General features: G+C 41.7%; 2 long non-coding RNA genes across 4 annotated transcripts; both read right to left on the bottom strand.

Annotated features, from left to right (window-relative positions):
- Positions 1–3,221: 3,221 nt before the first annotated feature.
- LOC133253130 (uncharacterized) lies at positions 3,222–17,037 on the bottom strand. Of its 3 annotated transcripts, XR_009738203.1 has the most exons (5): positions 16,764–17,036; positions 15,964–16,120; positions 15,351–15,482; positions 5,583–8,321; positions 3,222–4,309 (listed from the first exon to the last, which is right to left on the bottom strand). It is a non-coding gene; the product is annotated as an uncharacterized LOC133253130 (long non-coding RNA). The 3 variants fall into 3 exon arrangements; XR_009738202.1 differs by lacking the exon at positions 3,222–4,309 and having other exon boundaries at positions 4,336–8,321; positions 16,764–17,037; XR_009738204.1 differs by lacking the exons at positions 3,222–4,309; positions 15,964–16,120 and having other exon boundaries at positions 4,336–8,321; positions 16,764–17,035.
- A 22,354-nt stretch (positions 17,038–39,391) lies between these two features.
- On the bottom strand, positions 39,392–40,563 carry LOC133253129 (uncharacterized). The gene is made up of 2 exons (XR_009738201.1): positions 39,989–40,563; positions 39,392–39,664 (listed from the first exon to the last, which is right to left on the bottom strand). It is a non-coding gene; the product is annotated as an uncharacterized LOC133253129 (long non-coding RNA).
- Between the last annotated feature and the right edge of the window lie 20,385 nt (positions 40,564–60,948).

Below are 60,948 nucleotides of genomic sequence, written 5' to 3'. Positions count from 1 at the left end.
AATCATTGCCAGTGGTCTACTTGCAACTCTAGCAATTCTTAGCACTAAATGTAGTTTACACTCAAAGCAGTTTTATGAAAACCGAGGCAACCATAGAGGTCCCCCAAAGTTACAGACCTGCATTTATGCAAGTGTGGACATGGGCTGTCTCTGAAATACAAACTCTGTGAGAACTCAGAACACTGGAAATGGCGAGAGGAAAATTTACTTTTTAATTTGTATCCTTTAATGCCTTTCAATTTTTCCTCCAAGTAAATGCGCTATGCAGATGAAATTTATTTTTAAGAAAAGGAGAAAACACTAGAAACTTTGGCAACATAGTGTAAGAGCCTGAAAAAGGTGCTCTCATTGACATTTCATTCTTTCTTGACTCATCCTGTAGTGGGTTTTATGGAGATCTGTGTTTTTGGTCACTTTCACCCTTAAAAACCAAAGACTTAGCTTCAGCATGTGTCATGCCCTGGGTGTGTCCATAGAGTCTTAAAGAGAAAATACTGCTCTAACCATTACACACATTTTTCATTCCTCTGTTTGCTTCCTACCCTCGTCTCTCAAAGGTTAAAGCATCTGCCTCCAATGCGGGAGATCCGGGTTCGATCCCTGGGTCGGGAAGATTCCCAGGAGAAGGAAATGGTAACCCACTCCAGTACTCTTGCCTGGAGAACCCCATGGACGGAGAAGCCTGGTAGGCTACAGTTCACAGGGTCGCAAAGAGTCAGACACGACTGAGCGACTTCACTTTCACTTTCTTTCCAGTCTCCCTGTAGACTTGATTGTGGGAACCAATAGTGAACACCGTGTTAAAATCCATTTGATACCTGTTTGAAACTGACCCAATGCATCAGCCCAGGTTTCTGGTCTCCAGAAGGTACACAGGGGTGAATCATTTTGAAGACCTTGGATTCTTCCATGTCTGGTAATGGACACATGAGAAACAGATGAGAAGGAAAGATTTGTCTTTCCCCTAAGGTTAATGCTGAAGTGTTCCCAACAAGAAATAGATCCCAACAAGAAATAGATAGGAAAAGGTCATGGACAGCTGGGGAACTGAAACAGAAATGATCTGCTCCAACTCCTTTTTAGATGAGAAAACAGGCTCTGGTTTGGGAAGCAGTTCGCCAAGGATACATCGCTGGTGAACAGAAGAGCTGGGACCATTGTGAGATTCCCAGGGTCTTGTCCTATATTCTCTCTCTTCACAGCATTGGAGCTTCTGGTACAGCTGCGTGCAGCTCAGCCTATTGAAAGGTTGTTGTTGAATCACGCAAAGACACCAGGATTCTTGGCTCCCAGAGGAGAAGAATTCAATCCAGGGCCAGAGACGAGGCTTGATTGCTCAGAGCTTTTGTGTAATAAAGTTTTATTAAAGTATAAAGGAGATAGAGAAAGCTTCTGACATAGGCATCACAAGAGGGCAGAAAGAGTAACCGCTTGCTAGTGTTAGCAATGAAATTATATACTCTCCAATGAATCCAAAGAATGTCTGGAGGTTGTAAAGACCTCACCAGACCTACTCCCATAATTTACATTTTAAGATAACAGAATTAGCCAGAAGGTTTAATCCAGAGACTGTCCTCAGGCAAGGATACATTATTGTTATATAATCCTAAGGAATGTAGAGAAGGAAAAAAAGTTTGTCCTTTCTTCCTCCTTGAGAATTCCAGACCTCTCTCCCCTTGGGGTCCCCTAGACTCCTTATCAACCTGCCTAGGAAGTGACTCTCTCACTATCCAAAGTCTTTCACTACTTTTGAATCCTTAAAGAACCACTTAAAGAGGAACAGGCTTGTCTGCAGGTGCAAGTGGCCTGGCAGGAGCGCACTCTTTGCAGAAACAATGTGATTGTGCTCCCTCTATGGACAGCAAGAATGAGTTACCCCCAGTAACAGCCAAGCCAGTTTCATAATACTGGGGGGAAAGACTCCACACATCAAAACCATATCTTCAAAACACAATGGGTTGGTGCTCTAGCCTGAGTTCCCAGACACCCTCTTCAGGCCCCAGCTTTTCCATCACTGTTAGGGAGCTCACATGGCCAACTATATGTCACCAGGAGATGTGATGGCATTAAGGAGACTTCCCCTAACCAAGGCCAAATTTAGCAAATGGCAAAGGTTCACAGCCAGATCAAGAAAAATCCAAGCCTTCCTGTTGAAGATGGGTAAAGCAGGATGAAGGCCATGGCAGAAAATGGGTTGTTTTAGCAAAACACTCTTCTTCGATAGGATTTTTAGGTGGACATATGGCTGCTCAGTTGCAGACTGCATTTACCAGCCTCCTTTGCCGCTAAGTGTGATATGGCTGTGGGACTAAATGCATGCAGTGAGGTGTGCCTTTCCATACACATCAAACTGTTAACTGTGCTTACCTCACCGTTTTAGGCAGTGGGAGTAGAGAGGGATGGAAAGAGTGTTTACATTTTGTGGTTTATACATTTATGTGCTGTTTGAATTATTAAAAGCATGCTCTACTATTATACTTTGAAAATAGCTTTAAAATATACAAATGCTTTTCCTACTCCAAGATGATAATCTTCTAGAGCTTTTTATGGTGTTTTTAAAAAGATCTTATAGGATTATATCCAATTTTCCTCCCATGTTAGACAATTGCCCCAACAGTTAAAGCTGCAATGATTTATCGATTTAGGGAAAACATACCTTTTATTAGAATGTTTCTTTCAGTCCTAAAACCAGCACCTTACTCTCCTACCACAAATTCCCTCTCCAATATTAAGTCCCTAGGTAGAATTTGAGAAACTTGATTTTTGTGTACTTGTTTTCCTTAGCTACTTTATTATCTATCTCTCAGCCTTTCTCTCTTAAGTCTCTGTTTAGGCATGTTTAATAGATAACATAGTAAGTAGTTTCATTTTTGAACTCTGGGTTTGCTAAGTACTTTATCAGGCTTCCCAGATGGCTGGCTCAGTGGCAGAAGAATCTGCCCGGCAAAAAGGAGATGACTGCAAACAGGAGACTCGAGTTTGATCCATGGGTTGGGAAGATCCCTTGGAGAAAGAAATGGCAACCCACTCCAATATTCTTGCCTGGAGAATCCCATGGACAGATGAACCTGGTGGGCTACAGTCCATGAGATCGCAAAGAGTTGGACATGACTTAGTGATGAAACAGCAACAAGGACTTTACCCACCTTCATTTAGTTCTAGAACAGATGTTTGTTAGTCTGTTGGGGCTGCTGTAACAAAAATACCATAGACTGGGTAGCTTAAACAGCAAACATTTATTTCTCACAGTTCTAGAGGCTGTGAAGTCCAAGATCAAAGTGCTAACAGATTTGGTGTCTGTTGAGAGCCTGTTTCCTGGATAGCCATCTTCTCGCTGTCTTCACATGGCAGAAGAGAGAGACAGGATGCAAGCTTTCTCGTGACTCTTATGAGGGCTCTAATGCCATTCACAAAGGCTCCATGCTCATGACCTCATCTAATACTAATCCCCTCCTAAAGGCTCCATCGCCTAACAGGTTCATATTGTGGGACAGTCTCAATACAGGAATTCTGGGGGGACATAAACATTCAGTCCATAACATATCTCTTTTGAGTATCCCTCCTTTTTATCTCTTTCTTGGTAGTCTACCTCACTACTGCCATCCAAACAAATCTAGTATTTTGGGTTCTACTAGATAAAAGTTACTTTTATATCTCTTTAGATATAGGCTATAGAAGATATAGATCTTCTGAATTCTGTCTCGAGTATTATCATACATTATTATTTCTACATTATGGAAAAGTATTTTTAAAAGGACACCAAAATTGGGTGACAGGCTGGTCTAACATTTCTAAGTTTTATTAAGCTTTTCAGATAAAATATACTGAATATCTGTCATGTTTTGAGTACTTAATATGGACTGGGCAATTCACAGATATTATTTAATTTAATCTGCAGGATATTTCTAGGAGATGGTTATTTTGTTCTCATTTTCATGTGAAAAAATCAAGTCTTAAAAGTAGGAAATGCCCAACTCCCAACCTCAAACAGCAAGTGGATTTAGACCACAGTTTCTTTCTACAAAGTTCCTATCCTTTCCTGCTTCTCACATCCCTTCTGCATCTTGAGAGAAGAAATAAAATCTATTTTGAATCAAATGAAAGGGCTGGGAGTGGACATCTCTGAGTATAATTTATTTTTGACTTAGACCTATGTAAATGTTTTAGTTTTAATACACAGAAAGTAAAGCTAATCCTAAAATTGAGAATGAATTGACACCAATTTGGTTATATACCCACATAAAGAAAATAATTATTTCAAGTGACTTTGGAACATGCTATTCTAGTTTATCTTCTTGGTGGGTATATTCTAAGGGAAAAAAAATTGCAAATAACTTGAAACTTCACTCAATTTTATTATTAGGTGTAATGCTTGTACTATAAAGTTTAAAATTACATTTATATATATATTAGGATAGAACAAATAACATTAATGTTACTAAGATCCAAAGTTTTCATTGTGAGAGAAATGAGATACAAAGTAAAAACCTGGTGTTAAATTTGAATTGTATGTATTCATATGAACTCATGGTTAATTTTTTTTCTTTTTCTGTTCATTGAAAGGACCTAAAAACAATGCTATCTCAGAAGCAATGTAAACTGAGAATCTATCCCTCATTCTTGAGAGATAGTTTTGCTGCCACTTCAGCAAAACCTCATCATCTGGGTGGGAAAGGACTGAGTGCCCTGGGCTAGGACTGTTTCAGGGAAGGAACTAATTCAGTGCTTAATTTAGCAGTCAGGGCTCTTAGAGCTGTTTGCCAGGAGGTCGGTCTCCCCATACATGGCCTTATTCGTCACTCTCACAGTATCTTTTGTAAAGACTGCATTGCTCACTAACGCTTTTATGTGAAAGTGGACGCTCGTGAGTGAATGTGGAGTTGTGTCTTGTGTCTGGCCTGGGAGGTAGGAAGCTGAACCTAAGAACAGAGGAAATCCTGAGAAGGCAAATCTCTGGGAATTAGCGAAAATTCCTGAAGAACTTCAGGTTTTCAAAGGCTATATAACTGGTAAGATTAAAGCTCAGGTGACCAAGGAGGTAACGGACAACGCAATTAGTGCTGTAAGAGGAATAAATAGAAAATAATGCTACAGTGTATCTATGATATGGAAAGATGGAAGGATCTAGAAGACCCAGGGAAGGCTGGAGGGAGCTATCAGGCTGGCTGCTGTGAAGAGGAACTGTGAGTTCACCTTCCTCGTTAAGGGTCCTCTCCCACCCTCAAGAACACTGTCGCTATTCCATGGCTCCTCAGCTGTCTGAGGTTGAGGTGCACTTCAGATAAACTCTGCTTTCAAATGCATCTCAGTGAGTCTTGGGGTTCTAGTTCCGTTTCATACTTTCTGTATAGCATGGGATCCATTTTTCCATTCCTCTACCGTTTAGAGAAATAAAGTTTACTAACATATAGGAAAACAGACACATTAATTTGACAAAGGAATCCTAGGGCCAGCTACCAGCAGAGATTAACCTTTTTCTCCTTTTCCAAATCAATTATGTTGGGACAGAGAGACACCTAAGATGGAGACTCTCGGGGAAGATTAGAGTATGGGGAACAGGGGAGGGCTTGAAGCTCACAGACCTTCTGGGGGTTGGCAGAGGGATCCATGGTAGCATCCTGATTACAGTGAGTCACTGGCTGTGGACTGGACTATTGAGTTCAGGATTCCTGTAGGAGGACAGGGTCCTTCAACTTTGGTTCACCTGTTTTGTTCCATCTGAGGCGTCTCTGGGCCAGGGCTTCCCTTTGTGTTAGGGCTGCTACGGAGAGCAATCCTCTGAGCCTTTTGAAAGCCTTGAATCAGAGGCTGAGCCTCTGTGAGCAGGGGCAAGTCCCATGTGAAGGAATATACATGCACCTGCAGTTCTGGAAATTAGTGCCCTTCATCTGCAAAGGACAAGGACTGAAAAAAAATCAATTGAACATGACATACAGAAAACCCTTCATGAAATTTTCAAAGGAAAACTAGAAAATATTTTTATCCACTTTAACTAGCAGAGATGGATCACAGAGCTTTAGTAACTTAATATGGAAAATCAGATTATCCATGAATAAATGAATGTATGTCTATGGCTTGCCTAGGGAGAAGAAAGTGAAAATTCAGTCCTAGTCACTCCTCTAGCCTCTCAACTTTAGTGCAGAGTCAAAGAGGAACAAAGGTGTAGCGTTAAAAGGTAAGGTTTTGTCTAGTCAACTCTGGGCTACCTAGAGGTGTTACTCTCACCTTCCCATGAAGGCCCAGGTCCACAATCTCTGAGCATGTCAGTTCCTAGATCAAGTCTCTATTAGGAAGCAGAGTGAAAGAATGATGGAGCTGGACCATGAGTCTTGCCCACTGGTGGTGGTGTGAGATACACTGGAACCTCTATTGATTTAGGAGGCAGAGCTCCTTGATCCTGATTTTGGACAAGCTATTTAACTTCCCCAAAATTCAAGTTCCTCCTCAGAGGTAATTCCTGGCCTCCATACCTCACAGGGTTGTTGTGAGGATCACATGAGATAATGTCTGTGAAAGCCCTTACTATTATTGTCATGGACAATTTTACTAAATTTGGTGTTTTCAAAGTCTTAGTCTCCGAAACGTCTCTGCCACAAAGGATCATTCCACTCAGCCTCCTAAAATAACACTTTGTTCTTCTCTTCACCACAAGTAACCCAGGTTTTTGGATTCTCAGACTAGAGAGGCTGACTGAAAAGAATCTACTGAAGCACAGAATAAGGTTTCCTGGTGAACAGATTAGTCTCCCCTTTTTCCTGTATCCCTCTCCCTAGGATGACTCCTGCAGTCCAGAGCTCAGTGAAGCCTGGGGTTGATATTGGAGGGGAAACCTACAGAGAAGGGAATGTAAAAGAAAGCCTTGGTGTGAGGAATCAGACAAGCAGTGTGAAGTCTTGGATGTGGGGGAATGGAGTGTGTTTCTGGCTCGGTGAGGCCCCCATCCCAGCTTTCTAGATTTTAGCTTGTCGTCTGCAGCCACTTGGACAAGCTGTCTGCTACAGGCAGTTTGTGACAACCATTTTTATCAAGATCCCCACTGTGAGTAGGGAGGCGAGGCCAAGGAAGCTGACATTCTACTGTTTTGGGAGCCTATGGGAGATGATGCGGCCTCAGAGTCCTGGGCTTCCCATCATTCCTCTGAGCAAGGTCAGCTCAGTCTCTACCTTCAGCCTCTCAGTGAGCCTCAGAAAACCTGCAACCAGGCCCTCTCTCAGCCCGTGTACCTCTGGTTTCTACCTTCTGACTGGATTCCACAGAGGCCCAAGTTCCAGACCATTTACAGACTCGATGGCACTAGCTCCTACTTCTATGGGGCCTCGCCAGAGGCATAGTTACCTCTCTTTTTCATTTTTGACTGAGTACCCTATGGGGCCCATCTTTCCCCACGGAACTCTTCACTGTCTCATTTCCTCTTACTGTCTTCTCTGTTTTCTTTTTTTCCCTCTTTTGCTGCACTGTGTGGTTTGCGGCTCTTAGTTCCCCAAACACAGGTTGAATCCCAGCCCTTGGCAGTGAAAGTGTGGCGTCCCAACCACTCAACCGTCAACGAATTCCTTGTTTTATGTTTTCTCAAAGTACCCCCTTATCATGCCTTTCATCCTCCATCACTGACTTTTGTGAAAATTTGCTTGGAATAGCTAAATTTTCACAAAAGTTTTTGGGAGAATTGTTTTATTTAGGGCTGAAACCTTGCTTTCTATGTATGACATAACAGGGGGTTTTAAAATTCTGGTTGTTTGGCCTCTTACTTTTCATCCCCTGCCCACCTCCTGGTTGAGTCTTACCCACCAAGGAAGGAAATGAGTGGATTAATTCCAAGAAATTGATAGCAAAGGAAGCTGGGTGGCACCTGAAGAAAATTGAGTACAAACCCAGTAGACAGGGTAATTGCGTACTGTTGCCAAACCATGAGCAAACTGCAGCCCAGCACTGGATTCACACCAAGGAGTGAGCAATTGGGGAAAAAAACAAAGAGAACAGTATTAAGGATAAAGACCTTCAAAGTATCATAGTTCATAGATAAGAAGTGTCAACAATTTAAACCTTAACTTGGCAGAGAGGAAAGCTCAAAGAAAAAGAGCAAAAGGCAATTTGCGGCTCTGGTGATCTTGTCTGGTGGGTCTCTGGGAGGCGACACTTCCTGCAGTTATCTGCTTTGGGATTATTCCTCCGATTCCTCTGAGGTTTTAGGACAGACTTTCAAGTACTTTGTATCATGTGTCTGTTGACTTGGAATTACTTTTGTGTTAGTTGTTAACAGTACCTGGTAAGCTCCTCACTGAAGTTCAACCACAGTTTTCCTCTGATATCTGATCTAGTAACTTAAAAAAAAAAAAAGAAATTTGTGTTATTATTCAAGAGAATGACAGGAGGACAGAGAGTTATCAGGATACTTTGGTAAATCAAAAGGAAACTCTTATATAGGCACAAAATAACTTGCTCATTTTATGGAAAGAAAACCCTACTATTACTCTTCGTGTGTATATTACAATTTGCGATCAAAGATTTATAAGCCTTTTTGTGAATAAATCTATTAACATGGAATATAACCTTGAATTTTCGTTTTTGTCATTTATAGAATTAAAGCATATTAAATGCTTCGTATGTATATTTAGACATACGTAAATATATAATACACATACAATTTCAGTTTTTAAGATATTCTTTATCTCAGCACATTAAAACAAGTGTGTATATTACACTGAATTATCATTTAATAAATAATTCCTTAATAAACCATTGTCATAAACATATTCTCATTTTCTAGAATTATTATACTAAATACAGTTTTTATAATTTTATTGATTACTGCCTTTAGCCAAAGTAACCAATTTTTGTTTTCTTCAGACACAGGGAAAACTAAACTGCTAGACTAAATTTTTATGGGCACACATTTGAGATTACCTTTTACATTTTCAGAAGACAGAACGAACACATCAACCAAACGCACTTACACACCCTATTAATCTATAGCCCTATATAACACATATGAATATGGATAAATTAAGACCACATGTATATGGGTTTTTTTTTAGCTTTAGAAACTATTCAGCTATTCAAATATTATATATCAAGTAACTCAACATTTTCTAAAGTCTTAACTTTTTAATTATTTGGAAGTTACAATTTTAGCTAAAAAATTAAGTCTTCATGATTTGTAGTATTTTAAGAATTTTATAAAATCGAAACCATTTATAAGACATCTATGATTTCACTTAAAAACAATTTTATATTTTATAATCTTAAAATGTTTCAACAATGATTCTTTGCTTGTCCCATAAAAACAATACATAAAATTTAAAAACTTTAAGTCTTAAAGTTTTAATACTAGTTATATATACTACAATATTGTCTTAGCATTAATTTTATATAACAAACCCAGAGCAATATAGATATAGGATTGTCTTTAATCAATATGATTGAAAGTGAAAGGTCATTCAGTCCTGTCCGACTCTTTGTGACCCCATGGACTATACATTCCATGGAATTCTCCAGGCTAGAATACTGGAGTGGGTTCAGTTCAGTTCAGTCGCTCAGTTGTGTCTGACTCTTTGCAACCCCATGAATTGCAGCATGCCAGGCCTCCCTGTCCATCACCAACACCCAGAGTTCACTCAAACTCATGTCCATCGAGTCCGTGATGCCATCCAACCATCTCATCCTCTGTTGTCCCCTTCTCCTCTTGCCCCCAATCCCTCCCAGCATCAGAGTCTTTTCCAATGAGTTAACTCTTCGCATGAGGTGGCCAAAGTACTGGAGTTTCAGCTTTAGCATCATTCCTTCCAAAGAAATCCCAGGGCTGATCTCCTTCAGAATGGACTGGTTGGATCTCCTTGCAGTCCAAGGGACTCTCAAGAGTCTTCTCCAATACCACAGTTAAAAAGCATCAATTCTTCGGCTCTCAGCCTTCTTCACAGTCTGACTCTCACACCACCTTTATGGCAGAAAGTAAAGAGGAACTAAAAAGCCTCTTGATGAAAGTGAAAGAGGAGAGTGAAAAAGTTGGCTTAAAGCTCAACATCTAGAAAACTAAGATATGGCATCTGGTCCCATCATTTCATGGAAAATAGATGGGGAAACAGTGGAAACAGTGTCAGACTTTATTTTTTGGGGCTCCAAAATCACTGCAGATGGTGATTGCAGCCATGAAATTAAAAGACGCTTACTCCTTGGAAGGAAAGTTATGACCAACCTAGATAGCATATTCAAAAGCAGAGACATTACTTTGCCAACAAAGGTCCGTCTAGTCAAGGCTATGGTTTTTCCAGTAGCCATGTATGGATGTAGTCTTTCCCTTCTCCAGGGGATCTTCCCAACCAAGGGATTGAGCCCAAGTCTCCCACATTGCAGGTGGATTCCTTATCAGCTGAGCCACAAGGGAAGCCCAAGAATATTTGAGTGGGTAACCTATCTCTTCTCCAGTGGATCTTCCTGACCCAGGAATCAAACCAGGGTCTCCTGCATTGCAGGCAGATTCTTTACCAACTGAGCTATCAGGGAAGCACAATCAATATGATTAACTCATTTCAATTTGTCCCAATTGATTTATCAGAAATATTACAGGATATTTTTAAAATGTACTTTATAAATTTTGTATTCATGAGACAAAATTTAAATAGCCTTAAAATCTAAAAATAAGCTCTTAAATTGAAGGAGATCATTCCTTATAGCTATAGGAATTAAGTCCATTCTTTAAATACATTTGTCTATATTATATAATGCAAGACAAATTACCGACATTTTTCTTGCTTCTTAGACAATTATTATTAGTATGCAAAATAGTGACAATGTTTTTTTTTTTTTTCTGAGCAATTAATCTTTAAAATTGTCCCCAGTGAGGTGAAAAGAGGAGGATAGAACACTAACAAAAAAAAGTGAGAGAGAGGGTAGCTTTAGACAAATATGAAATTATCACTAAGAGGTTATCTTTCTGTAAGGAGGAGGAGAAAGTTTAGAGGCAGGAAAACCTTTTTCATATATATAAAGACACAAAAAATAAAGTCATTATAGCTGCTTTAAACAGTTACTCAAGTCCTTGACAGTGTTATCAAGCCATATAATAAAAAACTAGTGCTTATTAATCCCTAAAGAATGGAAATAGAGAGGAAATCTCTACATTAATCACAGTGATCTCTCTTAGACCAGTTATACAATCTCATGAGAGTTTCTTTTCCCTTTATGCCTCAAGCATTTCTCAAATGAACATTCTTGTTCATGTCAAAGATCCCCCAGTGGTCACATAATTTTAATTTATTCTCAGTGAATTATGCCAGGAAGTAGCACAAGCTTGTTAGCAGACAAGCCCATGAGAGATTGCTTGACTGTTGATCAAAGGTAAAACATCACTTGTGCTGAGTCCTCAACCCTAAGGTTAAGCTGCCTCTCCTTGCTGACCTGAATAATCAGCAGTTACCTGGCTCTCAGGAAGTGTGGACAGCTCTTTCCTAAAACCAAGTTCTCATACCCAGAGAAGACAGGAAATTTCTCATAGACAAATAGAAGACAGTAGATAAATTTCTAGACTTCCTGGAATGTGAAGTCAAGTGGACCTTAGGGAAGCATCACTATGAACAAAGCTAGTGGAGGCACTGAAATTCCAGTTGAGCTCTTTCAAATCCTAAAAGATGATGCTGTGGAAGTGCTGCACTCAATATGCCAGCAAATTTGGAAAACTCAGCAGTGGCCACAGGACTGGAAAAGGTCAGTTTTCATCCCAATCCCAAAGAAAGGCAAGGCCAAAGAATGTTCAAACTACCACACAATTGCACTCATCTCACATGCTAGCAAAGTAATGCTCAAAATTCTCCAAGCTAGGCTTCAACAGTACTTGAACCATGAACTTCCAGATGTTCAAGCTGGATTTGAACATCCAGCTCAGAGGAACCAGAGTTCAAATTGCTAACATCCGTTGGATCATCAAAAAAGCAATAGAGTTCCAGAAAAACATCTACTTCTGCTTTATTGACTATGCCAAAGCCTTTGACTTTGTGGATCACAACAAGTTGTGGAAAATTCTTAAAGAGATAGGAATACCAGACCATCTGACCTGCCTCTTGAGAAATCTGTATGCAGGTCAGGAAGTAATAGTTAGAACCAGACATGGGAACAACTGACTGGTTCCAAATCGGGAAAGGAGTATGTCAAGGCTGCATATCGTCACCCTGCTTATTTAACTTACATGCAGAGAACATCATGCTAAATACTGGGCTGGATGAAGCATAAGCTGGAATCAAGATTTCTGGGAGAAATATCAATAACCTCAGATATGCAGATGACACCACTCTTATGGCAGAAAGCAAAGAGGAACTGAAGAGCCTCTTGATGAAAGTGAAAGAGGAGAGTGAAAAACTGGACTTAAAACTCAACATTCAAAAAACTAAGATTATGGCATCTGGTCCCAACACTTCATGGTGAATAGATGAGGAAACAATGGAGACAGAGACTATTTTCTTTGGCTCCAACATCACTGCAGATGGTGACTGCAGCCATGAAATTAAAAGATGCTTGCCCCTTGGAAGAAAAGCTATGACCAACTCAGACAGCATATTAGAAAGCAGAGCCATTACTTTGCCAACAAAGGTCAAAGCTATGGTTTTTCCAGTGGTCATGTATGGATGTGCGAGTTGGCCTATAAAGAAAGCTGAGAGCCAAAGAATTGATGCTTTTGAACTGTGGTGTTGGAGAAGATTCTTGAGAGTCTCTTGGACTGCAAGAAGATCCAACCAGTCAATTCTAAAAGAAATCGGTCCTGAGTATTCATTGGAAGGACTGATGCTAAAGCTGAAACTCCAGTAGTTTGGCCACCTGATGCGAAGAGCTGACTCATTGGAAAAGACCCTGATGCTGGGAAAGATTGAAGGTGGGAGGGGAAGGGGATGACAGAGGATGAGATGGTTGGATGGCATCACCGACTCCATGGACAGGAGTTTGAGCAAAGTCCGGGAGTTGGTGATGGACAGGGAAGCCTGGTGTGCTGCAGTCCATGGAGTCACAAAGAGTCGGACATGATTGCGTTACTGAATTGAGATAAACACTAGTCAGGACAGGGTGTTAAAAACCCAATTTCACCAGGAGACACTAGTTTGATAGGAAACCAAAAAATTCCAGGGGGCATATAAACTGATATTGAAGGATCAAAGGGACAACCAGAATCTAAATTCAGTGTAAAGCCACACAATCAAGGACAGACAAACCTTGAATGTCTTGAGACTTGAGAAGTCTCAGATGTACACATTATTACTGTCATGGAGGCCAATCCTTTGTAGGGAGGGATCCGAGCAAATATTCAGAGACCCTCCAAATTTCCTAATCAGGACACCTGGAGCAATGTGGTAGTCTGACAAAATCAGGGTTATTGGCTCATTGCAATGGAGGTCACACATTGGAGGAACCATGGGGTGTGTCACCAAGAATGGGAAAAAGTTATATGATTTGGGGAAGGGTGGCATAAAGTGAAATTTATATGAAATAGTATTTTGATATGCTAAAGCAAAGCAGGGCTTTGTGTAAAGTGGCAACATCATGTCTGAATGGCAAAGTGGACAGTAGGTCTCTTTTCCTTAGACACTACAAATTAAGATAGATATATAATGTTATATCCCAAACACCCTTATGTGAATCTGGGTTGAAAATCAAGGCAGGTGCTGTGTGTCAGTGTGAATTAGATCCTTCAGGAAAGGATGCTTTGCTCTTACTGAAATGATTTCAAAAGCAAAGTTTCCAATGAACTACGATTTTAGAAAACAAGGTTTCTCAGTTACAAAGTAATAGTTCTGCTACCGAGTGTCATTAGGACACTTTATAGCTGGCCTGTTTCCTTGGGAGAAACAGAATTTTTTGCTAATTTTACAGCTGGCTTTATCTGCCATCTGTGTCTGTTTTCCCAGCTTGATGACTGGCATGGCAGATTTTCACTTTTTTCAGGTCAAACTAATTTTCACTTTTTCAGCATGTAACCCAGTCTCTTGTAATAGTGGCTTGTGGAACTTGCCGGAAAGAAGCTGTGGTGGCATGAGACCTTTTCTGGAAGTGATTGATCTCTTTCCTTCTTTCATGTTTCTCACTTCCTAGCATGCACTACATAATTGTAGGGCCCCAGTGTAGCCTGGGATTGCTCCTGAAGGAGGAACCAATAGAGAATGGAATGAGAAAGCAAGTCTTGGGGTGAGGTACAAAGGAGTATAATGAAGTCTCAGATGTGAGGAAATGGGAAGGGGATGGGTAGCCTGCTTCAGGTACCCTTATTCTTGCCAGACCCTCTTGTTCTGACTCTGCTCCTGGCTGCAGCTCATAGTCTTTTGCAGTTTTGGTAACTTCTGGGTCAAGTTGTGTGCAGGGAGGGTTGGGAAAGCATCACTGTGGTGTCTGACCTGCTTAGGGGAATCCTGGGAAAGATGCTCCTCCCTGTGTGTCCCCTTCTGTTCCAATAGATACTCTACTTGAGCTTTCTTAAACTCTGGCCTCCACCCTTTCACCAGTATTTTCAGATCAATTACCACCCACCCTATGTCACTTCCCTTCTGGCATATTTATCAGCCTTTCTTCCCAGGACCCTGCAGAGTCTCATCTTCCCATTACTCCCAACCTTGTATCTGACTCTGCTCCTGCACAATCTGTTTTCTTCTCATTGTGCCCTGCTCTTCACAATTGGTCCCATTCCTTCATCATTCCTTTCACTGGCCTCCTCTCTGCCACCAGAGGCTCTGTCATCAGCTCCCACTCACCTTTTTTCTCACTTCCATTATGGCCTTCTCCCCCTGTTCAGTAGTCCTCCTTGCCTCGATCTCTCCTAGTATTTCATTTATCCTTATTCTGCCCCCTTACCAGCTTTCTCATCTTTTCCACCAAGGTCCTCTCTGCCTCCATTCTGCCCTCCCAGATCCCCGTATTAAATCTTAACCCTGCAGATAGATCCCTTTCTGCCTCCAGAGCTACAATCTTAAGGGACCATCTTTCACCCCCATCATTTATCTTTTCTTCTTTGCCCTAGAACACCTCAGACACTAGACCTTCTTCTCTAATCAGATCCCTCCTCTTGCAAGAGATCTTACCCTTTTTTCAGAATCTCAATCTCCCATCTTTCACAACATCCCATGAACTCCACGAATCCCACTGATTCACTTGCCTTGTCACCCCACCATCACGTACAGTCTCTACCCACCATTGCCAGATTCTAATACTCTCACTTTGGCTTGATTTAAATCCTACTGAACACTGTCCCAGAGAGCTCATCTTCTGAAAATCTCCTTTGTCTGACTTCTCTTGCAAAACACTTATGCACTGACTGCTCAAAACTGTGTCCATTTCAACCTTCTCCCTGGGGCTGCTGTTAAGGGCTTGCTTTTCCCTACCTTCTCACACTGATTTCCAGCAGGAGGAGTTTTTTCCTTTCAGCCATCGGGTCCTGTCTCTGAAGAGAGCCTGTGACCAGACATGTGGAAGCAAGCAGCCACTCTTTCCTTAGCTATGCTGTCCAGAAGTTCCTAGGGATGTATCACAAAGAGTGTAGATTTCCAGATTTGTGAGAACAAAGAAGGGATCATTCTAAAACAAACGAGGGCATACTACCAACTCAATTCTTCTGCAACTTTTTAGTATCACTTGCTGTTGAGCACTACTCCACAGCCCTTCAACCCTTCTAGAGATGTGAAGGCCCACTAGAGTAACTGCATAGTCCATAGGAGTCTCCAAATTCCAAAATCTTGGGAACTTCTGCAGCAGAAATGTAGCTAGCTCTTCAGAGGTCCCCCTCTTTACACAGCGAGTCCCTGCTGGAGACCCTTCTATTCTTTGATAGCAGTCCCTCACCAGCCTCTTTCTGTGCTTATTCAATTGCTAATGTCCTCCTCTCCCAGTTCAAAAGCAGTTAACTGATCTTTTACTCTTCCTCAGCCCCAGACCTTGCCCTCACATTAAATCCTAGCCCCAGTCCTTGGGGGAAAGTTCTAGAGGGAAGGAGCTCACCAAAGAAGGATGGTATAAGTTTAGTTTCCACTTTAGGAATATGACAATGGAGATGAATTTATGTAGCCTTTCAAAGATTATAGTACAGAGAGATAGTCAAGGCCAAGGAATTCCCAAGCTCTGGAGCAGCCTAGGTCTCAGTGCAAGCCCTGGGTTCCTAAGTTTCAGGCCCCAAGGAAAAGCAAAAAAAAAAAAAAAGAATTTAGCTCCAAAGGATGAGAGGAACTTAAGGAGAACCAAAGATTAAATGCATCAAGGAGAGGAGGCAGGAATAGGGATCTTCCAAGCCAGGCACCCTCCCAGATTTAGCTGACACCCTAGTGAACAAAACCCCTGATTTTTGCCCCAGATGTAATAGACTTCAACAAAAAGTCACTTGGAAAAAATGGATGAATTGTTTCAGTGGCTTTGTCCCAGGACATGAGGCTAAGGGCAAGAAGGTCACTTGAGAAAAACTACAACTGTGCACTGTCCAAATCCAGTTGAAACCAGAGGGGTCTTTGGGTAAAATTAGTCTAGTCCTTGTTCCAAACATTGGGGACACACGAATAAGAAAAACAAAAGCTCCCTCCCCTTGTGGGGCTTACAGTGTTCGTCCTCCAGTCAGCTTCTTTTCAATCTACTCAAAAAACGGTATCAAACCTCTTTCATTTTTCTCAAGCTCCTGCCCTTCCCACACCCTCAACAGATTGGCTGTTTGGCCCACTTCTGAAAGGAACCATAAAGCCTCCGGATGGGAACTTTTCATCCCCAAATCTTCAATAACGGTTGCATCCCACCCTGCCTTCCTTTTTCCTTACTGCTCTGTAAAGCCGGGTCTTTCTGGGAGGCCTTCCTTGACCCTCCCAAGACGGGATTAGCAACCTCACGTTCTCCATCACAACTCTCTTTGTTATCTTGGGCTACTATCTAGGTCCCCTAAGTAGCAGGACCTTCTCTATCTTCCTCACTACTGGCCTGGAGTACCGCAGGTAGCTAACGGTCAGTTAGTAACCGTTTAGAGGAATTAACCCGCAAGCGTTTGGCGGAACCTCCGGGCTAAAGGCTCTTCCCAGGATGCTTTGCGCCCGCCCCCACATCCAGCTGGGACTGACCCTTGCTGTCGGGGCCACGTCCAGGGCAGGGGTCAAGGCCTGGGGGCGGGGCCTGCATTGCTGCAGATCCAGCTTTTGTAGGTAGCGACTGCCTCTCAGGATCCTAGGTCTCAAAGCCAGAGCTCGGTATTCTGCTCACAAAAGAGACTGTGACAGGGCTTTCTGGCAGTCTGAGAGACTTTTCCACCTCCCCTCCTGCGGCGCTCCACCAAGTATCGCTTCACCTCAGTCTGTTGGGGCCTTGGTTCAGGCTAAGGCCTACCAAGGCTTTGAAGGGCCCCAGAGGCCCTGAGCACGGGACCCACCCTCTCTGCCTGAACTTCAGCATCTTCATCGCCATCACTGTAATGCTGACTGCAGTCTAGTGAGCGCTAGGTGAGTCCTTGGGTTTCTGGCCCAGATGTCAACCCGCCCACAGGCCTGGCACAGGACGCTACACTGACTTAGTGAGGTGGCAAGGGGAATGGAAGGAACCGTGAGCCTTTGTTGAGCACCAGGGCCCAAGGCTGGTGTAAAAGCTCTGCTGTGGTTGCTACCTGTCCCAGCAGGACCAGTATCCACACCGTGTGGGGTGTCGGCAGCCCTCTGGGACTTGTTTTATGAGGAGCTGCCGGCAGGGCCCTGGTGCCCCCAGCCAGGCCAGGAGGAGGGGCTGGTGAGGCCCCGAGGGGAAAGGCTCGTGACGGGAAAGGGCAGCTTGACAGTGGAGAGGAGACTACACCTGAGGACCCTCTGCACAGGGAGGCGGGCTTCGCCCCTGAGGCTTCCGGCCGCCGCTGTGGGCCGAGGGCACGATTCCGCGGGCACTCTGGCGTGATGGTGGTCGACACTAGAGATGTAAGGAAATACCATGGTTCTTCTTTTTGGGGACAGGTTGCTTCCTCTTGGCATAAATATTATATAGTGAATTTGCAAGATACAGAATAGTATTGGTGGATGGCAGGACGCCGTGGGCTCCTAAACTCAAAACACCTGATACTAACATTTTGATGTATTTTTTCCTAGTTTCGCTGTGCCTGTTTTCAGTGTTTAAATTATATATATACACACACACACACACACAAATATTTTTTAAAAGGTAAGAAGACATTTAACGTTTTATCATAACCAATCTCTATACATTATTGTACACCTTCCTAAAGATTATTTTTAAGGTTTTCCATATGAACTATTCTGTTTTTCTCTGATAGGTAGGTTTGTTCTAAGTTTTTGGTATTATAAGACGTCACTTAACAGGTTTGTGTATGGTTGCACTTGCTTAGAACTGCCTTATTCCAAAATCATAAAGCTTTTCTTGAACTTCAGATTATTTTCTCATCCAGGGTTCTGCCCTTGAGACACTTCTCTTTCTGTAGTCTCTTAGGCAAGGTATCTACCTATGCAATAAGTTGTTTCACTGCTGACTTCTCCCATTTGCTTCACGTTTATGTATCCAAATACTCGCTAAACATTACCAACTTTGACCTCCCATAGGCATCCCATACCTAAAATCTGTAAATGTAGACCATGGTCTTCCTCTGCCACCTACTGCCCTTGCTCAAGTAGTCCCAGGGTCAACTAGAGCCTGGTTCCCAAGGCTGACCTGTAACTAACTTTCTGTCCTTCTCCTCCTCCATCCTTCCTGTAATTCCTCAAATACCAAGTTCTGCTGAGTCTGCTGGTTACCTATTTCTCAAATTTTAGTCTCCTCTTCATGCTTACTACTGTCTTGGTAGTTCAGACTCTCATGGTCTCTCACCAAACTATGCAGTGGCTTCTTAACTTACCTGATTTTAATCCAGTACTTGCTGATCTCTACTTCTTTAACTTCTGCTACTCTCAAGTCTGTTTTTCTACTCCAGTAAAAATGCCTGTTTTGTTCAGTGCTTCCATGTCCTTACTCATTTTTAATTGAAGTATAGTTGATTTGTGCTATTGTGTTAGTTTCAGGAGTACAGCAGAATGATTCAGATTTAGAATATGTATGTGTATATATATATACATATTATACACACATTCTTTTTCAGATTCTTTCCTACTATATAGGTTATTACAAGATATGGACTATGGTTCCCTGTGCTATACAGTAGGTCCTTGTTGTTTACCTAATTTATGAATAGTAGTGTGTATCTGTTAATCCCAAACTCTGAATTTATCCTCCCCACCTTTCCCCTTTGGTAACCATAAGTTTGTTTTCTACATGAGTCTATTTTTGTTTCGTAAATAAGTTCATTTGTATCATTTTCTTTTTAGAGTCCACATATAAGTGATACATATTTGTCTTTGTCTGATTTCACTTAGTGTGATAATCTCTAGGTCCATCCATGTTGCTTCAAGTGACATTATTTCATTCTTTTTTATGACTGAATCTTCCCTGGTAGCACAGACGGTAAAGCGTCTGCCTACAATGCAGGGAGACCCAGGTTCGATCCCTGGGTCGGGAAGATCCCCTGGAGAAGGAAATGGCACCCCACTCCAGTACTCTTGCCTGGAAAATCCCATGGACTGAGGAGCCTGGTAGGCTACAGTTCATGGGGTCGCAAAGAGTTGGACACTACTGAGCAATTTCACTTCACTTCACTTCAATATCCCATTACACACACACGCACACACACATATCTTCTTTGTCCATTCATTTGTTGATGGACATTTAGGCTGCTTCTGTGGTAAAAGTGCTGCTATGAAAATTGGGGTGCATGTATCTTTTTGAGTTAGAGTTTTCTCTGGATATATGCCCAGGAGTGGGATTACTGGATCACATGGTAACTTTAGGGCTGTCTAGGTGGCTCAGTGATAAAGGATCCACCCGCCAATGCAGGAGATATGGGTTTGATCCCTGGATCAGAAAGAAACCTTGGAGAATGAAATGGCAATACACTTCTATATTCTTGCCTGGGAAATTCCACAGACAGAGGAGCCTGGTGGGCTGTAGTTTGAGTTGGATACAACTTAGCGACTAAACACCAACAATGGTAACTTTATTTTTAGGTGTCCAAGGAACCTCCTTATTGTTTTTTTTATAGTGGCTGCACTGGTTTACCTTCCTGCCAACAGTGAAGGAAGGTTCCTTTTTCTTACTCATTATGATTTCTTTACCTGGAGTTCCTTAGGCAGATAACTAGAGTTCTCACGGTCTGCTACAGTAGGTCAGGGCTGTGTTTTTTCCCCCCAGGGAATTTATCCATTTCATCCATGTTGGTGAATTTATTGGCATAGTTCATAATATTATTCTTATAATGTTAGTAGATCTGATGATGTCCCCTTTCATTCTTGGTCTTGGTAATTTGTGCCTTCATTTTCTTGATAGGCTGAGTAGAGGTTTATCAATTGTCTTTTTTTAAAAAAAGAAACAGCTTTTGGTTTCATTAATTTTATTTTTCTCTTTTTTATTTCATGGATTTTGGCTCATATTGTTATGTTTTTCTGTTTGCTTTGAGTTTATATTGACTCTTTCTAGTTTGTTAAGGTGAATTCTTGTTAGAACATTGATTTGAGACCATTTTTCTCTTCTTAATATACATTTTTTTTTTGAAGTTAACATAACCTCAAGATTTTACTTCCTTTATAATAAAACAAAAGGTGAAACCCAGAACTGGATGATTTGGACTTTTCTGTTATTATCTCTTCCCAGTTCATAATACTGCATCTATTAATAGCTACAACTTTTGATGCGTCTTCATTTTCTATTCAAATTATTTTATAATTTCTCATTTGACTTTCTTTGAGTTATTCAGAAGTGTGGGAGATTTTCCAAATATCTTTCTGTTCTTGGTTTTAATTTAATTATATTGTGAATTCAAAGTATTAATTCAAAGTATTGAGAATGCACTTTGTACAATTTCAGTTTTTTAAACGTTGTCAAGATTTGATTTATGAGCCAGTATATTCTTGGTGACTATTTCATGTATACACATGACTGACTTAGAGCCAGCCCTTTGTATCTACATTCTTCTGTATCCAAGGTTTCACATCCATGGATTCAACCAACCAGGGATTGTGTATTACTATGGTATTTACTTTTGAAAAATAATCCACATGTAAATGGATCTGTGTAGTTCCAACCTGTGTTTTTCAGTAGTCAATTGTACTTGAAAAGAATTTGTATTCTGCTATTTGCTGACTAGAGTTCTCTATAAATATTAATTAGGTCAAGTTGGTTTATAATGTTGTTTAGGTGGTCTTTGTCCTTCCTAATTCTTTCTGCTTCTTTTATTGCTGTGAGAGGGCTGTTGATGTATCTGATTGTAATCATGGAATTGTTTGTTTTTCTTCTGAGTTCTATCAGTTTTTGCTTCATGCATTTTGAAGCTCCAATGTTAGATATATTATATATATAGGATTCTTATGTCTTGTTGGTTAATTGTCCCCTTAATCATTATCTAGTGACTCTCTATTTCTGGTAATAGTCCTGTTCTAATATTCATAAAGCGCTCAGCTGTCTTTTGGTTAGTGTTTGCATGGTCTTTTTGCATTATTTTAGCCTTTTATCGAGAGAAGGCCCTGGCACCCCACTCCAGTACTCTTGCCTGGAAACTCCCATGGACAGAGGAGCCTAGTGGGCTGCAGTCCATGGGGTCACTAGGAGTCGGACATGACTGAACGACTTCACTTTCACTTTTCACTTTCATGCATTGGAGAAGGAAACGGCAACCCACTCCAGTGTTCTTGCCTGGAGAATCCCATGGATGGCAGAGCCTGGTGGGCTGTCGTCTATGGGGTCGCACAGAGTCGGACACGACTGAAGTGAGTTAGCAGTAGCAGCAGCAACCTTTTATCTATTTATATCTTTATGTTGAAGGTGAGTTTTTTGTAGACAGCATAATGTGTTGTCTTGTTTTTTAATCCATCTGATAGTCTCTGCCTTTTAATTAGGGTGTATAGATTACTTACGTTGTTACTATTGACATGGTTATATTTTAATCTAGCATCTTGTTGGTTGTTTTCTATTTGTTCCATCTGTTCTTTGTTCCTTCCCTCTTTGCTAACTTACTTGTGGATTATTTTTTATGATTCTATTCTCCTCATTCTTGTTTTATTTGTTAAACCTCTTCTTTTCTAATAAAAATTGATCTTATTTAATATTCATCTTTATCACATTTTTGAATAGTCATCTTCAAATAATATTATTCGAGTTCATGTGTAGTGTAAGAACCTTACAACAAGATAACTTTTCCTTCCTCCCATTTTGTGCTATTGTTATGTATTTAGGGGGCTTACCTGCTGGCTCAGCTGGTAAAGAATCTGCCTGCAATGCGGGAAACCCGGGTTCGATCCCTGTGTTGGGAGGATCCCCTGGAGAAGGGAACTGACTCCAGTATTTTGGCCTGAAGAATTCTGTGGACTATTCCATGGGGTTACAAAGAGTCAGACGTGACTGAGCAACTTTCACTTTCACTTCACTACGTATTTAGGGGCAAAAGTGATTTATGATTATATCCTCTGAGTAAAACTGTTAAAACATTTCACATAAAGTCCCCTTGACCCTCCCTACCTTGGACGTAAACAATGGTACCAGTTTGTTACACATCCTTCCGAACCTCTGGTATATATTTGCACATTTGCGTGTGTGCGTGCGCGCAGGCTTGTGTATGGGTATATATGTGTATGTGTATATATCTCTATATATATACTTAGAGTATGTACATTTAATTTTTTGGATATACTATGCATCCCATTCTACAGCATTCTTCTTTTATTCAACAATATGTTTTGTCAGTCTACTTATTAGTACCAATCAGTTCAGTTCAGTTCAGTTGCTCTGCTGCTACTAAGTCGCTTCAGTCGTGTCTGACTCTGTGCGACCCCATAGATGGCAGCCCACCAGGCTCCACCGTCCCTGGGATTCTCCAGGCAAGAACACTGGAGTGGGTTGCCATTTCCTTCTCTAATGCATGAAAGTGAAGAGTGAAAGTGAAGTCACTCAGTCATGTCCAACTCTTAGCGACTCCATGGACTGCAGCCTACCAGGCTCCTGCATCCATGGGATTTTCCAGGCAAGAGTACTGGAGTGGGGTGCCATTGCCTTCAGTCGTGTCCAACTCTTTGCAACCCCATGAATCACAGCACGCCAGGCCTCCCTGTCCATCACCAACTCCTGGAGTTCACTCACACTCATGTCCATCGAGTTGGTGATGCCATCCAGCCATCTCATCCTCTGTCGTCCCCTTCTCCTCCTGCCCCCAATCCCTCCCAGCATCAGGGTCTTTTCCAGTGACTCAACTCTTCGCATGAGGTGGCCAAAGTATTGGAATTTCAGCTTTAGCATCATTCCTTCCAAAGAAATCCCAGAACTGATCTCCTTTAGGATGGACTGGTTGGATCTCCTTGCAGTCCAGGGGACTTTCAAGAGTCTTCTCCAACACCACAGTTCAAAAGCATCAATTCTTCAGTGCTCAGCTTTCTTCACAGTCCAACTCTCACATCCATGCATGACCACTGGAAAAACCATAGCCTTGACTAGACGGACCTTTGTTGGCAAAGTAATATCTCTGCTTTTCAATATACTATCTAGGTTGGTCATAACTTTCCTTCCAAGGAGTAAGCGTCTTTTAATTTCATGGCTGCAGTCACCATCTGCAGTGATTTTGGAGCCCCCAAAAACAAAGTCTGACACTGTTCCCACTGTTTCCCCATCTATTTGCCATGAAGTGCTGGGACCAGATACCATGATCTTAGTTTTCTAGATGTTGAGCTTTAAGCCAACTTTTTCACTCTCCTCTTTCACTTTCATCAAGAGGCTTTTTAGTTCCTCTTCACTTTCTGCCATAAGGGTGGTGTCATCTGTATATCTGAGGTTATTGATATTACTCCTGGGCAATTTTGATTCCAGCTTGTGCTTCTTCCAGCCCAGCGTTTCTCATGATGTACTCTGCATATAAGTTAAATAAGCAGGGTGACAATATACAGTCTTGAGGTACTCCTTTTCCTATTTGGAACCAGTCTGTTGTTCCATGTCCAGTTTTAACTGTTGCTTCCTGACCTGCATATAGGTTTCTCAAGAGGCAGGTCCTATAGATCTGCCTTATTCTTTTGGACTGCTGCAGAATATTCTATCAAATGGATTTCTCAGAGTTTTATTATTATTATTATTTTTAGCTGATGCACAATTTTTCCTATTATTATGGTAATCAAGGCCCCAGTAAATACCCTTTTGTGTACCTTATTGTGATATTTTAAAATGCTTTTCCAGACTATATCCTTAGAAGTGGAATTACGTTTCTCGTAGAACCCTCCAGTAAGAAATAAAGGGGAGAGGAAAGGCAGAAATTAACCTTAGGAGGTTTTAAGGTTGTACTGGGGCTGGAGGGTGTGGCAGTGGGTGTGGTGGATGTGTCAGGGCTGTGATAGAGGATTTGAAGCACTGGAAAGTCTTTGAAGAATTTCATGCAGTAATGGTATCATCATTGGAACTCAGGGACTTCTGAGGGATCATAGATTGGTTTCTATTTTTGTGTCTTGGGAATAAGAAGCAACTTTTTTTCTTCATCAGAGATAGAAAAGAGAAGGATGTGACTGACCTTGATGGTCTATCACAGGAGTTAAATAAGTTGCCCCAAGTCACATGTCTCTCTCAGAGGAATGAGTGACAGTCCAGTGGACTTATGAAAGTTACTAAATTTAGAGATTGTCTCCTTGTATACCTTCATTCTTCACATGGGAAGCAAGGCCTGGAGAGAGAAAGAGACCCACTGAAGGTCTTATAGTAAGTCAGTGATAATGTTGACATATTTCAGCCCAGCTGTAAGAGGCAGAAAAGCAGAAATAAGGAGATAGCTTAGTCAAGGTAGGGAAAGTGGTGGTAGGGGGTTTATGAGACAGAGAAGCCAACAACACTTGCACTTACTCCTGCTTGCAGCCCACTCTTCGTTTCTCCAGATTCTTGTGGACTTCTTTCTTCAGCAGCATCAAAGAAGTCCAAAAAGGAAAAGTAAGCAGTACAAATTATAGGATAGAGGAAAAACCCATTTCCATGTAAATATTACCATTCTGCAGCAAAACAAACAGTAGAAATAATGAGGCTTTGGTTTGGGTTTGCAGTGTGAAAGATGGACATAGTCTCTGGACTAACTGGTGGAGCTGTAGTAATTCTCTCCTGGAGGGTAGAGTGATGGGCACATTACCCAAATGCAGCTTTTCAAAAAGTGGTGCAGATTGCCTTGCAATAATTATTAATTTTAGGCAACAAAACAAAATTAAAAAACAACAGAAGGAGGGGTGGGTCATTAAAACAAAAAAGCTGGGCACTCAGAAGACTTCTGTAAAGAAGCCAAGTAGAAAGTTGTGGAGGTTGGATTTGAAACTGTCACCAGGTCTTGCCTACTTTTATAGCAGAGGCCCTCAAACTGAACCTCCCTGTCTTCCCTCGTGGCTCAGAAGGTAAAGAATCCACTTGCAATGTGGGAGACCTGGGTTCGATCCCTGGGTCGGGAAGATTCCCTGGAGAAGGGAATGGCTACCCACTTCAGTATACTTGCCTTGAGAATTCCATGGACAAGGGAGCCTGGTGGGCTACAGTCTGTGGAGTGGCAAAGAGTCAGATATGACTGAGTGACTAACACTTCAGTAGACTAAGTGTGCCCTTTGAGAAGTGCAGCATCTTGAGATGCTGTCCTTCGGAGTTATTGGGGAGAGAATAGACTTCCAGTTGGGAAATGCTCAAGAGGAAGTCCCCTAATGTAGTCCCTCTTCTGTCTTGGAATGCCTTTTAGAAAGCTGAATTCCTGAACTACCCCACCCCAACTCCAGTGCTGAATCTATGGGTGGGCCCGAATCTTCATGTTAAACAGTGTTGCAGATGATTCATATGCCTGCCTGCTGACATCTGACCCAGGATGGGCTTTCCCAGTCATTTTGCAGTGATAAAGGTACTGTCTTTTTGAAGACCTGCGTTCATTGTGTTGAACCCCTTTAGTAATTTCACATAGTTCAACCTAGTATCTTTGTTTCCTTTAAATTTCAACTGAACTCTAGAAAATGAGCTTTCTGAATCTTTGTTTGGATGCGCAGGGAGAAGAGAATTTTTCAGGATGTGAACATTAACTGACAAGTGACTTGGGACTGTGGTTTCTTATGTTGATAAGTTTGGAAACATTTCCAGGGGCACCTTAGGATTCTGGTTTCTATTTGGAGACATAAAGTTCAAAGATAGCTATTTTATGAGGTAGCAGTTCTTCGTGGTTTTAGTTCAGTTCGGTTCAGTTGCTCAGTCTTGTCCAACTCTTTGCGACTCCGTGAACCACAGCACACCAGGCCTCCCTGTCCATCACCAACTCCTGGAGTCCACCCAAACCCATGTCCATTGAGTCAGTGATGCCATCCAGCCATCTCATCCTCTGTCGTCCCCTTCTCCTCCTGCCCTCAATCTTTCCCAGCATCAGGGTCTTTTCAAATGAGTCAGCTCTTCACATCAGGTGGCCAAAGGATTAGAGTTTCAGCTTCAACATCAGTCCTACCAATGAACACCCAGGACTAATCTCCTTTAGGATGGACTGGTTGGATCTTCTTGCAGTCCAAGGGACTCTCAAGGGTCTTCTCCAACACCACAGTTGAAAAGCATCAATTCTTCGGCACTCAGCTTTCTTTATAGTCCAACTCTCACATCCATACATGACCACTGGAAAAACTATAGCCTTGACTAGAAGGACCTTCGTTGACAAAGTAATGTTTCTGCTTTTTAATATGCCGTCTAGGTTGGTCATAACTTTCCTTCCAAGGAGTAAGTGTATTAATTTCATGGCTGCAATCACCATCTGCAGTGATTTTGGAGGTCAGAAAAATAAAGTCAGCCACTGTTTCCCCATCTATTTGCCATGAAGTGATGGGACCAGATGCCATGATCTTAGTTTTCTGAATGTTGAGCTTTAGCCATCTTTTTCACTTTCCTCTTTCACTTTCATCAAGAGGCTCTTTAGTTCTTCTTCACTTCATGGTTTAAAGGTAAAGTGAAGTCGTTGCTCAGTTGTGTCCAACTCTTTGCAATCCCGTGGACTGTAGTCTACCAGGCTTCTCTGTCCATGGGATTTTCCAGGCAAGAGTACTGGAATGGGTTGCCATTTCCTTCTCCAGGGGATCCTCCTGATCCGGGGATCGAACCCAGGTCTCCTGTATTGCAGGCAGACGCTTTACCCTCTGAGCCACCAGGGAAGCCCCAGACCTAATCCCTTTTTCAGAGTCTCTACAAACACACTGGGAGGGCTTTGTCCTCATACTGCAGGTGAGGATTGAAGATGTAAACCTCTTCTGGAATGAGGCAGGAGCATCAACTCACTAATCAATCAAAACAAAACTCCCAGTGGTGAGTTGACAGGGCCAGGATCACAGGCATAATAATAAGCTTTGAGTGTAAGTCTATTGGAAGCATCCTGGTGCTATAAGAGAGTATGAATTAAATTCAGCTTTGATCCTAAACTGGGTTTGTCAGTTACTAGTTAGTTATGTGGTTACCCGGTCCAGTCAGGTAACCTCCTGGAGCTATCTGCATTTTTGCTGAGCTGGTGGGGTTGAGGTATTGCTATTTTTGGGGAAGGTGTGTAAGACCCTCAGTGCAGTTCATGCCCACAGGCAGTGCTTAGTAATGGTTATTATTAGTGAATTCCCGGCTGAAAGTTTTTTTCCCCCACAGATGTACAGGAGCCTCTCAGGTGCGAAAAAGTCTCCCAGCCTTTTAGACCAGCTGTAACTCTGCCCCTCCTCTCCCTACCATCCCCTTCACAGGTATAACTGCCCTGGGGCATCTGTCCTCCAGGGCATAATTCCCCATGAAGCTGGCACATCTACCATGGGCACCAGTAGGTGCCAGCACAGGCTAAGCTTTCAGAAGGGCTGCTTCATTTGATTTTATCCTTCTTCCATCCCCCCAGTGTGAATCATGAAAGCCCAGACTTCTTTCCTTTCTTCCACAGCGATCTGTCTTCTCCAGCCTTGCTTGCTTGCTATTCGGAGCTGGGAGAAAATGCTCAGGGTTGCACTGTCAAGTATCAGTGAAGAAAGACCTGTTTGTGGCTCCTTGTAACAAGACTAATGAACACTAGCGCTCCACTTGGGTGGCACTCTACCCTTTGCAATGTGCTTTCATAATTGTTAGCTTATTTAATAGTTGTAAACTTCTGGCAAGGTAGTGTGATTGTTGAGGGTCTGCAGATTGCCTTTACATTCCTATCTTCACCTCTTCTCAGCTGCATCATCTTGGGCGAGCAACTTAGCATCTCTGAACACTGTAGATTTAAGTGGCAAGTACTCAGAATTGGTAATAAGTGCCCAATAATTGTTAGCTATTACTTCTCTCATGCCCATTTTACCACATGACTTCAAGTTTTTCTGTGACAGCAGTCCATAGGGTTGCAAAGAGTTGGACATGACTGAGCAACTGAACTGATCTGAACTGAACCATTAGTTAAATGGGTCAGGTCTTACTTTCTTCACATTTCCTCTGATCCTCCTGCTTCCACACCATCCTCAGCCTCACACTCTCCCATAGCTTACACTGAATTTTCCTTTTTCTCTTCAGCACTGGGTATCTCAGGCCTTTGTATGGGCTATCCTGTCTGTCCTGAGCCCGCATCATGAACCCTGGTAAATAGCTACTCATCTTTCAAGTAGACTGACTCCCTTTTATCCCCGTGCTCCCAGAGTGCTTTCTGCACATCTTGATTACAACAAGATTGATATGACTCTCTTCCTATTTATCTTTTCATTAGACCAAGAGCTCCCTGGGGAAACGGATCATGTCTTCTCATGTGTGGAACTTCTGTCTCTGATATTTATGATGTGCCAAATAAATGTTGGTTTGAATGAACAAATATTAAAGAATTTGTCAATCCACCTGAAACTGTCTTAGATAAGCATTCAGTTATCGAGACCAGTGCTGTGGAGCCAGTCCTGAAACCCAGGGCCCAGCTGCTAGTCCCCAGGCTTTCTGGGCACCCCCAGCCTGTCTCTCATTGTGGTCTCCTGTCATTGCTGTGTAATTTTTCCAACCAAACTGGACGCAGAAAAAAAAAACAAACTAATGATGTGAAAGCACCAGACTTCATATTTACAGGCCCAGTAGAGGTTTTCAGATGACAGCAAGCAGCCAGTGTGCAGAGGCCTGCTTTTAATGCATCAGAAAAGACAAAATTACAGTGTGCCTGCCTTTCATGTGCTGTCTGTTTCGTCTTTCTGAATAAAAGGGAAACTCTGGCTCCAGGCTGATTTTCAATTACCAAAATAGACTAAATTCCTACCCTGAAATTATCAAAAGTGCCATATACTTGACAAGCAGCTAAGCAGAGAGCAGAAACTACCAAGTTAGTAATTAAACAGAGCTTCAGTCAAATTAAGAGAGACAGACATTCTGGTCTGGCGGTCAGAACAGAGACCTAGAGGGCCCCAGATTCGGCCTTGGTACTTCTTGTGTCAGAGTGAAGTCTTAATGTGCAACCACGGTTGCCAGGGAGAGACTCCATGGGCTCCCTTCAGCCCTGTCTGACTTCTGGAAGGCCTTTAGTGTGAGAACGGGGAATGCGTTCCTGTTGAGATATGGGATCAGGGAGAGTAGGCCTGAAAGGAGTCAGGAGGAGGCCGAGGGGATCCAGCTCTTCTCTACTTCAGGATTAGTTTTCAGATATTATAAGGGACCCTGGAAGAGCTTTTTAAATATAAAATTATTGTGGCTTAGGATCTCTTTAAGTGCTTTAATATATTCATTTACTCAAAAAAAAAAAATACTGAGTGCTCACAACCACAGACAAAGCTAAATCCTAGCTTTGGGTTGTGACATGCTGGTAGAGGAAGGCAGACCATAAACAAGCAAATGAATGCATAGTATTTGAGGTGGGTCTGAGTGGCATGGGTCTAACTTTAGTAAAGAAGGAGGGTAGGGAGTTCAGGAGTAGGAGAGAAGGGAAAGATGCAGTTGCTATTTATATTAGGCAGCCAGGAGAGACTTTTCTGATAAGGTGACATTTGAGCAGAAACCTGCAACGGGGAGAGGATTTCAGGCAGAAGGAACAGAGGAGAAAAGTCTTGAGTTGGAAGAGCACTTAGCAAGTTTGAGGAAAAGCAAGGATCCCACTGTGGCCAGATTGTGACGAGCAAGGAGAGGGTGCTGGGAGATGAGGTTTGAAAAAGACCAGTGTCTCTATCATGTAGGCATTCTGAGAACACTGGCTTTCATTCTAAGTTAACAATGAAGGTACTGAAGTTTTTCTAAATGTCCCATGGAAGTAATAGCAAGGTATGAGATACAAAATTTTAAATATACTTGTGTATGCTATAAGAGTAATATAAATTAATATTAATATAAATATGAAATAATTATATTTAAATTATTAATGACATCATTCAAGATGGTCCTATTCTTATTTTTTCTGGACTTGATAAAATATTCTCAGAGAAATGGTAAGATGTCTATGATTATTTTTTTTCTTTTCCCTTATATTTCTTCTGATTTTTGCTCTGTGTATCTTTTTCGTTGTTGTTGTTAGATGTCTAATGGTTTATAATGTCTATCTTTGTGAATTGTACCTTTTATCATTAGAAATAAGCATCTTTGTTTCATTTAAAAATTAATTAATTACACAATGACAGCCTTGAAGGCTCTAGAACAGACCTTACATGTTTTAAGGGTCCCTTTGGGTTGCTGTGTTCAGAGTGGAGTGTAGGGAGATGAGAGTAAACAGCAAAGGGGAGACACAATGTAGTTTCGATCAGGTGGTGGTAAAAAGTGGTTGGACTCACAATGACTTTGAAACTAGAACTTGTAGAGTTTACTGATAGTTTGGATCTAGCATGCCAAAGGAAGAAAGGATTCAAGGATGACATTAAGGATTTTGGCCTGATCAAGAGGAATGATGAGAGTTCTTTTTTAATGAGATGGAAAGACTTCAGGAAGAGTAGGAAATCTAGGAGATGGAAATTAAGAATTTGTTTTTGGATATGATAATTCTGAGATGCCTATTATACCACTATAACAATTTTTGGGAAGAAGCACAGCTCTGGGAATCAATCGGAATGCAATTTTAATTTTGTTTCCTAATGTCCCTTTAACATTTATTCAGTAGAGGAAGAGTTTTCCCTGCCATTGGGTGAAAATTCTGGTAGGCACCATGATTTTTCTGGCCCTTTTAGGTATAAGAAAGTCCCATGGTTTTGTTTAAGCAGGAAACCAGACACTTCATTCAGAAACAAGAATGTCCAGTTCAATTTGTTATTTAATACTTGTGTGTTTAGTTGCAAATTCATGTCCAACTCTTTGTGGCCCCATGGACTGTAGGCCGCTAGGCTCCTCTGTCTATGGGACAGGCAAGAATACTGGAGTGGGTTGCCATTTCCTCCTCCAGGGGATCTTCCGGACCCAAGGATCAAACCCAGGTCTCCCTCATTGCAGGCGGATTCTTTACCATCTGAGCCACCAAGGAGGCCCTACTTAATACTTAAATCTTCATTAAAAGGTCATGTTTCTTCTGCTTCCAACTTCTGTACCATAGCAGGTCAGCCACCCACACTGGGAAGAAATTATGGTTGGCTTTCCCTGACCCCTTTTCTTATTCATCATCTCATTAGCTATGGTTTCAGCAGCTCTGGAATTGGTTTCAGCACTCCACTAGGAGGGTAGAGGAGAAAGAGATCAGAAAGTTCTTCCTTGGCTGGGGCTCTCCTAACATGATTTCACTTTCTCGGAGGCTGGTAACAGTTATCGTTGTGTCTTCCTTGGTTCTTTTGTGAATTCTGTGGCACTCCACTGCTGTGGTCCACTCCTCTGGTGTGGGTGATGCACCCTATTCCTCCAGCTGCTGTGCTTTTTTCCCATAGCTCGCTCCACACAGACTTTCTCATTTACAGTCCCAGCACCCCATCGAGCAGAACACTTGAGCTAGGATGATGAGGCTCTTATTGACTCCAGTGTGGCTCACCTCCTGCTCTTTGCAAATATACACCCTGTGCCTTGGCTATCCCCAAGGGAATCTCTTCTCAGCCGCCACCCATTGCTTTAGCTACCTCTTACCTTTAGATTCCCCAGTGGCAGGGTGGGGTCAGACTCCAGTTAATTAAGCAACTCTCCCAACCCCTTTTCTTTAAACCGCAGGGAATACATATTAGCTCTCTGAGTCCTGCTCTGTCACTCGGTCTGAGCTGAGGGGATTTCCTGTCATTCTCCAGGGAGAGAAACTATTCACAGCATAGCTTTCTTCAAAGAAAACCTTTTGCAGGGGTGAGATAGGGTGGAAGGTGGAAGGGAGGTTCAAGAGGGAGGTATATCTATGGCTGATTTATGATAGAAACCAACACAATATTGTAAAGCAGTTATCCAATTAAAAATTTAAAAGAAAATAAATCAATAAATAAAAAATAAAAAGAAAACCTGTTACAAATTATCTTTAATCTTTGGTAACTGGACCATTTTATGACAGTGGCTACAGTGAGGCCCCCAGGTTAAACTGTTCTTAGAAACCCACCTTGAAAATACTGATTTGTGTCTGCCCCTTACTGTAGTATTTGATATCTATCGTGCCTTGGTCTAAATTCCCTTTTTAACATCTTGTTACGCTTTTAAAATTTGAGAGTCAACAGCATATGAATTGCTTTAAAAGCCATGAGATTAGAAAAGATCTGAGTACTGAGCCCTTTCATAAGCTAGAAATGAAGAATCCACAAAGAATTCAGAATTTACCCTGTTTCTGAATTGGCTTAAAAAAAAAAAAAAAGGTTTAGGCTCTTAGAACTCATCCTCTATTCAGAGTTATAATCAACACTCTAGCAGTGACTTTTCCAATAGTGAATTTTCCATTTTCATAATGCCACTCTTTATATGTAAAATGTCTGGCATTTACAAAGTGTCCATGATTTCATTTCAACTGCCCTGTGAGGAAGTAAGAGGCAGAGGTCTTTGGCTTCACATTTTGAACTCTTTTTTCCATGGCCTCAGAGACACTCATGATGTTACCGAGTCCAATCTTGCCCTGATCACCACAAGATAAGTTGATGAATCTGAGGTGTTGGGGCTAGTAAGGGACTTTATTCAGGAGCCCGTTGACTGAGAAGATGGCAGCCTAGCGCCTTAAAATAACCATCTTGTCAGGGCCTGGTTGCTACGTTCTTTTATGGATCAGAGATGGGGGAGGCGAGGAAACAAAGTAAAAAGACCATGTAATTCCTGCAGATATGTCCTAGAATGGCAAGCCTCACATAGGGGGATGTGTTAGTTTCACCTCCCTACAGTCATTTCATGGGTGGTGTGAAATGCAATATCTCCTGTCATATCAACAAATAAAGATGTCAGCTCTATCTGTGATTCTGGCCTCCCCAAATGTGAATTTCTGGGCCAGTAAGCAGCAGACAAGGTGCTGTGCCATTGCCACGAATAATTCACGAATGGCACAGTCCTCCACTGGTGCACCGGGTCAGGTTATCTCCCTGAGGCAAGCCATTGTAGCAGTAGTGTAGCGCTAGTTGCTCAGTCGTGTCCGACTCAACTCTTTGCGACCCCATGGGCTGTAGCCTGCCAGTCTCCTCTGTCCATGGGATTCTCCAGACAAGAATACTGGAGTTGATTGCCATTCCCTTCTCCAGAAGATCTTCCCAACCCAGGGATGGGACCTAGGCAAGCCATTATGTATGCTTATAATAACAAAAAGGGTTAAAGTCACAGAAACAGATCCAGTGTAAATTCAAAATTAACCCTTCCTGGTTACAATGGCAGTCATAATTTTTTAAGGTTTTAAAAAGTTTTTTATTTATTTTTAATTGAAGGATAATTACAGTATTGTGGTGGTTTCTACCAAACATCAACATGAATCAGCCATGGCTTTACCCATGTCCCCTCCGTCTTGAACCTCCCTCCCACCTCCCTTCCCTTCCCACCCCTCTAGGTTGTTAATGAGCCCTGGTTTGTGGTCCCTGAGTCATACAGCAAATTCCCATTTGTTGTCTATTTTACATATAGTAACGTATGTTTTCATGTTACTCTCTTGATTTGTCCCACCATTTCCTTCCCCCTCCCCCCAGTGTTTTAAGGTTTTGCTAAAGTAATCTATTGAATAGATATATGGTAAAAGTTTAATCTCACATGCCAGCTGCCATGCATTAATCAAAGTTACCTGGAGAGCGGTGTTTAGCAGGATTCGGAGAGATAATGAGGTTTGGCAGGAAAGAGTACCTAAATCAATTAGTGATGACTGCCTTGGTTGGTAGGGGTTCTGGTGGCTTATGTGCCATACATTTGACATCACTGATTCAACAATTTTGTGTGTGTTAGGGTGGTGGGGGGCAGTGAGAGAAGGGGGCACAATGAGAAGAAAGGAGAAAGAGAGATAGTCTCTGGAACAGTTGCAGTTTCTCAAAACACATTAGAAGAATGAGAAAAGAAACAGCAGCCTAAAGCCACATTGGGTTATGGAGATGACAGCATTGTATACATGCATTCTGAGAGCATGCATTTTTAAACATGTGCTGTTAGCAAAGGAAACAGCCTGAAGTCAGTGCAGTCTTGCAAATAACTAGCCACTGTTACCCAGCATTTTTCTCCCCAAATTTTTATTTTGACATATTTTGAACACAAAAGTTAAAAGAATGGTACAATGAATGCCTGTGTATCATTTTCCTAGATTTTCATCGTTCATGATTTCCTAGTTAATAATTTGTCTGCTTTTATTCTGAATTATTTGAAAGTAAAAATTTCACAACACTAAATCATTAATCTCTTAAAAACAAAGACATTGTCTGACATAATCACAATACCATTATCATACCTGCAAAAATAATACATAGGCCACATTTAGAATTCACTTATTGTCCCTTAAAGTGGGGACAATTTAATTCAAATTGAATTCACTGCTTTTTGTTCACTTTGTTTTGGGAATTGACATATTGTAAGATTTTTCATGTCATCGATAAAATGTCCTTCAAAAATAACTGTGTTATTTTATTACCTGAATAGAGTACACTTTATTTTACCAGCCCTTTACTTTTGTTCATTTATTCTATTTTCTATTTATTGATTGCTGTTGTAAATGCTGTTGCAGTGAACATCATGGGGACATGGTGGATTGGCCTCAATATATATTCCAATTTCTTTTTATGAGCTTTTCTAGACTCAGACGACTAAAATTTCCCCAGCCTGTCTTGCAGTTCAAGTTCTAGATGTAATTTAGATTCCCTCAGTTGCCTGGTACTTGCCTAAAGTTTAGAAGGCAAAAACATGAGGTAGAAGTTATGCCTTTGTTACCCCTCTGTTTTTCCTGGAAAGTAGGCTGTTTATTATTTTTCCTTGCAGCGTTATGAGAGGCTATGGAAAGCCATTGGAGAGTTGAGGGCAGAGGTATGACATGATCTGATTTAGTCTTTAAAATCATGCTGGCTGCTGTGTGGAGAATAGACTGTAAAGGAGTGTAGTTGGAATCAGGAGCCAGTTAGGAGACCCTTGCTGTCTGGGTAGAAATGATGGTGGTTTGGACTAGGGTGATACCTGTTAGTACAGGAGGTGAGAGACAGTTGAGTTCAGAATATAATTTGAAGGTGGGATCATCGAAATTTGCTGCTGGGTTATATATGGAATGGGAGAAAAATGATCCCTGACTCCCTTGTAGCTACAGTTCTGGATGTAATTCAGCTTTCACCTATCAGAGGCACTCTTACGAGATCTGGAAGGTGAGATTGAGGTAGAGATCTTGCCTTGGCTGTTTCTGATTTCACCCACTGCCACTGGAGTATATGGGTCCAGCTGTTGGAAAGGTGATAGATTTGGTGGTGGGAATACTGGAGGTTCTGTCTTGGGGTTTCATTTTTCTCATGAACTAAGAAGCAAGGGTAATCAACTGAGATTGGCAGGGTGTGGAAGGAGGGACTGGGATTTATTATTTTATCCTGTGTTTCTTCCTTCTCTGCCAGGATGCTGCACAGTGTCTGGCCCCTAGAAGATAGGCAGTTTGTTGTTAACTGAACAATTTTCTACTTTCACGGAAGGATTTACTCATAAAGCATCACCTTCGGCTTCAAGATAAATCAGTGCAGTTAAAACTAAAGCAGGGAGATTCTCATGTTCTTTAAAGAAGCAATCCATTTTATATTTAAATGTCAGGTTTCAAACAGTAAATGTTTGAATAAGTGTTGCTATGTTTAGAAGTTGTTAAAAATCAAAGTATAGTTGATTTGCCTATTATAGTAGTTTCAGGTATATAGCATAGTAATTCAATATTTTTATAGAATATACTCCATTACACATTATTACAAGATAATTGCTTAATCCCCTATGCTGTACAATATATCCTTGTTGATATCTATCTATTTTATATACAATAGTATGCATCTCTTAGTCCCATACCCCTATCGTGCCCCTCCCTCTTTCCCTCTCGCCCCTGGTAACCAATAGTTTGTTTTCCGTATCTCTGAGTCTGTTTCTCTTGTGCTCCATGCTCTCTCATTTGTTTTGTATTTTAGATTCCACATAAAAGTGACGTCATACACCTTATCTTTGACAAAGGAAGCAAGAATATACAATGGATTAAAGACAATCTCTTTAACAAGTGGTGCTGGGAAAACTGGTCAACTACTTGTAAAAGAATGAAACTAGAACACTTTCTAACACCGTACACAAAAATAAACTCAAAATGGATTAAAGATCTAAATGTAAGACCAGAAATTATAAAACTCCTAGAGGAGAACATAGGCAAAACACTCCCCGACATAAATCATAGCAGGATCCTCTATGACCCACCTCCCAGAATATTGGAAATAAAAGCAAAAATAAACAAATGGGACCTAATTAAACTTAAAAGCTTAAACAACAAAGGAAACTATAAGCAAGGTGAAAAGACAGGCTTTAGAATGGGAGAAAATAATAGCAAATGAAGCAACTGACAAACAACTAATCTCAAAAATATACAAGCAATTCCTACAGCTCAATTCCAGAAAAATAAATGACCCAATCAAAAATGGGCCAAAGAACTAAACAGACATTTCTCCAAAGAAGACATACAGATGGCCAACAAACACATGAAAAGATGCTCAACATCACTCATTATCAGACAAATGCAAATCCAAACCACAATGAGGGACCATTTCACGCAAGTCAGAATGGCTGTGATCCAAAAGTCTACAAGCAGTAAATGCTGGAGAGGGTGTGGAGAAAAGGGAACCCTCTTACACTGTTGGTGAGAATGCAAACTAGTACAGCCACTATGGAGAACAGTGTGGAGATTCCTTAAAAAACTGGAAATAGAACTGCCTTATGATCCAGCAATCCCACTGCTGGGCATACACACCGAGGAAACCAGAATTGAAAGAGACATGTGTACCCCAATGTTCATCGCAGCACTGTTTATAATAGCCAGGACATGGAAGCAACCTAGATGTCCATCAGCAGACGAATAGATAAGAAAGCTGTGGTACATATACACAATGGAGTGTTACTTAGCCATTAAAAAGAATACATTTGACTCAGTTCTAATGAGGTGGATGAAACTGGAGCCTATTATACAGAGTGAAGTAAGCCAGAAAGAAAAACACCATTATAGTATACTAATGCATATATATGGAATTTAGAAAGATGGTAACAATAACCCTGTATGCGAGACAGCAAAAGAGACACAGATGTATAGAACAGTTTTTTGGACTCTGTGGAAGAGGGAGAGGGTGGGATGATTTGGGAGAATGGCATTGAAACGTGTAATATCATATATGAAACGAATCGCCAGTCCAAGTTTGATGCATGATACTGGTTGCTTGGGGCTGGTGCGCTGGGATGACCAGAGGGACGGTATGGGGAGGGAGGTGGGAGGGAGGTTCAGGATGGGGAACACGTGTACACCCGTGGTGGATTCATGTTGATGTATGGCAAAACTAATACAATATTGTAAAGTAATTAACCTCCAATTAAATAAATTTATATTTAAAAAGTGATGTCATATATTATGTGTCTTTTTTTGTCTGACTTATCTCATTAAGCATAATATTCTCTAGATCTGTCTATTTTGCTTCAGATTCAGAATTCCATTCTTTTTATGGCTGAGTAATATTATTGTGTGTGTTTGTAATATATACATGCCACATTTTCTTTATCCATTCATCTGTTGATGGACACTTGGATTGTTTCCATGTCTTGGCTATTATAAATAGTGCTGCTGTGAATATTGGGGTACATGCATTTTTTTGAATTAGAGTTTTTCTCTTTTCTGGATGTATACCCAAGAGTGAAATAGCTGGATCGTATAGTAGTTCTATTTTCAGTTTTTTGAGGAACCACCATAATGTTTTCCATAGTGGCTGCAGCAATTTGCATTCCTACCAAGAAAGTACAAGGGCTCCTTTTTTCCCATATCCTTGCCAACATTTATTTGTAGCCTTTTTGATGATATGTTAATCTGTTAATCCCTTATTTATCATTCCTCTCCCCTGTTTGGGCTTCCCAAGTGGCACTAGTGGTAAAGAATCCACCTGCCAGTGCAGGAGATGCAAGAGACACGGATTCGATCTCTGGGTTGAAAAGATCCCCTGGAGTAGGAAATGGCAACCCACTCCAGTATTCTTGCCTGGACAGAGGAGCCTGGTGGGCTACAATCTACGGGGCTGCAAAGAGTCAGACACGACTGAGCAACTGAGCACGTACACAGCACACTCCCCTGTTTATTCTCCTTCGCTTAGCCTCCTGTGTATTCTTAATCACTCTTTGCCAGGCACTGTTATAGCCACTAGGGATATGGCATGAAACAGGATGGATATTGTCCTTGTTCTCTCATGGTCTTACTTTCTAGAAAAGGAGACAGAAAATAAGTGAGTGCAAGCATAAACAAGTTAATTTGAGACACTTATAGTGCCATGAAGATGATAACTAAGGCTAATGTGGGAGCGAGAGGGTAGGGAGCATGGTTTTATCAGGAAAGACTACCTTGAGGAGGTGACTTATTTTGCAATGTAAACTTTTTTGTCAGCGTATAACATATGTACAAAAAATTAAGCACAAGTCAAGTGCACAGCTTGATGAATTTCTGCAATGTGAACACACTCCTGTAACTACCACCCAGGCCAAGAAGTAGAACTTTGCGAACTGCCATAAGGAGGTGACGTTTGAGTTGAGACCTGCACGCTATGTAGGCGGCTATGCAAAGATCTGGGTTTAGAGTATTTCAGTAAAAGAGGTCAACAGATGAGAAGGTGAGGAGAAAACCTTGGCATATTTGGGGAGCAGAAAGAAGGCCAATGTGTACCAGTCTGTTGATTTAGCACTGCAATATTTGGTTTATGCGTTTGTGGCATGATTCTTAGTTTAAGATTGGAAGGGAAACAACACTTTGATTATAATTGCTCTTCAAGCTCCATCCATCAGTAAATTGGGCTCTTAGGATCTCAGAGTAATTTGGAGCAGAGTCTTAGCAGGAAAGTCTTTGGAGATTTTATTTATTGCACACTGTCCGCCTTGTACAAGGAGAGCAATATCTGAACTCAGCTATAGAGAGAGTTGTTATAACATGAGATTACAGTAATTGGTATGACTTACAGTCTCTCACATTACAGTAATTCTCCTGGATTTCTTTCAATTCCGCCCACCTTCCCTGATGAAAGAGTTCCTCCTGCTGTCTTGTTCAGGGTCCTGGTCTTGACATTTGATATTCCAGGATTTCATTATGACCATGCTCTTAAAAATCCCTTGTTACCTAAACATTTGCATACAGGTCGGGTTGGTTCTTAGGAAGAGATATAGGGAAATAACAGAGGTTTTGAGAGGTGCTTACATAACTGGGGACAGCAGAAACACTGGTTAAGTCATTACACAAATATCTGTCATTCACATGATTAAGCTTAGAGGAGATAATGTCAAATTGTGGCAGAGTAGGCAGTCTTAAAAGTTTTCTGCCTGACCTAGTTAAAGTTGAATTTTTCTTTAACATTAGACTGTTCCACAATTATCCCTATTTCCTTGTGGGAACAACAGTCATCCAGAATTTGACAAGTGAGGACTTCCAGTGAGGCTATCCTACCTTCATACCAGTACACAAATTAGCCTCCTTTGACCCCCCAGCTGCTTCTGCTGAGGCTCTACCGGGCCCCTAGCAACTCTTTGGGGTGTGCTTCCTATGAGCTCATAGCGTGTCTACTGTTACCATGTCCCTGCCGTGTCACCCAGAGGACTCTGCAGGCGTGCCCATTCCTGTGGTGGGCGCAGCTGCTGTAGGTAGGCATGGCTGGCACACTGTTCTGTGTCAGTCTGTAAAGGACAGTGACTTCTATAGTTCTTCACGGGCTGCCACCCCGAGCCCTCAGGTGCCAGAGGCGTATAGAGGAGGCCTGTCAGCTCTACCTGTGCTCCAGTAGAAGGGCTCCAGAGCAGGAATGCCTGAGTTCCAAGGTGTTTCCATCTTTGTTTATTGTGTTTTGCTCAACAGAGGACTTTGAGATGAACCCGGTAGGACTGGGTCAAGAGACAATTTGGAGGGGTACATACCTGGCTGAACTCAGAATTTTCCCATCCTTAGGACTTCCTTACAGCCAAACCAGACCTTTCTTCCCTTAGCACATGTTCTGTCCCAGGAGACTCCCGAGCTCCCCACCATACAGACATCGGTCAGGCCGCTTCCCGTGTGCCCGGTGTGCCCAGACATTCCTGACTCGCATTAGCTCTTTCTCAAGGCTGCTCTGCATGGTCCCTGATGGGCTGTCATACAAGGTCAGAAAGGCCTGTCTCTTGCAGCTTTGAACTGGGAGCCCCCACCCCTTTGGAAGCAGTGCTCAAGGCTTTTTTTCTTTTTTTTGACCAGCCAAAGCCTGATCCTTGTTTTGACAAATTGTGTCCCAACAAGAGAAGACAGCACTTGTAGTGAAACCACCTTAATATGTAAATCTCCAAGGAAGTAGAATCATTTCTTTAGCTCATTCGTAGTGAAGAGCATGAGAGAGAGCAGCGGGCTCCTAACGGTGTCTCTGACTGGAGTCTCGTGCCCTGTAATTTATCTCGTGCACATGGTGCCACTTGAGTAGTCTTTCTAAAATAACTGAGTCTCACCCCTGCTTTCAGAACTGTTCATGCTTGCCCTTTGCTTAAAGCCCCAAGTTCTTTATCATGAGCAATGGGGCTCTTCTTGATGTATTGGCCCCCTTACTTCTCCTGCTCAACTTCTTCGTTTCCCTCTGCACATCACCTTCTCCAGTCACACTGGTCAGTTCCAGGCCTGTACCTTTCCTCTTACTGCCCCTTTCGTCTGGGATACTGCTTTCCACTCTCCTTTATTACCTGGGGAACTGCTCATTCTTTAGGCCAGCTCACATGTCACCTCCAAGAAGCCCTTCCCTCCTGATTCACAGGAGTCTTACTGTGGAGACAGTGTCCCCAGCAGGACGCAGTGCCTGTCTTGCAGCGTCAGAGCAGAGTCAAAGGCTGCGTTAGGGACTGGCTGTCCCTAAAGGCCTGGTGTGCCTCTCTTCAAGGCCTGCACTTTCTCCCTGTTGTGTTGGTGACATGCACTTTCTCTCCTTATTTGGCTCCTGGGGCCTAGTCTGCCATCCATTAGTGTATCAGGGTGTTGCCTGTTTGTGCGAGATCATCAGCCCCCTTAATCCTCCTTTGTAACTGGATTATGTCAAACTTCACTGTGTGCCTGGAGGCTTCCTATGGGTCTAATTTCAAAATAACCGAGAAATGTCATACTAACCACCAACTCCCCACTCCCCCTGTAAAAACAGATTTGTTTTTGAAACAGTTTAATAGAATAACATCCAGAGAAGAAACAAGAGCAAGAAGGGGGAAAAAACCCCTCCCAAACCCATAAAACAGCTAATGCACTGAGTATGTCAAAGGGCTCTCAGCATCTCTAGGAGGTCTGCAGGAGAAGAAAAAGAATTCTCAGGGCAGAGTGGGAGTACCTTTCCCCACTGACAGATGATACTATGTCGGGTTGCCAGTGGGGAGAACCCATTATCAACAGGATCCTTTAATCAAAGCCCAAGTCACTGCTAATTCACTTGGTATTAAAACAACAAGAGGCAGCTGCTGAGGGTGGCAGTGGCATGCTGATAGGGATGGTATAGAGGAGGGGTGGGAGAATTAAAGTCTTGGAAAGTCAGAGCTGAGGCACTTAGGATGAGCCAGATTCTTTGGGTGGTGCTGTTAATGTCCTTTATCTGCTTAAATGCCTTTATTGTTACCCTTTCAGAGCTACTTCCCCCTTTCCCCCTTTCTCTAACCCATGACAACCACTAATCTGTTTTTCATTTCTATAGTTTTGTCATTTCAAGAATGTTACATAAATGGAACTATACAGTGCTAACCGTTTTAAATAGGCCTTTTTAAAACGAGGCAGAGTTCCCTGTGTGTGTGCTAAGTAGTATTCTGCAGGATAGGTGAACCGCCATTTGTTTAACCATTCCACAGAAGGGCGCTGTGTATCTTCACTGTGATGGTAGTCACATGTGTTGAAATTGCGTGGAACTAAACACACGCACGGGGCTTCCCTGGTGGCTCAGATGGTAAAGAATACACCTGTAATGCAGGAGACCTGGGTTCGACCCCTGAGTGGGGAAGACCCCCTGGAGAAGGGAATGGCTGCCCACTCCAATATTCTTTCCTCGGATGGATAGAGGAGCCTGGTGGGCTACAGTTTGTAGGGTCACAAAGAGTCGGAGGTGACTGACCAAGCACACACACACACACATGCACACATACAAATGAGCACATGTGGAATTGGTGAAATTTGAATAAGGTGGGTAGATTGTATCAGTGTCAGTTTCCTAGTTGTGAGACTGCACTCTTGGTCTTTCCTCCAGTGTCTACATTGGAGGAAACTGCATGAAGGATATGTATAATCTCTTACAATTGCCTATGAATCTACAATTATCTTTTAAAAAGTGCCTTTAGTGGCACTCTTATGCTGTGGAACAAGAGCTAAATCCCTTGGCCTGGAACTCAAGGCTCTTCTGTGTTCTGGCTCCACTTTTATCTGCCTTTTGTCTGTCTTCTGTCTCATGGGAGATGTATTTTCACAGTGTGGACCCACTTGTGTGAAGAGAACCAGATCAAGAAGTAGGATGTTGCCAGGAGCCTGGAAGCCCCCCACCTCCTCCCATCCATTTACTACTATTCGAAGGGTAATTGCTATCTGATTTCCATTCCGTATATTAGTTTTGCCCTTTTTTGAACTTCATATAAATGAATTCATGGATTTTTCTTTTAAACTGGCTTCTTTTGCCCAACATGATGATTAAATTATTCATGTTGCGGGTAGCAGTAGTTTGTTCATTATCACTGCTATAATTCAGCCCACTGTGTGAAGAAACTTACACAATTTATATGTAGTACTATTGGTGATTACTTGGTTGCTTAATTTTGGACTATTTTAAATAACTCTGCCATAAACTTTCAGACACTGGAATGATCTTGTCAGGCATCAGAGAATCTTTAGGGATATCTTCAGTGTCAGAAGCTTTCTGTATGGGCTCAAATCTCATTAAACATAAGCGGATTCATTTTGGACAGGAGCCTTATTTATGTCATGAGTGTGGCAAAGCCTTTAAGTTCTGTGATAGCCTTGCTGAACATCAGAGAATCCACATTGAAGAGAAAACTTATTGGTGTGAAGAGTGTAATACAGGATTCATTGTGTTTCAAGTCTGGTCACCCACCAAAGAGCCCACAGTGCAGAATGCCATTATGAATGTAGTGAGTGGGGGAATGCCTTCATTTGGAAGTCAGTATTTATTGCCAGAAAACCCATAAATATTAAAATGTGAGAAGACTTTCACTTAAAAGCTTAATCTTATACATTGGAAAATCCACATTGGCACAAAACCTTTATGTATATAATATAGACATTCTTTTTTATGTATATGTATATAACTGAATATATAACTGAGTACATCACGAGAAATGCTGGACTGGAAGAAGCACAAGCTGGAATCAAGATTGCCAGGAGAAACATCAATAACCTCAGATATGCAGATGACACCACCCTTATGGCAGAAAGTGAAGAGGAACTAAAAAGCCTCTTGATGAAGGTGAAAGCGGAGAGTGAAAAAGTTGGTTTAAAGCTCAACATTCAGAAAACGAAGATCATGGCATCCGGTCCCATCACTTCATGGGAAATAGATGGGGAAACAGTGGAAACAGTGTCAGACTTTATTTTTCTGGGCTCCAAAATCACTGCAGATGTTGAGTGCAGCCATGAAATTAAAAGATGCTTACTCCTTGGAAGGAAAGGTATGACCAACCTAGATAGCATATTCAAAAGCAGAGACATTACTTTGCCAACAAAGGTTCGTCTAGTCAAGTCTATGGTTTTTCCTGTGGTCATGTATGGATGTGAGAGTTGGACTGTGAAGAAGGATGAGCACCGAAGAATTGATGCTTTTGAACTGTGGTGTTGGAGAAGACTCTTGAGAGTCCTTTGGACTGCAAGGAGATCCAACCAGTCCATTCTAAAGGAGATCAACCCTGGGATTTCTTTGGAAGGAATGATGCTAAAGCTGAAACTCCAGTACTTTGGCCACCTCATGCGAAGAGTTGACTTATTGGAAAAGACTCTAATGCTGGGAGGCATTGGGGGCAGGAGGAGAAGGGGATGACAGAGGATGAGATGGCTGGATGGCATCACTGACTTGATGGATGTGAGTCTGAGTGAACTCTGGGAGTTGGTGATGGACAGGGAGGCCTGGCGTGCTGAGATTCATGGGGTTGCAAAGAGTCAGTCATGACTGAGCAACTGATCTGATCTGATATGACTGAATCACTGCTGTACACCTGAAACTAAACACAACATTGTAAATCAACTATAATAAAATGGATTAAAAAAGAGAGCTGGAAAAAAACCAAATAACTCTGCTGTGATTGCTCTTTTATATACCTTTGTCTCACATATATACTCATTTCACTTGGATAAATACCTAGAGGTGGGATTGTTGGTTCATAGGATATACACAAGGTTTATTTTTAGGAGGTACTGTCTAATGGTTTCCAAATGGTACCATCAGTTTTTACTCTTACCAGGAGAATTCTTGTTCTGCATCCTTGCCAACATCAGTCTTATAAATCTTAGTTTTTCTGGCGGGGTGCATAGTGGTAACTGTTCTGGAGGGCTAGTTTGCAGGTGGGCTTTCTCCTCTTGCCCCAGCAGGAGAGCTGTTGCCTGTCGCTCAGTGCAGAGGTCATCATGGGGTGAGAGAGGTTTCCTGCTTCTCCTGCAGAGGCAGGTGCCTGTGTTTCTACCCTTTCTGCAGACAGTGGATATATGTCTGGGCCTTTTGCCTGCCCTTCCATTAGTGATTAAGGCTTTGGTTTCTTATAAGAGAATGTACTGGAAAATGTGTGCAGGCCAGTGAAGGCTCTCTCAGCTTTCCTGCCTGCCTCCATCTGTCTTCTGAGTACCAGGTAGAGGCTGTGGAAAAGAGTTTGGGAGTATAAACTCCTCTTGTGTCTGGGGCTCACAGGGATTCTTAACTTCATTCTAATCCACACTGGCTTTTAAGAATTTGTTATAATATAAACTTTTTTCTTACCCTCTTCCTCCAAAGAAGTCTGACAAAGGTGGAATAGCTCTTTTTTTTTTTTTTTTTTAAAGTATAAAGGAGATAGAGAAAGCTTCTGACATAGGCATCAGAAGGGGGCAGAAAGAGTACCCTGGAATAGCTCTTATGGCCTGGCTCTCCCTAATGTGATTGTCAAGTCTTTGGAATTCAGTTCTTCTGGTTGCCTTGTAACCTCAGCTCTCTGACGGGCTCCAGGGAGGTTCTGATTTTCCAGATTGTCTGGCTTCTTCCTCATTGTTGGGGTGGGAGTTAATGTTCTCTTTGTGGCTTTCTACCTGTCACTGTGATTTTAACCTGAATTTCTCCTGTGACTAATAAGTTTGAGCCCCTTTAACGGTAACAACCATATCTTGCATTTTCATGCTCCACTGCCTTTGTCTGAAATGTCCTTTACTTTTACTCTCTGTCTGTTCCTTCAGGGGTCAATTTAAGGGTCCTTCGCAGCTGTCTCTAACCACCTCTGTCTTCTGCCACCCCCGTCAAACTCTCTCCTCCCTTCCACTTCCCTGGCACTTTTTATAATTTGAATCAGGAAACTGGGAGTTGGAGGAAGACTCCTGTTTTCTGGTTTTCATCCGTTTTCCTTATGATCAGCTGGGAGAAGCAGAGTGGCAGGGTGAGAGGTGGTATAAATGCCCGGGGTGGATTTTCCAGGGTCTTGGAGAGAGGACTAGGGCACAGAAACAGTTTCTTCCAAAACTATGAAGGCTGCATGTCATTTTGCCCAAGGGCAGTGTTTACAGTCTGGGAGTTTGTAGGAGGGTCACCTCACAGACCCCAGAAAGCCTACTCCTGGTTTTGGTTGTATCTTTGTTCCTTGCCAGGCACCTTTCCTGCCTAACTGAGCCCAAATTGCTGAAAACAAACTTTCCCTGGGTTATCCTCATCCTGCTGGGTATCAGCTTTCCCTAAAACCAAAATTGCTGCTCAGTCTAGACCTGCACACTTACTGTTCTATTTTAAGAGAAGCCCCCAGTGCATATCAGAACAGCAGAGGTGTCTACTCCACATTAGAGTCCTTTTCCCTTCGGCGTCTTCTTGGCTCCCTGACAGTTGTGAACCCTTTTTTGTATAGTGTCTGTCCCTGGTGGCTTCTGGGCAGTCCTCAGCTGCTCTGTTACTGCCCAGGGCAGCAGCAAGCATAGAAATAGCGTTTTCAAAGGAAGAGAAGAGAAAAATAGGATAAATCGCAGGTACAGAAAAGCAAGCCTGAATGCTGAGGGCTGTTACAAAGGTCCACCTGTTGACTAAGCCGTGTCCAGGGAGGCAGGGGTGGGTGTCCTCCACTTTTTCTTTTCCTCTGACTCCATGGACTCCATTTCCCCTTTTCACTCTGCTTTTCTGTCTGGGTTTTCTTAGCAAGTTGGTAAAGTACTTTATTTATTTATTTATTTTTTGGCCACGCAGCATGCAGAATCTTCCGGATCAGGGATCAAACCTGGTCTTAACCACTGGACCACTAGGGAAGGTCCTGGGAGAGCACTATAGTTCCTATAATTCTGTCTCACTGAGCCCTCAGGACAGTGGTGTGCAGATAGATGTTTAACAACAGACTCTCCAGGAGAAGCAGCCCTGGTTTGCAATGTTTGCCCATTTCCATAGTGTAAATACTCCTGTCATAGCCAATTTTAAGCTGCCAATGTGATATACCTGCATATGGAGTTGGGAAGAGATTCTCAGTAGCACACGATTATATATACCATGTAAGTGAAATAGATGTTAGATGACCTCAAGAGCATAGATCAGTGGTTGGCAAATTATGGCTTGTAGGCCAAGTCTGACACATGGCCTGTTTTTGTGCAGCCTGTGAGCTAAGATTGGTTTTTACACTTTTAAAGTTTTTTTTTTTTTTTTTAAATAATACACGACAGAGACTGATTGTGGTCCCCCAAACCTAAAATATTTCACGTCTGTCCCTTTATAGGAAAAGTTACCTGACCCTTGGCATGAAAGTGAAAGTGAAGTCACTTAGTCGTGTCCAACCCTTTGCGACCACATGGACTGTAGCCTGCCAGGCTCCTCGGTCCATGTGATTTTTCCAGGCAAGAATACTGGGGTGGGTTGCCATTTCCTTCTCCAGGGGATCTTTCCGACCCAGGGATCGAACCCTGGTCTCCCGCATTGTAGGCAGATGCTTTACTGTCTGAGCTATCAGGACCCTTGGCATAGGTAATAGTAAAATGTAGTAAAATAATTAGGAAGTGATAAATTTTGAGTATTTTTCACTCTTATATTTTAATATGATTTATTTGATTATAAATATATGTAACTAATTTTTTTTTAATGACAGCTATTTAATAACAAACTCACAAAATTCTCCCAAATTTAACAGTCAGTTTTCATGATCTGGTAAGAGCTGACTTCAGCATACCACTGCCTCAGGTCATTGCTGGAGGAGCCTCAAGTGTCCTTTAGTTCAGCCCCTTCCCATTATAGGTGGGGAAGCTGAGGCCCAAAGAAGAAAATGACTTACACAAGTTTACTTAGAAAGCTAGTGGCCGAGTCAAGTTTCCTAATTCCAGTCTTGTCATCTTTGTTTATTGATGCTGTCTAATATATACCCATCGGAGAAGGCAATGGCAACCCACTCCAGTACTTTTGCCTGGAAAATCCCATGGAGCCTGGTAGGCTGCAGTCCATGGGGTTGCTGGAGTCGGACAAGACTGAGCGACTTCACTTTCACGCTTTGGAGAAGGAAATGGCAACCCACTCCAGTGTTCTTGCCTGGAGAGTCCAAAGGACGGGGAAGCCTGGTGGGCTGCCGTCTATGGGGTCGCACAGAGTCAGACACGACTGAAGCGACTTAGCAGTAGCAGAATATATACCCATGGTTCCCTTTTTATGGCTTTTACCTCTTTACCAAAGTTTGAGCCAGCAAAGTTAGCACCATATGTTTTCCTAGCACTGTGCAGCCTCAGGCCAGCACAACCTAAGAACTCTTGTCACCAACTTCACCATGACCCTGTCCAGTTTACTGACTTATTTTTCTGTTTACTTTGAGGGTAAGTATTATTTTTCTTTCCCCAGAATTGTTGCCCTAGGTATTTTATCAGCTCCTGACTTTTTGCCCAATCTTGTTTTTTTTCCTGATAGGATGAGTGTCTTGTATTAACCTCTTCGACCACCTACCTCCCCTTTGGGGTTTGCACTGAACACTCTTCTTGCTAAATCTTTGTACTTGTCAGGCGGGGATCCTGTTTATTGTGAGGGAACCTGATGTTTTCAGGGGGGATGAGGCAGAAGGGGGGAAGGGAGCAGAGGAAGCTGGATCTGAGAAAGTGAAGAAAATGCTAGTATCAGAATCTTATAAAAGGGTAGCTGACTGGGGCTGCGTCTTCCGTGAGCTGTTGAGTGAGGAGCAGTATCCAGGCTGGAGAGAAAGGGAAGTGAGGAGGGAGAGAAAGATTGAGAAGAGAGAAGGGAGAAAGCAGCAGAGGCCAAGTCTTGGGTTCTATGGCTTCTCAAGTCCCATAAGGCTAGGCTAACTTCCTGTGCGTTGGGGGTGTCTCGGGTATCTTCGGTAATCTTATAATTAACTTCCACATAATTTGAGAGAGTCTAAATGAATTCCTGCTCCTTGTGATTAAAGTTTCTGAAAACACCGGAAATCTCAAAATCTTTAGAGACTGAGAGGAGCTGAAGCATCGAGAGAAACTGACGCTGTGACTGAGCAGGCACCTTTCTTTCCAGGTCTCCTGGCTGCTGTGAAGCTATGATAAGGTCTCCATTACTTTTTGCTGTTGTCTCTTCCTCTTTTCTCAGCGTGGCTGAATGCCAAACAGTTGTTATAGCATAATTAGTGCAGTCAAAGCCAGGGGCAGTTACAGGTATTGGCATGATTTTGATGTATTCTGAGATCACCACAGAGAAAGTTGTAAATTATAAAAGAATTCATGTAAAAAATGGAACAAAAAATCTTAGTTTGAAGAAAAATTTTGTTTGTTTCTGTAAAGCAAAATTAAATGTATTTGAATCAGCAGATAAAAGAGAAAATTTGGAAAAGCACATGTATCTGGCATTAAAAACTTAGCAAAGATATTATATGTTGATTTATTATAAAGATGTCATAAGTTCAGTTCACTTGCTCAGTCGTGTCTGACTCTTTGAGACCTCATGGACTGCAGCACGCGAGGCTTCCCTGTCCATCACCAACTCCTGGAGCCTACTCAAACTCATGTCCATTGAGTCGATGATACCATCCAACCATCTTATCCTCTGTCATCCCCTTCTCCTCCCACCTTCAATCTTTCCCAGCATCAGAGTCTTTTCAAATAAGTCAGTTCTTTGCATCAGGTGGCCAAAGGATTGGAGTTTCAGCTTCAGCATCAGTCCTTCCAATGAATACTCAAGATTAATCTCCTTGATGATGGACTGGTTGGATCTCCTTGTAGTCCAAGGGACTCTCAAGAGTCTTCTCCAGCACCACAGTTCAACTCTTACATCCATACATGACTACTGGAAAAACCATAGTTTTGACTAGACGGACCTTTGTTGGCAAAGTAATATTTCTGCTTTTTAATATGCTGTCTAAGTTGGTCATAACTTCCCTTCCAAGGAGTCAGCATCTTTTAATTTCATGGCTGCAGTCACCATCTGCTGTGATTTTGGAGCCCAAGAAAATAAAGTCTCTCACTGTTTCCATTGTTTCTCCATCCATTTGCCATGAAGTGATGGGACTAGATGCCATGATTTTGGTTTTCTGAATGTTGAGTTTTAAGCCAACTTTCTCACTCTCCTCTTTCACTTTCATCAAGAGGCTCTTTAGTTCTTTTTCCCTTTCTGCCATAAGGGTGGTGTCATCTGCATATCTGAGGTTGTTGATATTCCTCCTGGCAATCTTGATTCCAGCTGGTACTTCATCCAGCCCAACATTTCTTATGATGTACTCTGCATATAAGTTAAATAAGCAGGGTGACAATATACAGCCTTGACATAGTCCTTTCCTGATTTGGAACCAGTCTTTTATTCATTAAGATGTCATAATGGCACTGAAAAATGAAAATTGAAAAGGAAAATTGAAAATTGAAAGGAAAAATTTACCCAGAATTCTACTGCCTTGTAAATACTGCTTTCGTTTCATCTGATGCTGTGCTTGTTCTTATTTACACAGGTAAACTTACACACAGCTGCAATCACAATATATCAATACATACATATGTTTCAGTTATGAAAAGTTTCTGTGTTGCAATAATCTATAAAATTTTAATTTCTAACGGTTGAGCAATATTCTAGTGAATTTGTCACAATTTGCATAACTGTTCTTCTATAGTTAGATATTTCGATTGCTTCCAGTTATCATCTTCAACAGTGTAGTGGACATTTTTTTAACCTTTGATTTTAAAATTACAAAGTAAAATTCATCAGCATGAATCTCAAAATTGAGATTACTGGGTGACCTGGGAAGATGGAAGTGGGATTACTGGATGACCTGGCACCATGGAAAGAGCACTGGAGTTAGAGTCAGAAGACCTGGGATTGATCTTTATCTGCTACCTGTGTGATCTTGGTCAGATTACTTAGTGTTATTGACCTACAGTTTTCTCACTTGTAAACTTTATTTATACTCTTTTATACCTGGTAGGGTTTTAGTGAGGATTCACGAGAAATCTGCTGCTGTTTAGTTGCTAAGTCCTGTCCATTTTGAAACTCCATGGACTGTGGCCTACCAGGCTCCTTTGTCCACAGGATTTCTCAGGTAGATCTTCCCAGATGGCACAATGGTAAAGAATCTGCCTGCCAATACAGGAGATGCAGGAGACTTGGGTTTTATCCCTGGGTTGGGAAGATCCCCGGGAGTAGTAAATGGCAACCTGTTCTAGTATTCTTGCCTGGAGAATCCATGGGCAGAGGAGCCTCGTGGGCTACAGTCCATGGGGTTGCAAAAAATGGGACACAACAAAGTGACTTTCACTCACTCACTCATTAGTATTCTTTCCTGGGAAATCTGTGGACAGAGGAGCCTGGTGGGCTGTACGTAGTCTATGGGGTCGCAAATAATTGGACATGACAGATGGCAACTGAGCAGGCATGCATGCAATGAGAGATCATGTAAATATTAGCACATAGCATACTAAAACATATTAGTTTTAGATAAAAGGGGATAGACATTTTTGTTTACTTACTCTTCTTGATCCAGATCACATTTCTTTTCAGAATATAGAATCATCAGTGATATAATGAGGATATACAGGTTTGAGTGCACCATGTTGAATTTTATGATTTTAAAAGTCAACATAATGGGCATAATATGTTAATAGAAAGGTGCTTAGGGAAATTTTGAAGTGTACAAAAGAAATGCTTAGATAGTGAGATGTAAAAAAAATAAAATAACAGTACCAGGCAAAGCACAGCATGATATGAAATGACTGAAATAAGAGAAAGAATCAAAGGGACTGGGGTGGGGAGAGGGCTGTGGCAGAGGGAGTTGGCATTGGTATTTTTCTGCAGCATCTCTAACCTTTGTCAGGTTGGCTTGTGGGTGGGCTGCCACATGAGCATTTAATATTTCCCTTTCACCTAGCCGGGTAGCACACAAGTTTTCTCCCAGGGCCCTGGCAGATGCTCCTGACTCTGTTCTCCTCTGTCCACCACCCTTAGGGGAACAGATGCAACTCTGAGAGGGAACAATGCCCACATTGTGAGCCCAGCTGTCACACAGAACTCCCTGCTCCCCTCCCCACAGGCTGCACCTCGCCCCCCGCCCCCAGCCAGAGCCTCCAGGCCGCTCTTCTGCCCACACAGGCTCAGCCCTGCCAGACCCTGGTGGGGGTGGTGGTGGGTGGAGAGGACAAACAATGCCTGGTTGTTCTCAGACACCACTTTCCTTCTTGCGGGGCAGCTCACCACCCTTTGTAGAACTGCCCTTGGCCCATCTCTGTCTCAGGAAGGTAGGGTTTTATAAAACTGGGTCCTTGAAACTGGAAAAAGGGACAGCCACTAGGTTCCAGAGGACCTGGGTGAAGTGACCTGGTCTGTCCGTTCTTGTCATCAGGCTTAAAGTGGTCTTCATGAACTGAAAGGGAGGTGTTAGAACAACTCTGGTGAGCCACATATTTCAGAACTGCTCTTCTGGAAACTTGCTGTGGTTTCTAGAGCAATGGTCCTGACTGAATACCTGCACTCTGGGCTGAAGGAAACTACCATCTCTATATCAGACAGTTAAAGTCTAGCACAACAATGTTCTGAGGTGGGAGGAAGATTTCTTCTATTATAATGGTGTTTGTCATTCTGTAGAACCTATTTTTATCCTTTGAGAGAGAGGACTGTAAAGGGGGAAACTGAGGCCCAGGAGTGGAGAGTAGTTAATAAGAACTGGGACTTTGGAATCCAATCATTGATCTCTTGGGCAAAATTGTGTTTTTTCCCACCATAGTACACTGAGCTTAGAAAAGAGCAGAAAGATAGGAAACGAGCTATCCCAGAGACCCCAGTGGGATGAACCTTGGAGGGGCTCTGCAGACAGTAAAGTGCCCTTGTGCGTGTGCCTGCTCAGTCGTGTCCAATTCATTGTGAACCTCTGGACCGTAGCCCACCGGGCTCCTCTGTCCATGCGATTTCCCAGGCAAGAATATAGGAGTGAGTTGCCATTCCCTTCTCCAGGGGATCTTCCCAACTCAGGGATTGAACCCACATCTCCTGCATTGACAGGCAGATTCTTCATCACTGAGCCACCTGGCGGGCCTTAGGATGGGTTTATGCAGTGGAAGTGAATAGGATTCAGGTTTCTTCTAGTTAGGTTTGTACTGGAGCTCCTTTGTGGTTTCCTGGGATACTCTCTACCTGGGTTTCTCCAGCTTCTAGTAGGACTGAGAAGGTTGCCCTGAGCTGAGCATGCCCAGTGGCCTCTGGTATGTGAGAAGCCACAGACGAAGAGCAGCTGCTCCAAACTGGTTTGTAATGGCTAGTGGATCGCAGGTCACCTTGATTAGAGACTGATGGTTTATGTTTCTCCCTTCGAATGGACCCTCAGTGTTCCTCCCTTCTACTACTACTACTAAGTCACTTCAGTCGTGTCCAACTCTGTGCGACCCCATAGACTGCAGCCCACCAGGCTCCCCCGTCCCTGGGATTCTGCAGGCAAGAACACTGGAGTGGGTTGCCATTTCCTTCTCCAATGCAAGAAAGTGAAAAGTGAAAGTGAAGTCGCTCAGTCGTGTCCAACCCGCAGTGACCCCATGGACTGCAACCTTCCAGGCTCCTTCGTCCATGGGATTTTCCAGGCAAGAGTACTGGAGTGGGGTGCCACTGCCTTCTCCGGTTTCTCCTTCTAGGGTATCTCTAACAAGGAAAATCTCCTTTCTCAGTACTTTTCCATGACTCCCCTGGCAAACCCAGGTTCTGCTGAGTGAATTCTCTGAGCCATGTGATTGCTTTATTGCTAATGCTTACAACTGTGTGCCCATGACCTGAATTGGTTATCACCTTATAAAGAATGAAGAAAGGAGAAACAAAGAGTTCTGGGTCTCTGACGAGAAGTAGCAGAGGAAATAACAAAGAAAGAGGAAAGGAGAGAATCAGACTCTTATTAGATCCAACTTCAGATTCTGGCCCCACGCTTACTAGTTTTGGAATTTTGGGCAAGTTTCTTAATCTCTCTAACCTTAGTTTCCTCATCAGTAAAATGGGGTTAATAATGGTTCTCGTCTCATGGTGGTATCATGAGGTTTGCATTAATGTGCGTAATGGTGTTTAGCAAGTGCCTCTGCTTATTAAGTCCTCAGCTTTGTTTATAATTAATTTCTTATAAAACACAGTATATGTACATGTGTATATGTGTAAATAAGAATTTATTCAAATCATTTCAGAGTATTTTTTCGCCTCTTCCTTTCTTTCCCTTCTCTCCTTTTCCCTTTCTCTCTTTCTCTTATCTTTCTTTACTTTCTTTCTTTGCCTTCCTTCCTTCCTTCCTCCCTCCCTCCTCCTCCGCCTCCTCTCTCTCTCTCTCTGTGTCTTTCTCTTCAGTAAACTTTATTGGGTGCCTACTGTGTGCCAAGGAATATCCCCAAGTCTGGGAAAAGATCTTGATGAGAAGAATGAATGTTTTGTTGTCTTTTCTTGCCCATGTCCCTGAGTGAACTTTGGATTTGTCTATATGACTTAGTCTCAAATGACAGGCCCAGCCAATCCGGGGAGGTAGGGGGTGGATAAAAAGGCAGTGGGGATGAAAAAGGCTTCAGCGGGGTCTGCCTCCTTAGTTCTCTCCCTCTGCCCACAACCCAGCAGGAAGTGTGCCTTTGTGATAGGAAAATGCCCTTTCAACAGCACCAGTGTGGAAGCTCAGATGTTTGTAACAGTTGCTTAATTTTAGGAACATGGATATATTTTGCCAAGTTGTGATCCCACCGGGCCTCTGAGCAGTCTGAACTTGGAATGAAATCTAAACCATGAAGTCTTAAACTTCTGAAACTAGAAAAAAAAGTAATTTCCAGGTTCAAAGTAAAAACAGGTTTTATCAGGCTTCTGGATGAGAGAGTTGATCCAAAATATAATCATCCAAAAATAATATTCTGAAGGTTTACTTTAGAAAAGTCAGAGACCAATAGGTGAAACTTCTTTGTAACAGATGCAAAAAGGTGAAATGTGGGGGAATATGTCTTCTTCCTGGAACATATTTTTTTTGTGTGATGTCAGATACTCTTACTTCTTGACTAGGAAAGAGCCTATGGCTAGTAGATTTATAAGTTTGAATCCTCAGCTACATGGCTTACTTTTGAAAGGCAGAGTTCACAATTATACTCTTCTGAGATGAAGAGGTTTCAGAATGAGTTAGACCAAAGACAAACAGCATAGTTCAAAGCAGATTTGGCATATCATAAACAAACTATGAAGATAATGAAGGATGGTGATGCTCATGTGATACTTCCTATTCTTCCTTCAGGATGCACCTCAGATTTTAGCTTCTTCTGTAAACTTCCTATAAACTTTCTGTTTGTCTTTCCCTCAGCCTGTGTCTCCCCACTTCCTCGGGCCCATTTCCTTCCACCAGCTGCCTCCTGCCCCTGGTCTGTGGCTTCTCCCTCAGACCTGTTCACCACACCCATGATCCAATCTGCCTTCACAAAGCCTGAAATCTTTGGGAGAAGGGTACAGGTGAGGAGTTCCAGCTTGTACGAAGTGATGGGCATTTCCCCTTTGGACACCACTCTGAGTGAAAGGGTTTCTTAGTCCTCCTGCCTGCTTTCAGGGAGGAATGGGAAGAGTCTTACACAGGTCCCTGGGAGGGATTGTCCATTTTAAATATAGAGTGTTGCCTTCTGTCCCCCCAGCAGGAGAGTGGCTTAGTAAGTCATGACACGTTCAAAACGCAGAACACCATGCAGCCATTAAACATGCTGTTTTTTCCAAGACTTTGTAATGACTTGAGAAAATACTCTTTTTATAATATTTCATTAAAATATAAGCTAGCACTACATATATGATAGAACTCTAGTTTTGTTTTAAAAACACACGCATGGCAAAAAGGACTAAAAGGAAGCACACCTGCATGATGAGGTGATGAAATTAGATTTTAAAAATAGTTTCTATTTCCAGTTTTCTAAAATGTGTATATATCATTTTAGTGAGAAGAACTGTTACATTAAAAGAGATTATGCCTTTCCTTTTTCTCACACTAATCATGGTATCATTTTCTCATCCTTAATTTCCAGTTTCCAGTTATGCATAAAGGGAGATTTCATATTTACTTGAGAAAGTAGTTCCAAATAGGTAGTACTAATTGAAAAACTGCTTTGTCAAAACAAATTTGGATTAAATGAGTTTAAATTTTTTTTAATCTATTTTTTAATTGAAGGATAATTGCTTTACATAATTTTGTTGTTTTCTGTCAAACCTCGGTATGAATCAGCCATAGGTAGATTAGACATATATCCTGTCCCTCCTGAACCTCCCTCCCTATGTGGGATGGGGAGGGAGACGGGAGGGAGGATTAAATGAGTTTTAATCAGACTTTCAGAAAGTTAGTCCTTTCAGTTCTCCCTTCTCCTCTTTCTCACATTCTCTTCTTGTATAAGCTTGACTCTGAACCATATTTCATCCCATTGAGTTTCAAATGCTTCTTGAAAATTCACACTTTCTGGAACAGTCTCCTGGAGATGCCTCCTTGTCCTGCTCCTATTCCCATCCTCAAACTTATGATTTCTTATTTCCTTAGGAGCAAGAAATGTATCTCTCTGGAACTGTGTCTCTGAAAGACACATTGACTCTGCTAAGTTAACCTTCAGAAAGCTTTCTTTCTCTCTGTCCAGCACTAATTCAACTTTGTAATCTAGGAGATAGTAAATGGAATCCAAAAATGTTAGATTTGGAAGAAACTGCATAGATTATTTGATTCTACCTCTTTCTTCTAAAGGAAAGGAAATCTAGGTCCAAAATATTTTAAATGGCATCCCCAGATCATGCAACATGAATGATGACAACATGTATAACATCATTTATGAAACGAGTCGCCAGTCCAGGTTTGATGCACGATACTGGATGCTTGGGACTGGTGCACTGGGACGACCCAGAGGGATGGTACGGGGAGGGAGGAGGTTTCAGGATGGGGAACACGTGTATACCTGTGGCGGATTCATGTTGATATATGGCAAAACCAATACAATATTGTAAAGTTAAAAAATAAAATTTAAAAAAATGAAAAAAAAATCATAATTATACTAGAAAAAAAAAAATGAATGATGACAAACCAATATCAGTGCCAAGTTTTGCTCACTGTTTGGAGGCTGTAGAGCCTGGTGGAAAGTGTAAGGGTGTTCGTATCAGACATTCTTGAGTTCAAGTCACTGCTCTGCTGATTACTGACTGTGAAACTGAACAAACTTCATTGCTGCAAACATCATTTTCCCAGCTGTAAAATGAGGATATAGTCTGTATCTTGAAGAACTGCTATGATATTAGAAATATTATATTTCATCTTCCTTTTGGATGATCAAAGAAAAACATACTTTCGTTGGGTTTTCTTTGAGCAGATAATTTCTTCAGAGGAATCAATTCATGAATCATTGATATAGACAGCTATACACCCAAGAAACAAATATAGGTGTTTTCAAGGTCCGTAGTTTTAAACGCCTTAGTTAACAGATGTCTTGCATAGGTCAACACCACCTTTATCCCAGTCTGTTCGTTTCACCTTTTACCATTCATACCTCTAGCTGCACATCCCATTCTTCTCTCAGTGACATGGTTTACTTATATACTCATCTTTTAAAAATAATTTGTTTCCTTCATCTGTATCTTCCAGCACATGTAAATCACTGAGAAAAATATCTCTTCTTTTTCTTTATCCATAAATTTAAAAACTCCCCAGTCCTGGAAGTCATGTATATTGATACTAATGGTAATGATTCACTTGTGAGCAGGAAAATGAAATTAACATTCTTTTTTAGGTTTATTAGATTGTAATAAAATATTAAAAGTGAAATACCTTTATTCATCATATTGGCAAGAAAAACATAGACATAATATTCGTTATTAATAAAGGTGAGTTGAAATTTATATTATAAACTATTATATTAATAATTATTAATGTATTAATATATAATACTGTATGCGAAAGTGAAAGTGTTAGTTGTGCAGTTGTGTCTGACTCTTTGCAACCCTATGGACTGTAGCCCACCAGGCTCCTCTGTCTATGGGATTCTCCAGGCAAGAATACTGAAAGGGTAGCCATTTCATTCTCCAGGGGATCTTCCCGACTCAGGGAACAGACCTGAGTCTCCTTCATTGCAGGTGGATTCTTTACCATCTGAGCCACCAGGGAGGGCCTAATAGATTCTATTTTGCATCAATAGGTGATTATTAATGCAGCCTTTTGGGAGAACATTTTGACTGTATCTGGTTGAATTTAAAAATGCACTTATCCTTTGTATTCATGCATGTCCAAGAATATTTACTAAAGTATTATTTATAATATAAAAAATTAGAAGCAACTTAAATGTGTCTTGGTAGGGAAGTGATTAAATGAATTATGGTTCATTCATTTTATGGAATACTCTGATGCAGATAGAATAATGTAATAGATATGCATTTATTGACATGGAAAGGTCTCTAAGACAGTGTTATGCGAAAAGAGCAAGGTGATGAATAGTATGTATGGTATGATATCATTATATAATATGCAACATATAAAAAAGATGTAGAAAGATATGCTCCAAGTAGAGTGGTTATTTTGGAGAGGAAAGTGTTTTTTTTTGAAAAGTATTAGGATGCATATTTTTACTTATAATATTAAAAAAAACTTTTAAAAATTAAATTTTAACGTAAAAAAATAGAAACTCCTCATGTGATTTTTGATGCACATACAGGTTTAAAGACCAAATAACCTTCAAGTGTAGCAGCTTGAAACAACACACATTTGAAAGTATGTCATACTTTCTGAAGGTTAGGGATCCAGGAATAGCCTATCTACATCCTTTGCTTTAGGATCTCTCAGAAGGCTGTAGTCAGGGTGCTCACTGAACTGTCTGGTGAGTACAGCAGGTAAGTCAGAACTTCCCGGTCAAGCTGTCGCAGTTTTTGCTTGGTCATCAAAGAAACATGATCTTGCATTACCCCAGTGGAAGGTTATGCATTCTGGATGCTTTTGTTGTGTGTGGCTTTCAGTCGGTCTACTTGGGTGTAGTGCTTATGGGAATTAATCATTTGGATCAGTCACAGCACCTTTTCCATGTACTGCATAAATCTTTTTCTGTGTTTCAGTTGCATTTTTTAAAGAAAAAATTTTATTTAAATTGTTTATTCTCCTGCAAGGCTGTTGCTTGACTGTATAAAAATAGCACCAGCAAACACAATATATTGCACAATTAAGATAGTGATATTCTTCATCGGACAGTACACAACTAACAGACTTTCCTCCACTGGCAGTTATTTCTAGTGAGAAGATCATTTTGACCCAAATCCAAGGATAGCTGTAAGCAAGTTACAGTGTCATATGAGGTTTAAGATAACCATGTTATCCTTGACTTACATAATTTTTGTAACTAGTTTTACCAGAGACAATTTCAGGAATTCTGAATATTATAACTGCTAGCCTAAAAATCACAGCATGCTGTGGAAAAGATGCACAGTGTTTACCTGAAGTTAGTAGAAAGTTAAGGGGTATTTTCTTCAGGAAACATTGTTACAAGCAGTTTCTTTGCTAAAAGTTGCTCTTTAAATATCTATCCACTACTAATTTAAGACAACTATGCTAGATTAAATTGTTTCAAAGTAGTTTATTTAGGGGTTCCATTTTCACTCCTCAGTAGATTTTATGTATTTTTCATATGCTTCTTCACTCATTAGTTCATCTAGTTCTGAAGGGTTACTGAATGTCATCTTGATCAGCCAACTGTCTTCATAACAAGATTTGTTGACAAGTTCAGGATTTTCTGCTAGAGCTTTATTACTTTTAGTTACTTCTCCTGATAGAGGAGAATAGAGTTCACTAGCAGCTTTCACACTTTCCAAAGCACTAAACTCCTCTTGTTTGTTCAACTTTGCCCCAACCTGAGGCAGACTACAGTAAACAACATCTCCCAGAGCTTCCTGTGCAAAATTGCTGATTCCCACTGCTCCAACACCATTTTCTGTTGTTACCCACTCGTGTTTTCTGTGAATTTCTGCACCAGCAACAGAGCAGGGCTGGTGCGCAGCAGGGCATGCTGGGTGCCATCTGCAGCCTGCACGGCTGGCAGCACCATGTTCGCATGGGTGCAGAGGGTCTCTGCCCCGCATTTTTACCTTTCTTGAAATAATAAAGCATAGTATAACGAAAATGTTGCTCCCCCCATCTTCAGTATTAAAATGGCTACACAAAAGGTTACCAGTTTTGATAATTGTTCTGAAATGCAGCACTGATGTGCCAGCTGTCATAATACAGTCATAATACATAACAAATACATATGTCATTAATACATAAAATTGTTTCCAATGAGGTTAAAGATAAAGGCTGCTCCCAGGTGGCACTAGTGGTAAAGCGTCCTGCCAATGCAGGTAGACTGAAGAGATATTGGTTTGATCCCTGGGTTGGGAGGATCCCCTGGAGGAGGGCATGGCAACCCACTCCAGTATTCTTGCCTGGAGAATCCCATAGACAGAGGAGCTTGGTGGGCTATGAACTAAAGTCCATAGGGTTGCAAAGAGCTGGATACAACTGAGTGACTCAGCATGCATGCAAGAGCCATTTTATGGAGAAAACTGAATGAACCTTTTGACCAGCCAATATATAAAAGAAGGCCAGCTCCAAAATAGATCTGACTGTTTTTCTGTCTTGTGGGATGGTTTGCTATCGATGCCAGACAGAAAATGGCATTCTGGTACCTTGCAAAAATAGATACCCAGGTCTTGTTTGGCCACAGTTGTTTTTTAACCTGTCATTCCAATCAATAGACCAAACTAATGGCCTGACTTTCTCTTGTGGAGATCCCACAGGTTTCCTGTCTTCTTGACTGGA

The sequence above is a fragment of the Bos javanicus genome, chromosome 8 (assembly GCF_032452875.1).
Source record: "Bos javanicus breed banteng chromosome 8, ARS-OSU_banteng_1.0, whole genome shotgun sequence".
Taxonomy (NCBI): Eukaryota; Metazoa; Chordata; class Mammalia; order Artiodactyla; family Bovidae; genus Bos; species Bos javanicus.
This window is presented reverse-complemented; position numbering and strand designations above follow the sequence as displayed.